Genomic DNA, 72,089 nt, shown 5'->3' on the forward strand with positions numbered 1-72,089 from the left:
TATATCCCTTTGTTGGCCGATAAGCTTCAACATTGACAATCGCGTGTGGATGGGCTGGAGTTCGGCCGATGAAGAGTTAGAGGAATTTATTTCTGGTGATAGAAATTCATTTCTCGATAAAATGGTTCGGATTCCACATCTGGAACCAATTGGTTCAAACCCTTCGGGCCAGCCCTAGGAGAGCTGTTAGTCAGTCAGTGGTCTTTCATTTGAAATATATATATATATATATATATATATATATATATATATATATATATATATATATAAATAATCAACACACAATCGTTCATGGAATCTGAGATAAATTTCTGACTCACATCTGGATCAAACCTATATATTTGAAAGACCTGGGTTCGATCCTGATATATATATATATATATACATATATATATATATATATATATATATATATATATATATATATATATATATATATATATGACTAGTAACGGATCTTACAACTCAAATGTTCTGACTCAGTAGTATGACAGTGATACACATGTACAGTATGTGTGGTGTGTATATATATATATATATATATATATATATATATATATATATATATATATATATATATATATATATATATATATATATATATACATATATATATAATATATAAATATATATACAGTATATATATATACGTATACACACATATAATATATATATGTATGTATATTATATGTGTGCATATACATAGTAACTTTTTCTGAATAAATACTCCATTGGATACCATCCAGTTTGAATGAGGTCCTTTGAGTAATATATATATATATATATATATATATATATATATATATATATATATATATATATATATATATATATATATATTTATGTGTGTGTAACTGAATAACGAAAATATGGAACATGACGAATATATAAATAAAGACAAAATCCACGAAGGAAAGAGAAACGACGGAATGTTGCAAAGCCTTTCGACGTTAGTCCTTTACTTAGCAGACTGAAGAAATATGAAAATAAGTTTCCCAAAGACAGGTGGGGATTACAAAGGAAGAAATATGTATCTAGAATCCAAAACAATTAAATAATTAGCAGACATACCAAAACACGGTTAATATTTAAAAGGTTTTACAAAGGATTAGGCTCAATAGCTCAAAAACAGGGACAAAACAACAATTAAAAGATTATACAAAGAAGGTGACTGACCGCTAACAAATGTTTTAAAATGCACAACTCAATAATTCACCTTTTTGGGAAACAAAAAAATATTTTTACAAGGTAAACATTTTTAACAAAGAAATATATATTAAATATATGAATACACAGAAAATATATATAAGAACTAATTTTTAATTAAGTCAGTGATTTGATCTTTTAGGTCATTCTTGAACATTTTGCTCATACAAGGGTCCAAATAATACATGCCAGGGGTAAGATTAATATTACAACTGGAAGTGGGCTGCATAATAGCAGACTCTAAAAGATTTCGTGAGGAGAAATTGTTTGATTTGGCAATCACTGAACTTTCAATCCAATTTATCCTGTGAGAGTTTTCACTTAAATGAATGAGTATAAGATTGGATGTTTGCCCATTTTTGACAGAATACTTATGCTGCTTAATCTGTACATCTAAATCCTTGCTGGACAGGCCAATATAAAAGAGGGGTAGTCCATACATGAAATTTTATATATTATATATATATATGTTATATATATATATATATATATATATATATATATATATATATATATATATATATATATATATATATATATATATATGTTGTTGTTTTCTTTTAGGGCTATTTTTTATTAACATTCCTTTTAGTGTGTTATTATAGGAAGAAACAAGGTTGACATTAAAAGATTTTAACAATGACTTTATGTTTTCAAAACCACTTAAATAAGGCAAGTTAAGAATGTTCTTAGAGGTTTCTTTCTCCATGTTACTTTATTATAGCAAATATCTAGTATATGTGAAGGATAACATAAGTCTGTCCCTACTTTTCTTATGTATTCGATTTCTTTATCCAAATATTAGGGGACTGTCAATGCGCAATGCTCTTAAAAACCTAGAGAAAAAATGGATACTTTGATGTTAAGGTAATGGCCTGAATAAAAATGGACATAAGTTAACTTGTTGGTTGGTTTCCTATAATACTGAATTTACATTGAAATGGTTCTCTATGTATTAAAACATCTAAGAAAGGGAGGCAATTGTCTTCTTCTAATTCTAAAGTAAACTTAATGGATGGTACCTGTTATTCAAATTAAAGAGTAAATCATTTACATCAATATCGGCAGGTAAAACAGCTAAAATATCGTCTATATATCTATACCACTTTAAAGGAGTATAAAAGATATTAGGTAAAAAAATATCGTTTTTCAAAGAATTCCACATATATAAGTTTGAGAAGAGAGGGGATAAAGAGTTGCCCATTACCAAACCAAATATTTGTCGGTAAAATTCGCCATTGAATGTAAACTTACAATTACAAATGCACAACCTAGTGAGTGAAATAATATGACTTACAGGCAGAGGTAATTCATGATGGATTAGTTCATTACTAAGAAACTCTAAAATAGAATCTATAGGGACTTTAGTAAAAAGAGAACAAACATCAAAACTAACGAATCTATCAGTGGGGCAAAAAGTGATTTTGTTTAATTTATCAGCTAAATCAAGAGAATTATATATGTGAGAATCAGAGAGTTCCAAGCAAGGGGGACAAGAGCTTGGCAATACATTTGGAAAGTTTATATGATACTGAGCCAACAATACTGATAGCAGGCCGCATAGAACCATTTTCTTTGTGCGTTTTTACTAATCCATACAAGTAAGGTAACGAGGGAAATTTTACTGACAACTGACCTATTAATTCTTTTTTATCTTTAAGGATTTTTTCACTGTGCTATTGAAATTTTTTATGATTTGATCAAGGGGATTTTTTGTTAATTTTTTGTAAGTCGTATCATCATCCAGTAGGGCTTGCATATGTAGTCGGCTTTATCTAAAATTACAGTACTATTCGACTTATCAGCTTTTGTGATGTGGATTGTATCATCTTTTTCAAGATTGGTCAAACTTTTCCTATAGTGAGCAGGAAAATTACTTTCATGCCTGGACTCCAGGTACATATTTTTTCCTTTGTAATCCCCATCTGTCATTTATACGATCTTTCTTGGTAAAACTTATTTTTATATTTCTTCAGTCTACTAAGTAAAGGACTGACGTCGAAAGGCCTTGCAGCACTCCGTTGTTTCTCTTTCCTTCGTGGATTTTGTCATACATATATATATGTATGTATATATATATATATATATATATATATATATATATATATATATATATATATATATATATATATATATATATATATTTATATACGCGCACACACACACACACACACACACACACATATATATATATATATATATATATATATATATATATATATATATATATATATATATATAAACTTATGCATAAACATCCATGAATACACTTACGTGTATGTATCACTGACCTACTACTGCACCGAGTCAGTAAATTTGAGTTGTAAGTCCCATTACTAGGCCTACCGTTTTTCATGCCAGTTGCAGAACTGTAATCTATTCTTCAAGAAAAGAATATAGCTGAAACCACAAGAAGCCATCACTCCGCCTATCTGTAGCAGTCATATGTTAGAAAATAGTGTTAACACTATTTCTAATTCTTTGTATATATTTATTTATTTACTAATATTTTTGTTTTCATTTAAACTGGGAAATTACCTATTTTTAAGTAATTAATATCGTTTAGGTTTCTGAATCAAATGCTGATTATTTTATTGCTTTGATATTGATTACTTAATTATTTAAATAATGGTTCTTTAAAGTTAAAGTAATAATAATTATTTAATGTTAAAATAATAATTATATTAGTTTAAATACCTTGCCAAGCCTTTACTGCTCTTTAAAATGCAGTTAAACTACTGAACATTTTGATACTGCCTGTTTACATATTTCCGCTCCAGGAGTGATCTACTGGTCTTTACTTGACTTTTTTTTTTCGGAGAGCCTGGAGAAGTCAGTACTTAAGCAGCCATTAAAGGAGGTAACACATCCTACCTCCGGTCAGATACTCATCATCCATGGAGTGACTTACCTTTTAACCGACACACATAAGCTGGACATCATCGCCATATCTTCTACCGGCTCATGACTCTACCACTTCCCATTAGATTGCAGTGAATATTTACCACATCTGCCAAAGGATTACTTACAAAGGATTACTTACAGCAGCAGAAGGATTACTCACCTTCATCGCCGTGCCTCCACTTCAAAAGCATTAGGTGAGGCAAGGTTACTTTTCTTAAATTACAAGTTAAAATTCATTTATTAATTTTCTTGCATATTCATTGAAACTTAATTGATTCAGTGATCTACTCGTCTTATTAAAGTGCTCTATTCCGTTTCAATACTCTGCTCGTTTTTGACAAATAGTGTTTATTCTCAGATTGTTTGTGTTCGTATGGAGGAGAGGTTAATCGCATCCAGTACCGTACAGTATATATTTTCAATTAAGGCATCGACGGCAAACCTCTTCCGAGTGCATACAGCAATAATTCTTCACGGCAGATATTGAAATCTAAAACGAACCTGTGTACAAAATTTTGCATTTTTTTCGAATTTTTTAATATTGTTAAATATTTAATTTTTCTTTCAATATTAATATTAATTATTTACTGTTTTTATTCGAAACCTTATTTGATTATTCCGTGAAAGGATATTGAATATTCAATTTAACATTCATTCATCAAACATCTTAAATTATTTTTCTATATGGCGCCCAACGATAAATTTAATAAGCGAGTAAATTTAATAAGCAAGTAAATTGTTGCGATGTATGGTATTTACAGTTAACGGTGTCCGCCCATTTTCTTTACTCTATATGTTAATTACTGTACTTTGCGGCCAAGGGGTCAAACGTGATTTTTTTAAGCGTTCTTTCCTTAACTTTTCTCGTAGAGTGGTAATAATATTAATTTGTCTTTTGCTCGTGCCAGTGACTTTTCTGTGTTATTTAACTGTATACTGTTCAAGAATATAAGCATTCGATGTGGTCATATTTTGCACATGCATCATGTTTCTTGTTAGGATCTTTTCGGACAGATATATCTAGTTTCTATTTTTTTACAATGTTTTTTGTAGGACATACTGTATGTGCTGAATTTGTTTCTGTAGCGTTAGTTTATGTATTTTCGTACTGACGTTAATTTCTCGGTATCAAGTAACGCGTTCTTGATCCTTCAAAATGACATTATCGACAGCAGATTGCTGAGCATTGTAATGCCTTTATGATAATTGTAATGATTTTGGCGATATAGTTGCGTATTAGTTAACTTAATATGTGTTGTATTAAGTTATATGCAATTCGAGTTTTGATCTATAAGCATACGATGTTGTCATATTCAGGCACTTGCATCGTGCTTATTGTTGGATTTTTTCCGGACAGGCGTATCTAGTCTTTTTACAGCACAATAGTTTTTGTAGTGTGTACTGTGTGCTATACTTATTAATGTAGCATTATTTTGTGTATATTCTGCTCATTAACTTCTCAAATATGTCAGATGTCAAATTTCTTATCGCCACAAGGGTCATTGTCGGCAGCAGATTACTAAACGTTGTAATGCTGTTCGCGATCATTGTAATGAGTTTGGCGAAATTGTTAGGAATGAGTACATTAACACTTTGAAATCACTAAGGGTGAAAGTAGAAGATTTTAATCAGAAGATAGCCGAGCATATATTTAATGAAAAAGGTGAGGGGGCATTGACGAAGGAATTTGAGGTCAATGAAGAATATGATGTACTTATAAGCACTTCGTTAGCAAGTTTGCATGCTTTGAATACAGACGTGTCCGGTAATTCAGGATCAGAAACTGGTATTAACAAGGTCTCTTCCTTAAAGATGCCAGAGATTCCATTGCCAGTGTATTCTCATTTAAAGGGGAAAGCATTGAACGCTTTTTTAGAGATTAAGACATCACTGCAAAGATGAAACTTGATTCGTATAGTAAGTTAGTCTTGTTGCAGAAACAGTTAAAAATGAAGCACTTACCTTGATTCAGTCGTTAAGTATTGAAGATAGGAAGTATGAAAGTGGTAAAGCTTTGTTGCTTAAAGCATTTGGTTCATCAGATGATATGAAACATGATGCAATGAAGTTGTTGACAGAATTACACATGGGTTATGATTCAGATCCATATAAGTTTATCAGCGACATGCGTATGGCTATGGACTCCTTTAAGAGTTTGAATATGTCAACCAATGATGTGTTGCAGTATTTTTTCTGAAGGCCATGAATGATAAATTTAGGGATAATTTAACTGAAGTTAAGAACCACTAATCCAACAGTTGAGGGTAATACATGACAACATTTTTGAGGTGGTAAAGAGATATGCAACTCCCAACAGAGGTTTTTTAAATCTAAACAGTCTGCCACAAACAAAGAATCTAATGCTTCAAATGTTGAATCTCTAATGTAACCCCTCAAGAAAAGATAAACCTGAAGCAATGTGTATTATGTACTACAAAATAATGTACATGCTACTCATGCAATTTTTAATTGTGAGAAATTCTAATGCAAAGGCAAAGACAAACAAGTTGAAAAGTCTTAAACGTTGTCACAAATGTACTGGCAATCATGATGCTTCAAATGCAATTTCAACTTTAAATCAAAATGTAAATATTGTTCTGATTTGCATTTCTTTTCCTGTGTATGTTCGAGAAAACTGAACAAAAACACAAGCACCAAAAGGAATACACACTACCAATAATGGAATGAGTCATGTAACGAAGAGTCAGTCAAACGTAGTTTTACCTACCTTTTACAGTCACTCTCTACCAAATGGAAAATGCATCAGATGTTTGAAAGATGGTGGATCCCAACTTTCATTTGTAATAGATGAAATTGCTGATATTTGTAATTGTAATGTCTTGCAAAAGCCATTTTTCAACCACAATGGTTTTAATGGTCCAAAATCTATTCTTACTAGACTTGTTCAGTTTGAATTACATTAGGCAAATCCATGAGAGTGGTAAATGCCAGTCTGTATTCCTAGAATAAGGGACCTCCTTTTTCATTACTGGGCTTAGCCCCACCAGCAATGTGTTTTTGGTTAGAGGATATTCATTAAGATGAGTTTTTGTGAAAATGATTTTAATTTCATAAGTTTGATTTCTGTTAGGGCAGACTATGATTATTATTTGCCCACTAATTCACATGTAATTCATCCTACTTGCCTTCGACATACCTAAGCAGTCCCATTGAATCTTGTTTGTAGGTAATCTGGATAGGTTGTATGATAGTTTACCTTTTTGCCAGATTCAGCCAACACGGCCTTATCCAAAGAAGCTGCAACCCAACACTCTCCTCTCGCTCTATTTCTGATAATTTTATAGATATTGGAAGCGATTGCAGAGCCATTTCAAATTCCTTTGCAGTTGATCTCTGTGGAGTCAGGGTTGTAGTGAACACGGACGTATTGCCAAAGATGAAGTCGAGGAAGGTACGATAAATGATGATTATGATACCTTATCATGTAAATATGTTCTTGATGATGAAGTTGGAATGTTGTGATGAGCAGGACTCAAGAAAATAAGGATATTATTGATTTTGTATTGCATTCAACATTAAGAAACGAAGACGGAAGATTTATCAGTGCCTTGCCTATGGAAGAGCAATGTTTCTAATCTTTCTGCAAAACAGAATTTAGCAGGCAATTTTGAAGTTCATTCGCATAAATATCAACATCAACCTGAAATTGCAGATGATTGATCAAACCTTTCCAAAGAACACCAGAGGAGGGCATTATTGAGAAATTATAGATTTGGATTCCTTCAAAGAAAGCCACCCTTTCTGTTGTAGCTTCCTCGCCCCATATGCCTGTAAGTTGTTTGAATAGAGAAACAACAAAGTGTCATAGTTTATTTTATCAAATTTAAAGGAGAAATGCTCTGTTAAGAAATTCAGTTGTCAGTCATAACCAGGCCATGTTATGGGACCTTGTATGAACGAAGATTTCACAAATTCTACAACTTAGATTTGATAACCATCTCTATGTTTTGATATAAAAAAGAATGCATTTTTGTCCATTGGATTGAAGGAAATTGATCGAAGGAGACTTTTACTTGCATTGGTTTCTAATATTACAAAGGAGATTACAAAACTTGTTGCCATAAAACACAACAGGCTACCTTGGCCTTAAATCAAGCTTCCAGCATTACTTATATGTTAGTCTCACAGATTCCCATTGTAGATGCAGACAGACCCTCCTGAATTGCAAAAAGTTAAAGAGGTTGATATATGTTTGTCTTATATGGATAAATAGCTGTGAGCAGCAAATTCAACTGAAGATCTCCAATGGGCTTTTAATAATTTGTCGCTGCTATTTGCCTTTATAAAATCTACTTGCAATAGTTTTTTGCTAGTAAACTCTTCTTTGCAAGAGGACTTGATGTAACAACAGAAACGTCCACTGATGATACAAAGAAACTTTTGGGTCTTTCATGGATGAGGGAGATAGTGACACCCTTGCCACTATAAAACTTAATCTGAAACCCAGTGGCTACAAATTAAAGGCCAGATTTTATCAAGCATTGCTTCACTTTGATGTGTCTAATTTAATGCCCCACTTAAATAGGTTGGCTAGACTATTTTTTCAGAGACTACAACAGGTGATTTGGATTGGGATACTCACCTTTTACTATGGACTTCAAAGAGAATGGACAACATCACTAATCAAGGAATTCTGCCCTGAAATAAAAAGTACCACGAGGTATGGGCAAAGAGATCTGATTCATTTAAACTCCCGGTTTCTACAGATGCTCAAAGCAAATGTATGCCAGTTATCTTATATGAAGAATCTCGACCTGGCCAAAGTGTTTCCGTAATTTAAAGAATGCTTCTGAACAAAACTGTTGCCACTAAATCTATCCCCTTGCTTGGAATTCCTTTGGCTGCTGTACTTGGAGTTGAAGTTCTTTCAAGACTAAGACAGGAATTGGTTAGCCCTAGTGCTTATGTCCTATTAACATTGTTGGTATGGAGTTGTACACAGATAGTTCTATTTGTCTTAACTGGATTAATTTTACATTTTGAATAAACCTGGATAAAATAGTAATGTCTCTGTTATGGTAAAGAACAAATTGTATACTATTTCCCCTAGATTATGCTAAAAAAAATTCTAAATTACCTCTCATTTTGTGATTTTCAGGAAAACTAGCAGACATGGCCACAGTCCTGTTAAGTTACTATCTACTGAGTGTCCAACTTTTTTATACTGGGCTGGCATTTTTTGAAGTCTGATGACCTGCCAGTTGATGTACTGAAAGTGTTGGTACCCAATCCTCCTTGTTATAGCTAATGCAATATGGCTGAAATGCAGCGAAACAACTCTCTTAGAAAACCTATTAATTGAGGCTGATAAATTTTCATCTTTTTCAAAAACTTTGAGCAGAATTTACAGGTATGTTCTTCAGTTTCTTAATAATTAAAAGAAAGATGAAAGAGAAGAACCCCAGAAGACAACATTACCAATGTTTTGACGATGTTTCCTTGCACAAGGTTGCAGTATCGTTCCTTGTTAAATTTGATCAGTATCAGGAATTTAAGGATATTTTTTGAGTACTTTTTCTAATTCAGGTAAAACACTGAAAAGTATTCCAGACCTTGTTGCCAAATTCAACATTTTTGTTGATGAGAAAGGAATTTTAAGAATAAAAGCAAGTGCTTTCGTAAAAACCAAATGAACAGGGAACAACTAAATCCAATTTGCTATCAAAGACCAGCCCTTTGACAAAGGCAATAATATTAGATGTTCATCATCGCACTAAACATGCTGGCTTTTATACACTGCTTTCTGAAATAAGGAAGCAGTATTTTATCATTCATGCATTTTCAACCATACAAGGGGTTCTTAGATCGTGCATAACTTGTAAAACGTCTTAATGGTCGCCCTGTTAAGTTAAATCAGAGTGCATACAGAGAAGACCGGTTGATGCCTTCTAATATACCCTTTCGTTATGTCTATTTAGATTACATTGGACCTCTCACTATTGACACCCTCGAGTAGGACGTCTTGACGAGGTGAGGGTTAAGGGACCCTGGCCTTGGGCCTGGGTCCTGATGAATCATCCACAGTTTTTGGTTTAAATATGTGGATATTTCCACATTTGCAAAAATTTTACTGCTTAGGTGAGTTCGAGAAGGGATCGTTTTTGGAAGGGGTTCGCATTCAAAGCTAATTGTGAGTTGTGGTGGCTGAGTCGTCACCCGAGATAGTTTGGACTCAAGAGATGGTAGATGGGATTTTTCCCATCATATCTTGAGGGCGTGAAACCATCTCTGTGACTGTTCCCATCGAATCTGTAGGGGCTGAGCTTTGGAGGTGGACTCCTGCTTTGTCCGGAAGCTCCACAGAGTACGGTTTGGAGTGGGGAGTCAGGTACCCATTAGTGGGGCAGAACTCCCAGCAGGCGGATTGCTTACTTGGGCCACTGCAAGGTACTATGCTATCCTGAAAAAGTAGGTATGGGTGACTGTTGGGAGTCAACTCCTCACTTCTGTAGCCATTGGTGAGAATGAATACCTGACTGATCTAATGATACTTTCTTTGATATGACCAAGCAAGCTGTGGGTGATGAACCATGTGTGTGGTGGTTCGATGTGCAGATGCTGGCAGCTTGGGGTCTCTTCAGGCTTTGGGAGGTGTTGTGGAAGGAGCAGTGAGCTGCCCAGTTTGTCCCTTGATATGCTGTCGGGGTCCAGCGGGGGCCCTAAGTCGGGTGTGCACTCCTTGACCTGCATGTGACTGGTTTAAACTTGTGATTTGGCTTTTAGTTCTCTCCCCGGGGATCCTGGCGACTTAACGGCACTGGCAACCATCGGCATGAACATGGATACGGGGTCAAGGTTGGACAGAACTAAACACTGAGACACCAGGGTGTTAATAAATCTGGTGATTTGATTCAAATAATAGGTCCTTATTGCACTAATGTAAACTTATCATTGTATCACGAATGTTTATACAGTAAATACACCAAGTAAAGTAAGAATTAAATTAGTTCTAGAAAGATAGCAGTCATTTCGTGCTTTATCAAATTCTTCTCCTTGAAGTTAGTGAGGTCAACAGAGACTCATACACATTCTAAAATGACCTAAGAATAGCACGAAAGTGTTTTCGTGAAAACTCCGAATGATGAGTCATTTGACTTTGTTCCAAAGGAAGAACATGGACCAGTCCCATGTACCAGAGCTTTCTCCTCCCCTTTATGCATGTTGCTATCTACAAGGAGGAGGGAAAATTTGATAAAAGCAAGGACTGCATTGAGAGCAAGGTTGGTTCCATTCCCATTGAAATTCTGAAACGGTATGGAAAGAACCTTCTAATAAAAGCTGGAAATGAGACTCAAGCAGTTTCTAGTTGCTTAACTTAAACTCTCCTGAAAGTGGAATATTGAATCTATTTTTCCTCACAGATTTTTATCACACTGAAAGGAGAAGAAGTTTACTTCAAAGATTTAAGATACAGCTTAAAGAGGTACAGATCATCGATGCCCTCCTGTGTATCCCATGCAAAAACTGGTAGATGTAGTTATCCTTTAACCTTCTCCACTACCTACCTGATGCTCATCATTGCTGGCCATGAGAGGATGCAGGTTGGAAAAAAATATGTGTGTTCCTGACAGTGTCATAAAATGCTTGGAATATGGCCACATTCAAAACTCCTGCGCATAACAAAGATGTCCTGTGTGCCTGCAGAGCACGATAATTTTGATGACTGCAAAGCAGCCCTGATGCTACTGTTTTCTTGCAAGGGTGATCACACCAAACTCTAGGGCTTGTCCCAGATATATAAATTTGAACAAGAAGTGTTGGCAGTGGCAGATAATGAACATATTAGTATTATGAAGTTGTGCACATCTAATAAAACAAAAGTGCCAACACTACGTATGCTTCTGTAATAAAACTTATGAAACCTTTTCCAACAACAAGGTCAATAACTGTGTAAGGTTCGATGGAAGATATCACAAACCTGGTATTTCTCGAACCATAAATAATAATGAAAATTCTAAACTGGTGAGAAATTTTGAAATGCAAGTGCTTTAAGTCCAATAGCAAAAATTGTACCTAAAAGCACAGAAAATTTATCTCTTCCACCACATCCACAGCTGTTGATTCATCTCCAAAAATAAGGGTGCCAAACGCGCTACTCTGTGAAAATATTCTGAAAATACTAAACCAAAATAAGGTAGCTGAACAATCCTACCAGATAGAGCCAGTTCAGAGCCATCAATCGCCACAGCCACAAACAAAAATAATAATAAATCATGATAAACTATCAAGAAACGCACAAGAAATAGTTCCTCAAATAATGATACTTTATAATAAAACTTCAAATGGGTTCAGTGTTTCAAAGACATCTCTCCTCCTAGAAAGGTGGTTCCAAAAGTAGTTTGAGAACAAAACATTCTTGAGTCTTCATCTTGGTCTTAAGCTGCCCTAAGACAAATAGGATAGTGGTGCACAGAAATCACACAGCAATAATTCAGAACATCAGGTTCATAATAAAAATATGAAGATCAAACTTAAAGACCCTGAACACTCAATTCAATAGATGAAAAGGGATTAAGAAAACAATCTTTATAAAGGAGAATTTCCACTCCACTTAGGGAACAGTACTCTCCAAGGAGTTGGAAGTAGCAATATCTACCACCTGGCATTCTTGTCTCTGATATTCTTCAGTGGAACTGTAAAGGTCTCAGAGCCCACAGAAGACCTAAAGTTTTAATGGATGAATTTAATCCAGGATTATATGCTCACAGGAAACTATGTTAGCAACTTGTTTATAATCCTGGACTAAATTATTCAATACTTAAATCATATCCCCAATTGGCAGATTGTAAGTTCATGGAGGTGCTGTAATTTATTGTCACAAATCTCACAGCACTCCACGTCACAATTAAATACATACCACAGTTGTCGCGCGTTATTTCAAATACTCGAAAAGAGGATAACAATCTCGTCTTTATACCTTCCACCAGACCTGATTTTAACATTGGAGATATTCAATGTTAATTGACCAACTTCCAGCCTTACTTCTGCTAGGTGATTTAATGCCCACAACCCCTTTGGGGAAGTCGGTTTTAGATAGTAAAGGAACAATCGAAGACTCATTGACAGGAATGATGTTACCCTTGTATAATAATAATGGGTCAATGACTTCACAACATTCATGGATAATCATTTCTCTGCACTGACCTTAGTATTTCTTCAACTAAAATTCACCTTGGATTTTAATTGTCTGTGCATGAAGATTTAAATGGGGCGATCACCACCTTCGATCCATTTGAAATATGTCTGAATGTCTACCAGAAGTTTTCTTACCTGGGCGGAAGGTAGAGGACGCAGACTGGGGATAAATTTAGTAAGTGGGTGTCAACGTATAGAGTTTGAGTCCTTTCATTCTCATTCAGATGCCTATGATTACTTTATTGAATCTACTGAAGATACAGAAAGTCTGATTCCAAAACAAAAAAGGCAAACCCTCGTGTGACCCTGCAGTTCCTGTGGTGAAATAAGACATGTGGTATTCTGAGAAAAGGATTAGAAAATGCTACAGACGCTATGTAAAACTAGTGGCTCCTCAGTCTAAATTACAATCTACAAATGTGTTTTTAGCCAAGCATATGTTTATAAGAGCCAAAGAGAATGTTGGCTTACCATATTAATGGAATAACTCCAAGACCCCACTGAGAGTGGTGTATGCAAATACAAACTGAGTGGAAAATTTAAGCACACCATTGCCCCTATTAAAATAAATGACACCTAATCACAGAGCCCCACTGAAGCTGCCAATGAGCCAGGAAAACACTTTCTAAAGTTTCCAGTCTTTAACAATTATTCTCCAGAATTTCAAAGAATTAGGAATTCTGAAATGTCTGAGTTTTGATTCGGGAAAATCTGAACCATACAACCAAATCTTCCTAAGAGAACTCGTGAGGCGCTCTCCTCAAGTGAATCCAGCCCAGGTGAGGATACAATCATATATGAAATGCTGAAACACTCCCCAGATGATAAAAATACTTACTGAAGATTATAAACAAAAACATGGGAAACTGGAATTTCACTCAAGGACTGGAAATATCCATAATTGTCCCCAGCAAAGTCAATAAAGAGGTTTCTAAGCTACTCAGCTATAGACTGGCGCTCTTACCAGCTGTGTATGTAAGCTGATGGAGAAAATGATAAATATTTAGACTGGTTTGGCACCTGAAAGACCAAGGATTATCGCCATTTCACTTACATTTCAGAAAACTGCTCAATTTGATCCTTTGCCGAGGCTGACCAACCAAATCCAGCAAGGATTCACCAAAAGTGTCAGACCACAGTATTTTTGACTTGGAGAAAGCATAAGACACTACCTGAGAATTACACCATGAAACAATTGCACAGATGGCATATGGAAGAATGGTCAGGTTTATATATCCTTTTATCAGACAGACTTTTGTTGTAAGAGGGGAAACTCCTTCTTCCCAAAACTTTTTATGGTGAGGGAATAGAGTTCCCTGCTGTGCTGCTTCTAAGTGTAAAATACTTCTTCAGTGGCAATAAATAGTGCATCGAAAAATCTTGCCCCTGTTAAATGCTCTGCTTTTGTCAGGATGACCTTTGCAACATACTGCACAGGATATGATTCCTTGTCCGTATGTGTAAACATTTCAAAGGGTCTATTAATGCTATTACTAAGGGGGCTGATGAGAATGGTTTCAAATTCTCCTCTTTCCAAAACATTGCAAGACTATTCAAATTGAGGTGCCATGCAGGAAGATGAGGTTCCCACACTTACCTAAAAGGTCCATCCTTCCTTACGAGAGTGAAGTTAAATTTTCAGGATGACTATTGACTATAAATTAACATGGCATTACATAAATGCCCAAAGTTTAATGTTAAACAACGGCGAATACAAAGTTGTTCTGATTTAGTTGGGGGCTGATAAGAAATCCTTTCTGAGGTTATATGACTTCTGTGTCGATCTGTTGACTATGGTTGCTCGATTTATTCCTCAGCCTGTAAAACCGTTAGTGTTGAACCGGGATGTTGTAATATTAACATGGGGTTGAGAATATGCTCAGGGCTTTTAGAATCCGTCTGCTGAAAGTACTATAAATGACATGATCATTTACCCTTGATCTAAGAAGGCAAGAGCTAGGGGTTGTGATACATGTAATAGAATGAAAAGTGCCCCAGAAATCCCTCCTTTCGGCTAATTAAAGGAAACAGACTCGAAGTTTTCTGGTACAAGAGCTTCTAAACCATTCCAAATTGGACTGAATGAGGATACAGAATAATCACTTAAACTCAGAAAAGTCCTGGAAGTGGGAAATATCCTGTAAATCTCCATGGCTTATCCTAGAAGCATCAATATGTAGAAACTGTTTAACACAAAAGGACCAAAAATCAGTAGAAGTAGGGATTAGGAAAATTCTTAGAGCAATGATGTTACCCACAATACCTTTACAAAAATTTATACAGATGATCTAAGTCAGATAGTGGTGCCGGCTGTTGTGCCATCCTCCCAGGATACAGCGTACACAGCTAAATTACCTGACTCGTATCAACATGCATTGCCAGAATTCAACAGCCGTAGTGCGTCTGCCCTAGATCGAAGGCTTTTCAAAGTAGTGACTGCACTTTATTATATACTCAGACTCTAGAAGACCTTAGAAGCTATTAAAAAATTTAATAGCTTTCTCATCCATTAATTCAAAAGTTCAGAGTGGCTTGGTATATGGCTGCCTGATTTAAATCAGTCTCTTTCTGTTGGGTCCCTTCACGTGTGTATCTGAAACGAGATGGTGCAGACAGGAAGAAAGCTGCTAGTATTTTATCAGAAACCTCTTTGTAGTGTATTCATGCTAGATCTAAAGGTCCCATTAGATCTTATGTTTAAGTAAATGGCAAGAAAAGATGGACTCTCCCTCTGCCACACAAGAAACATGGAAATATTAGGATAATGTACTAATGTGTGGTCTTCAGTCATCTCCGGTAGCTTCGGACAAGAGCGAACAGAGGTTATTTTGAACGAGATTAAGGATTGGGTACACTCGTCTGACCCATCAGTTTATTTTGAAGGAGAAGCAGCTCCAGAGTGTGCTTACCAGACGAGACACTAACAGGGATAATATCCTGGGTGGTCTGTCTCAGATATTTGAACCAAAGAGAGATATTTCAGGGTAAACCCTGGCCTGATATTTTGGGAGATGAAGCAGATATTTCTACTATCATCTCTTTTTAAAGTGTATGTACTTTAACGATATTTAATTGTTTAATTTATTACATCACGCAGAATTTAATGACATTAATTTTTTTATGTATATAGCAATCATTCACAAACTTCATACCTTATTTCATTGGTCACATCACTTCATTTTTTATTTTATTAATCATTTCCTTCATGAATTCAAGAAGGCAACTTTAATATAATTCGCATTTCCTTTCCATTACTTGTGCTGAATGGCCTTCGTTGGCCCTAGGCCAGCTTTTGCCCCAAATATCATACATCCATCCATCCATCACTATTGGACACAAGTAAAAAGAAAAGTCTGATTCTATTGTAACATGCATGTGGGAGAAGGCTATAAATTTGAAGATTTGTCATGACTTTACTGCTGCTATGTTCCTACGGGCCTTATAGTTGCATCGTCTTTGATTATGGAATACCAGAAAAGGTAAGCTGGATTTGGATCGGTGTGATTGTAAGTGGATTAAACACCGTGAAGGCCTTTCTGTCAGATTCAGCTACATAATTATATGGTAACAAAATGGTATATCATGTTTGCAATTCGAACAATATTTTAAGGGTCACAGTGAGCCAGATCATTAGGTGTGAACTTTTGTGTCAAAATTGTTAAGAAGTTGATATATGGATCAGTTAAGAAAAATGTTTTGTCTATTAGATTTTGAATTTGCATATTAGAGGTTAATCATAAGTCGCAAATCGTAAGGGCCTACTGCTTTTAAAGAAGGCCTGAAAGTTGTTGACTTGTGAATTTCCAGCCCAATAACTCCTGAAATGCTATTAAAAGGTGCCAGTGAGCTAGTTTCGTAAACACATTCAGATCTCCAGTCTCTTCCAGATGACGAGCTTCCATGGGATCACGAGCATATCAAAGATGCTTATTCCAAGCTCCGGAAAGTTAAAGTTAGGGATAGGTTGAGGGATATATACAACGGTGAGTTTATGGCCCAGATGATACAGCAAGCAACCGATAAAGTCCAGATATGTTCCAAAGAAATACCATAAGAGGAAGAGGGGACATTGTACCTATTAGATCACATGCAAAACCAACGGAATTATGACATGGGTACGAACTAGACGTGAAAGAAACGAATCCAGGCAAGCAATAGATGTTATTAAAGGAAATGGGATCAAAGGTACATTATCATTCTGAATTTAATTTCTGACTGTCGAGGGACCATGAATTTCATGATGGTGGGCGCCTAATGCAATTAGAGAGGAAACAAAAGCAAGCAGAAGCCAAGCTTTGCGACAGGCAGCCAAAATTGCCAAAGTAAGGGATTACAGACTTATGGCCAGGCAGATGATTCTAATGCAATTTATTGTCACATGGCAATGTTTTAGTTCGGCAAAAACATTCCATCGTCCATTGAGTGTTAGAAAATATGTCAATTAATTAGTTTCAATTTTGTATATATTTAGTCTATTTTACTAAGTTTTTGTTTTCTACTTAAACTGGGAAATTACCATTTTAAGTAATTAATGTTTAGGTTTTCTTGAATCAAATGCTGATTATCTTATTGCTTTGATATTGATTACTTAATTATTTAAATAATGGTTCTTAAAGTTAAATATAATAATAATTATTTTAATGTTAAATAATAATTATATTAGTTTAAATATCTCGTTAAGCCTTTACTGCTCTTTAAATGCAAAGAACTAATGAATATCTTTGATACTGCTGTTTGCATTTCGCCCAGGAGGATCTACTGGTCTTTACTTGACTGTTCTTTTCGAGAGCCTGGAGAAGAAGTCAGTACTAAGCAGCCATTAAAGGAGGTGTAACACATCCTACCTCCGGTCAGATACACTCACCATCCATGGAGGACTTACCTTAACCGACACACATAAGCTGGACATCATCGCCATATCTTCTACCGGCTCATGACTTACCACTTCCCATTAGATTGCAGAATATTTACCACATCTGCCAAAGGATTACTAAATATAAAGGATTATTTATAAATAGCAGAAGGATTACTCACTTATCGCCGTGCCCCACTTCAACAGCATTAGTGAGTGCAAGGTTACTTTTCTTAAAATTATGTTAAAAATTCATTTATTAATTTTCTGTATATTCATTGAAACTTAATTGATTCAGTGCATCTACTCGTCTTATTAAAGTGCTCTATTCCGTTTTAATACTCTGCTCATTTTTGACAAATAGTGTTTATTCCCAGATTGTTTGTGTTCTGTATGGAGGAGAGGTTAATCGCATCCAAAATCGTACAGTATATATTTTCAATTAAGGTATCGACGCAGAAATCCTCTTCCGAGTGTATATATACAATAATTCACTAAGATATTGAAATCTAAAACGAACCTGTACAATTGCATTTTTCGAATTTTTAATATTGTTAAATATTTAATTTTTCTTCAATATTAATATTAATTATTACTGTTTTTTCCGAACCTTATTTAATTATTCCGTAAAGATATTGAATATTCAATTTAACATTCATTCATCAAACATCTAAATTATTTTTCTATATCATACCTTGAGTAATTTTGTGGAGATGAATAAGATAAACCTCACTTCTGATATCATTAGTAACGCACATAGAACACCCTAACACATGTTTTAAATACACTTGTTCAGTTCCCTCGAAGTTGTCTGTATCTCATAACTTCTTTTACTTTTTGTATTTATCAACTTGTGGGTAATAAATTGTATATATTCTTATTTTTGTAGAAACTTAGTTTTATTTATCTTCATATGTATAGAAGTGTATATGACAATTGTGTTCAAGAAAAGTACAAATAGATTGAAGTCTAAAGATTCATTATTAAGAAAAAAAAATATTATTACTGGAGTAAGTATGTGTGTAATGAGATTGTTCATTTGATGCTGTAAAATCCTCATTCTGTTTGAAAGTTATTGCATCTTGTCTATTTTTAGACTAAGGAAGACACAGTTCAAGCCCATATATTCTTGTCTGAATTGGTTTTTATGGAATTTTACGACGACATTTGGCCATAGGAGTTAAAGTGTTGAGATGACTAGTCCTATATATTGGAATTTTATGTAACATCTGCTTCTAGTATTGGGGTCAGTGCAGAGAGAGTTTAGCCCAAGCATGACAATGCAATTTTGAACACAGTTATTTTTGCTTAAACTATCATCCCGACCCGTAGGACTTTACATAGCATCCAAAAGCTCTGACCAAGATAATGTCAATTCATTCCATAAACTTATACGTCGGAGCCAATGGTGAGAGAGGCTGGCTCCAGACTTGACGATGGCAAGTGTAGTCTTGGAATTGATTACACATGAAGCTCAACGTGAAAAGACTACAGTATATGAATACAAATTTCTGGTTTCATAACAGAGGTTGTACTCTGCGCTAAATGACAGACCAGGATGAAAACTGAATCCACTCTCTCCTCAACTCACATAAATCATACTTTGAAGTACTTTAAGATCATTTTGGTTTAAATTGAAAAGAGATTTTATGTATTTTTTAAACGCTAGAAAGACTTATGAAATAAATTCTATATCTAATTAAAACATGGCAGTGTTCGATTCCGGTACTACTCCATCGTTTTATATGTTTAAGAGACAAACCGAAAAGCCAAGATCTTGCAAAAGAAAAAAAAACTCATCTAAAATAAGGAGAGAGCAGATCAAGTAATTAAGTAGACTGCAAATAACTGATAACAGTAATAAAATAAATGATACATACTTAAATTTCAACTTAGTACGAGTATTACTCTATAATGAAATGCTCACGTTAGTAACAGTGAACATCGAGTATTCCATACCTAGTGTGGGTACTACGCACAATGAGCCTTGTGTGACAAACTATAAGCACTACTTAAGATTTCTGTACTGTCCCTTTGATCTCTGTTGCTCTGCTTTTCTTTTTGCTTTCATGCTTTTGTTTGTTTTTTCCACCTATCTGTCCATATTATTCAGTTATACCTTTCAATGTTCACCTTTCAAAAAATGGCCTCTCTCATGAGTCTTCAAATGCCTCACTGGTCTTGTTAAACTTCATTGGAATAATGTGTTTTCAAATTAGGTTTTTTTGGATATTGTTTTATATCAGATTTTAAAATCTCAAAAAAGTGTGATTCAAACAAGGATATTAGTACTTAATAATGCCTAACCATTTCCAAAAAGCAAGTGTGCTATATTATTCAAAACAAAAGTGCTCCACAGCTACATATGACCAATCAAATACATGACTGCTTGCAAGATTGTGTACGTCTGTCCTTACCTGAAACTTGTTGTTCCTTCCTAAAATACTAGATACAGATGCCTTTCCTTCTTTTTTTATAAAAATTAATCAAGTGTGAATAATTAAAGATTTAACTTTGAAAGACATCACGGGAACGCTAGCTTTATCTTTAACAAGAACATCGATATGAAATGTTCAGTATATGAGGATAAGAAAGGTATGTTTTTCCATAAGAAATACCACTTAATTTTACAAATATATACAGATAAACAAAGGAGTGATGGGAAGTAATTAAAACATGGGTTTAGTTGCATCCCATTGATTTAACTTCTGGTATCAGAATGGATATTTATTCTTAATCACCTCAGCAATAAGTTGATTAGCGGTGTGGCTACTGATGGATGAAGGTGAGACAATTTCTAGAGCTTTAAACAGCATTGTTTTCTTGATCAAGCTGTTGCAACTCTGCAGTGTTGTGGAGAAATTCAGTGGCTTGAATTAAGCATGACCTATCAACCATCCCCTATCTTTCCGGGTGCACGATCCTTGGTTATCACCCCAGTGTTAGGCGTAGTGGTGCAGCTAGCCTGGACAAGATCAGGCTCAAGTTTTGGACTGGCTATGGTAACATTTCATGATTTATCTCACCCAGTTTAAATCCTACCTTTAGAATTGCCACCCTCAAAGAGAATAATAATAGTCCTAAGCATCGTTCTGAGACAGTGAACTAGACCATTTTCGTATGCAGCGACAATGGTGAGGAAAACCTCAGCATATATAGTGTGAAGACCTCAACATAGGGAAATATGATTTGGAAATTAGCTAAAAGCATTTGGGTAACTAGTATTCCAGAGAACAGGTAGCTCCACGACACACGAGTAGGTGCAAGAATTAAAAGACAGTCAAATAGGCTGGTTTTGTATAAGTGATTGCAAATAGAGAATAGCAATCATCATATTAATAAAGGGGGAGATAGGAACATACAAGGGGAAAATGTGAAAAATGGGAAAAGACGTAGGCATTTGTCACACAAAGTATTGTGACATATTTTTTCTGAGAATTTTTGATGTGCTTAGTCAATGAATGGTAAAACATAATGTCTAATTACCATTGAAGATCCTGGTGTATATTTAAAACTCAATCACACCCGAATTTTGTTCATTTCTTATTAAACTATTCTAGAGAGTAAGAAAACGCAAGCAACCTTCTGTGAGCAATGCCACATTTTTGATGCTCCTATTGACTGGTTCAGATATTAGGGTTTCACAAATAACAAAGGCCCTCAGATATTTTGCTGTTTGGAATTGATCCAACTTTAGCCAAGTAGTATCTCGCAATATCTGAAAAGAGGCTCAGTGGTGGTGGTGCCATGTGACTTTAAAGATGCAGTGATTAAAATACTTAGCAGAAGATAAAATATAAAATTTATTCATACCACAAAATACTATGATTTTCACTTTGGCCAATAGTAACCCATAGAAGGGCTTTGGCAGGGATACTAGAATTTAGCTAATGCTCTAATAAATTTAGCTAATGCTCTCATAAATTCCTTTGAACTGAAACACTACACTCTCCTTTCTGCTTGAGTTGACTGGGGAAAAGATGTCAAGATTTCCTTCCACTTCTGTCTGTCTGCTCTCCCTCTCTCTCTCTCTCTCTCTCTCCTTCTCTCTCCTTGCTTAACACATACATTTGCCTCCAATTCTCGATGATTCCGGTATACTCCTGCATTACCGTAAGTAGACATTATGTAATCTTGTCAATTAAGGCAGCCTGGAAATGTCTTGAATAAACAGATTACGTAAACCGCTAAGAAAATCATAAGCAACATTTTTAGGTGCAAATAAAATCTATAATATCTTTTTGTGCAATTTTTTCTCCAAACTAAACTTACGTATGGAAATAATGTAAGTCAATATAAAGTTTCTAGAACATTGGAGGAATGGAAAGATTTCATATATTCTTGAAACTACAACAGAGTACAGTGCTAGGGGGAACCATATAAAAGAGAAATTAGTAATCTCATAAATTATATTTTGACAATGCAAACATACTTAATAAAAATTAAATTTTTTTTCAGTTTGGCCTGCTGAGGTAATTTGCACCAGCACTGAGCTATCCTGGAATGCTCTACACTCAAAACTTGTAGCTCTAGGGTGTTTTAGCCTACCTCATGATTCTTGTACTTTAAATCTTGCAACATTAATTGCATGCATGTGGCTTATGGTCTATACAAGTACACATGGAATCTTTTTACTCCAAATGTTATTGCTGGGCACTCTTTTTTTATGGGAAAGTAGTTGCACTCATTCTTCCTGCATAAGCAATTGGATATATGCCATCAGCAAACTTCTGCAGTGATATAACTCCTAGTCCTTAATTTGATGTGTCCACCCTCACAGTGAATGAAAGTCCTATTGGAGTCTGGTACTTGTATTATCAATGTATTTCCTAAAGCCCGCTTCAGTCCATCAGATTCCTTTCATTTAGGTTCTTTCCAATCCACCTGTACAATCATCCCTTCCTGTAATAACCTGTCAAATCTAGGAATAATCTCACTCGCATCTTGGTCCTTGGCGGTGCTGTTTCCAGGATCTTTACCAGCTTCATGTCATCCATGGTGATTCTGTTACAGCTGACTTTGTGCCAGAGGTATCCTACTTCTTCATATCCCATGTAACATTTGGAAGGTCAGATAGCAAGTTCTAGTTCCCTCACTCTCGGAAATAGTCCCTTTGTCCCTTGATATGCTTTTCCCTTGAGTCTGTATGAGCTAACACATCATCCACAATGTTCTTGGCTCCAATTAGCATCTTTTTCATCACCCTGTTGAGTCACTACTGAGTTCATTAATCCGAATGATATCCTCTTGAATTGGTAATATCCACTTGAAACTGGGAAAGCTTTCTTCTCCTATGATGCTTCTTCCTCTATGATCTGCTAATATACCTTGCTCAAGTTACCTTGGTGAAAAATCTGTCACCGAGAAGTTCTATCATCATGGCCTGAGGATCTCCTGTGGGTGCATTATCAAACTAAGTTTGAAGTTGACAGTAATCCACACAGCTTCTGTTTGATCCACCCTTCTTCCTCACTATTGTTAACCTTTTGATGATTCCCATCTTGAGGGTCTCCTCAGTTTATCCTTAGATCAGTTTCCTCAGTAGCATATAAAAAAAATATATTCTCTTTGATTGGCTACTCTGTCGTCACTTTAGGGTAATTCTCTTCCGACCAAATCCTTCCTGGAGTGTTGGTTAAAATGTCTTGATATTCCTCGAGTAAGTGCAATGCCTGCTTGCTTAAATCACCACTAAGGCCCCAGTCCCACTAGAGCTTACGACCTCTAAAGACCAGTTGGCGACCTTTGGTCCCCAGCAATTGTTAAAAGGTTGCACGACTTGTCACTGTTATTCACCAGTGGTCTTTGGTAGTTGCTGGTAATCTTTCAGGTCGTACGACCAATTCCAGTCGTAGAGAGGTTTTCAACCTTGCACAAAAACCTCTCTGTGATCAAACTAGTTGCTAGTGGTCTTCAAAGGGTTTTAGGTAATCATGCGATTGTTGTACAAAGGACTTATAATCTTTAACTGTTTGCTGGTGATCCTTTCTACATTTGGTCATAAATAGTGTTTTTGAAGTATTGCGATCATCGTACAACTGCTAGTGACCTGCCACATGATCACCAAAGACTGTTGACAACCACCAGTGACCTCCCTACAATTACCCATGACCTGTTGTATGATTGCCAGTGACCAGTTAAAGATCATCTGTGACCAGGAACAGATCATGTAACCACACGGCTATATAATCTTGTTTACCAAAGGCCACTCTTCATAATCAGATTTGCTCGTTTTGGAAGCTGGTCGAGATACCTCCCAAAAAGTCACCTTGTGACTCCCTCTGTAGTTCTGCCATTAAATTTTCATAGTTGCCGAACTGAACTCTTCTGGTAATCCAAGGGTGGACCCAATATTGTCAGTCTTTATCATTGTTTCCTTGCACATCGCTGTGAAAGCAATGCTAGCACAGTAGCATCTTGTTATAGTTGTAACTGAGGTCGCATCTGTATTAATCTCCTTTGGGTGTCTGCCATAGCTATTCTTGGATGCAGACACTTCGGCTGCATTCCTTATTTATATCTCAATATCATCGTTCTTTTTTAAATCATCAGTGATAAAAAAACATTGTATGACAATAATCTTTGTTAGTCATAAGTGATTGTGCGATGGTCGCACAACAGGTTGGTGGTAATCGCGCAACAGATCACAGATATTTATCAATAATTGTAGACCATCTCACACAATCGTGCGACCATCATATGATTATAAATAACTTGCCGCAAGACTATCAACAACCTGTTGTACTATGATTGCAGAGGTATATCTATATGTGACTGCCAAACATTTTCTTGAGTTAAGTCACAGACAATCACAGAGATTGCCATTTTTAACAGTCGCCAGTGGTCTCTAGCGTTCGCAAGCTCTAGCAGGACTGGGGTTTAAGATTGACATCTTGGTACATTTCTTCTTCCTTCTGTGGTCAAAGTTCCATCCAGCCCTTATCCAGGATTAATTGGTTCTTGTCAGCTTCCTCCTCAAAAATGGTTGCATTTGGGCATCTCTTTTCTTCAGTGACAGCTTCTGCTCTGTTTCATTCCCTTCCCTCTCATTGTATCTGGTAAGGATGTTTACATGACAAGTCTTCAGTTCTCTGCAAACATCAGCTTTGTAGTCCATGCAATTAACACCTCCTTGACCTTGTATGATCCTCTCCACTGCGACATCAGCTTGTCTGCCTCTGTTGGTAGCAAAACTGACACTTTCTGTCCCACCTTAAACTGACAGTCTCTTATCCTTTTGTCACAGCGATGCTTCAGGTGTCCCTGTGAAGCATATGGACATTTTCTGGCTGGTCAACAAATTTCATTGAGCCGAGTACTCTGCTCCACCAGAGTGGTAGGTGTTGTGTTCTTCATCCTTGCAGTCTCTGGTCTATAATTGCTTCAGAGCCTGCATGAGGTAGCTCATTTGGTAAAAATTTGGTACTTGATTACAACACCTCTCAGTGAATGAACTGGTTTGCTGATGGATACCTGGCCCAATCCTTTGGTCTCACCTGGCACATCTTCTTCAGTATTGATTTCAGCATAGCATTGATCCTTTCACACAATCCATAGTATTTTGGGTTATGTGGAGTTATAAAACAGCCACTTGGTTCTCACTGGATGACTAAAATCAGCAAAATTTCCTCAATGTCTTTCTGAGCAATCGTTTCCCCAAACTAAACATATGTATGGAATTAATGTAAGTCAATGCAAAATTTCTTGAACATACGAGAAAAGAGTAGGAATTCACCTATTACCGAAACTACAACAGAGAGGATTGTTAAAAGGAACTATACTAAAGAAAATAAAATAATGGTCTCAAGGATATAACTCTGCAGATTGTAAACTAATTTACTATAACAATCCCGTTTTATAAATGGCCTAATCTACTTGATTTATGATGTCCCATTGATACCTTAGCTGTTCTGATACCGCTAACTTTAAAGATATGAAAACTATTAAAAATTTCTAGTAAAATTTATTTCTATAAAAAAAATAGAATATTAAACTATTTTTTTTAATCATGATGGAAGTACGTTGAACAGAATCAAACGTGACCTTCACATTTTCTGCAGCATTTTTTGTAGAAGGAGCCTCAGGGTGGACACGTACGAGAGTTTCCAATCTTGCTTTGAATCCAAGGAATATAGTCTGCGGACAAAAGTATGCAGTTTTACTAAGTTATGAAACCTCAAATAGTGTGTTCAGTATCACAGCAAAAATCATTCATTTCGCCGTAAGTTAGTGGCTATAGATATGGAGGAAGCAAATAGTATTCTTTTTTATCAAAATACCGATTACATTGACTCAATATACGATGCTAATATACAGAAATACCACATATCAATATGCAGCATAAGGATGTCCAAATATATTGATTTTCTGGGATCGACAAACCATATATATATATATATATATATATATATATATATATATATATATATATATATATATATATATATATATATATATATATATATATATATATATATATATATATATATATTACTAAAAGGACCTTATTCAAACTGGATGGTATCTAACGGAGTTTTTATTCAGAAAAAGCTACAAGCTTTCTTGGACAAACAGTCCACATTATCAAGTATCCAAACTCCGTTAGATACCATCCAGTTTGAATGAGGTCCTTTTATTAATTCTACTAATGCACAGAACCATTGTGTATGTGATAAAGTTAATATATATATATATATATATATATATATATATATATATATATATATATATATATATATATATATATATATATATATATATATATATATATATATATATATATACATATACTAAAGTTGTCAAAGATAAAGCGGATTAAAGAGCATTCATTTTCATGTGACTACGAAACAAATAACTGTTGTGGTTTTCAAAACAAGATATTCCTCTAGAATGAGCATAATTAATTATAACAATTCGCAAATATGTTTCACTCTACTGGAAACGTTACTTTGATGAGATTTAAAGGTGGCAGTGTTAAGAAATTTAAACAAAGTTATGAAAAAAAGCTAGATGAAACTACAGTTGACGGAAAAACATCACTGTTTTCAATATAAGCGATGAGAACAGAAAAAGTATGTAAGGAATTTCTTTAGAAAGAACGTCTGGATACCACTCATTGAAGCAATCTGGTCTTCAGTGAGGAAACTAACCTCCCACTCTCGTATAGACACCACTTATGGACGGATCAGCACACCTTTCGGGGCCGAAAGACACCAGCCCAATGACTACCCAGTTGTTACCTTCCTGCGCCATAAGAGGAGACCCGCTGTCATCCTGGAAGGAAAAATGATGCTCATAAATGTTAAGATTGCTCTTTAAAGTGAGACAGGGCCAGTCAACTCATCCTTAAAGTCAGTATTATAAAACTTACAACAGACATCAGAGGAATCATGCACACAGCAATGAGTCACTTAAAGACAGTGCCCTAAACTTAGAAGAGTAAGTATTAGAGCCAACAAAAGTAAGAACAGTCGCTTTCGGGAGTAACATGTTCTGATTTAGCCCACTGGAAAAGTGTTCAGGAAGTAAAAAAGATTGTGGCAAAGATAGATCTTGATCAAATACTTACAAAACACGCATCTTTCCCGGTACCAAATGCGCAGATCATCTGGTTCGTAATGATTCCCGATGCGTAGGATTTCTTGCACTTAGATATTGGTACTGTCTTCAGTTCGACTTTCCGCAGTACGTCTGATTGCTGGCCAGTCGGGAAGCTTGTGTAGCCCCACCTTACACATGGAAAATTTGTTTTACGTTATGACTAAGGATTAGGTATGTATCATCATCATATGCATACATATTCATAAAAGAACAACTCCCCAAACACACACACACACACACACACACACACACACACACACACACACACACACACACATATATATATATATATATATATATATATATATATATATATATATATATATATATATATATATATATATATATATATATATATATTTGTGTGTGTACCTGTATATGAGAGAGATAGAGAGAGAGAGAGAGAGAGAGAGAGAGAGAGAGAGAGAGAGAGAGAGCATAACTGAAGCACTCGTTACGGGAACCAGGAAAGACTAATGAAGGAAGCACATTGAGCCTGGAGAGACAGCTTACCCTGCCACAGTAACAGATATATCATCGTAGGACTTCAAGGGGTCAGGCGCGCAGGCAGGGGCGATGAAAGGAGTACTAGTCAAGCTGACAGGATTCTCCAACTCCACAAGTCCTATGTCGTAATCCTTAACGCTTATTCCTTGGTCTTGGTTGTACCACTCGTGGGGCCAGACAGCTTTGGCCCGCATCGTGATGGTGTATTTTGTCTCACTTGGGGTACTTATTCTATGTTCTCCCAAGACTACCGTGGGTAAGGCGTTGTTTGGCAGAGCAGACCTGTTTTGACATTAAATCTAAAGTTATTTAACTTTTTTTGCAACGGCATAAACACCCTATGAATGACGAGCCACGAAGCTGATTTATTCTATCTCATTATTGTTACCAATCAAAATGTCTTGTTTCAAAATTCGAGATCTGTGTAGTAATTTTTTTTATAGGAAGTGATTGTGAATATACGAAGTAGAACTTCTGACTATGTAGAGATGTCTATTTTTCAAAATTTCGAATTCTAGAACACCTAGGAAAATGCAAATATCAAAAAGTGAGAATCATTACTTGTCGATGCAATGTGCCGCTGTGAGAACAAAGTTTTCATTGATAAGACTTCCGCCACAAAGCCCTTTTGATGGCCTGATTAAAGCCATCCATGGAAATTCGTTGATGCCAGTCTCTTCGCCTCCTATTATCCGGTTTCTGGGTTGCCTGATGCCGCACCCTGCAAAGAGCAAAAGCCTAAGGCTGAGAGAATGATCGCTGCAAATTCTTAATGGCTACTCAAGTGAAATTGGCAGACATCTACGAGAGAAAACTGGTGTTAATTTACTTACGGTTCGATATATATATATATATATATATATATATATATATATATATACATATATACATACATACATACATACATACATACATACATACATACATACATACATACATACACACATAAATACATACAGATACACACACATATATAATATATATATATATATATATATATATATGTATATTGTCACGAAGTGTATCAAGTACCTGGTTATTACACAACTAGCCACAAAATCCAAGAATTTACCTCACTTCAGCCAGATACCTGAACCCTCATAACAATAAAATTACGACTGAACACTCTAACGATAACAGTGATCCCTTTAAAACTTACTTATCACTTGAAAAATCAAACTAAGTTTATCAAGATATGTGTGAGGTATTAAATATACTAGAGGAAAAGGGCATCACTCCATGAACCAACTATAATTGTTTCCCTGGTCTCAATTCACTTCAGTAAAACTAAAGGAGAACAAAACATGTTTATCACTTGGCCTTATTGCACATACAAATAACCCTATTCATTGGTGATCAACAAATGAAACACTGTGTTTAAGAACTTTAAATACAAAAATTTATTTTTAACTTCAAAGTTTATAATTAGAATTCACAATCTGACAAATTTACCAAACAAGATTCATTCACAAAACTTTAACTTATCAAGAAATTACATTAAGTAAGCAAAATTTAAACTGTTAAGAATTACTCAAGATTTGAAAAGGAAATCTTGACAAATGAAAATCTAATCAAGTATGAAATGTTAAAGTATCAAAAATATGTAAAATGTTAGTAAATAAATGTTAACCCTTAAGGGAGGGATTGATCCTCAGTGTGAAGTAAAACAGGTTTGGGGAGGTGGACCGATTGAGCTTGAGTGTGAAGCAGAATTACGCACCACTGTTATGGTAATAATGATTCGAAACAAAGGTGCCAATACTTCTATATGCTATAAATTCACAAATGGCAACTTTTATACAGACGTGAGAGTTAGGCCAGTATCAGTAATGCTTGTGACTTCAAGGGGGGGAAAGTTCTACATCTCTCTCTCTCTCTCTCTCACATGAGTCTTTTTGTAAATTTGCTTGTAAATATACGAAGGGGTTGCTGTTGTTTTTGTTTTTGTCTTTTACGATAGTATGTCGGTTGTAAATGTACTTTTACAAAGAAAATTGCAAAGAAATATTAAAAAAAGCATGTAAAAAAAAAAAAGTTACTGAATCTTCCTTCTCGTAAATTTACATGAATATTTTACAACAAATATGCCAAAAATTTGTTACTTCTTTTATTTATTATCTGTTTTGATATTGTGTGAGTAGTAATAATAATTTTACAAAAATACAATAAATTTATTTATTAGAAAAAACATATAAGTTGGTAAAATTTACGATTGTCTTGTAAATGACGCCCCACAAGGGATTGTAAATAGTTATTTTCAACTTCTTGTGGAAGGTAGGGAAAATTTTTTAGAATTTTTTTATTTATACAGTGTGAATGTACGTGTCATTCTCTTTCCATTGATGTGATTTTTTTTTTTATTTTGCCGACCTCAAAGTTTCCCCGGTCTGGGGTGCTGCACATTGATAAATTATGCCGTCCCTTAAGGGTTAAATCACGAACACAAAAATTTGGATAAAACTATGAAATCGTAAACACAAGAACACACAAAATAATGCCCGAGACAAGAACACACAAAAAAATGCAAAAACAAGAACACACAAAAAAATGTACAAAATATTTATCAACAATAATTCCACTAAGGCAAAATATATCCACTGTTTCATATTTTACCATGGTAAAAATAAGTAAAAAACCACTTTACCTTATACAAGCTTATATCACTTTTGTAAAATCCCTTGCTTTTTATACAGTGCCTATAAGCCTAACAGTTTCACCAAAACTCAGATCTTAAAAATTACATGTTACTAGTATGACCACAAAAATCTGTTTATGAATTTTATTCTCTTCTGAAGGCAGAGAGAGAGAGAGAGAGAGAGAGAGAGAGAGAGAGAGAAAGAGACCAACCAACTCACTCCTACAAAGTCTCTTACAACAATGAAGACCTCCCAGATTCTACAATGAGAAGAAACCTATGTTGCCAGTAAGGCATTTTTGGGGAACACCCTGGGAATCTTCCCTTGAAGAGGGAAAAATTAACAGGGGAATCTTCCCCTGAGGAGGAGAAAATAAAAAAATAACAAGGAAATTTCCCTGGGTCAGAGAGGGCTCTTTAGCTTGTCCTCTCATAGCTGTATAATTGACAGGGGATTTCCTATCTGAACACTTGTTCAAACAAACCTTTGCTTACCATCACCCTGGTCAACCTGTCATCTCATCTCTCTTTCTGATGAGAGCTTAAGTGGTTAAGGAGACGACTCTTGCAAAAGAGAAAATAGCCTGGTCAAACACCTGACACCTGAGTAAACATTCAGCTGTGCAAACACAAGAGCCTACCAGTTGGGTAAACATGAATCTCACAGAGAAATGTATCTTATCACACAGTTAACTAACCCATTCAAGATCTGAGATTTGATATCTCAACACATAACACATGACAAATATAAGAGATTTTATATCAAAATTTACAGAAACACACTTATTACATTTGCAAAAATATACAGATTATAAGGCATATCATCACCATAATATATATATATATATATATATATATATATATATATATATATATATATATATATATATAACCTTTGCTTCATATGACTTTTAAAACAAAGTTACATTTCAGTTTATGTTGGCTGAGTACTGGTCATCACCAAATAATAGGATAATATGTAGAAAAGCCACAGAAACCCTCTTGGCTCCTATATTATGAAAGCTCATGTCACATGAAGGTTTCTGGGTATATAAAGGTTCTATTTATTAGCATGAGAGGACTGACTTTTTCTTTTACCTTTTATTCGGTTGTCTCTCGCCACAATATTTCCAGGAAAATGAGCAAAAACTGTTTCCAACTTCCATTTCCTCTATTCAAGTTGCAACGAAACATTAATAGGCATAATCTAAGTGGAAATTTACGAACTATCACTAATTATAAAAAAATAAATTGGCATGGGTCCAACACCATTTCAGATGGAGTTCTGTCTATCTGGAAGAGATTTTTTTATATATGCAAGAATTATAAGTCTGGAATTTGTTGAGTTCACCGGTTACCAAATTTAAATTCAAATATTAGAAGAAATAACTTTTAATGATTGATGAACTAGGTAGTGAATAATATCGGTGATTTTTATTTTATTCATTTATTGTATCAACAACAAAAGGAATGGACATAAATAATGATAATTGTCGGTTTGCATATTAGGCCGTTGAAAAATTATTTGCCATCTACTTTTTTCGTTCAAATGCGACTCAAGGGTCGTCATTGCAAGGAGTATTTTCACCCGCTACTATCCTCTGCTTTTAGTTTAAACACAATGCTTCGGGTGATTCATAGCATGGTATAATAAAGTAGCAATACATTTCAAGTTGCAAGTGTGTTAACTAGCTCGTAGTTGTTGATCTGTACGTTTTAGTCTGCACATTCAGCATGAATTTAACATTTGGCTAAAGTTTTTATGACCGCATACCCTACCAGCCGTCAACCACAGTTACTGGCGTTCGGTCTAGCCTTTGACTAAAAAGTCCATCTGCAAGACAGCAGGTGTAATGTTGGTTGCCTTTTATGACAGGTATGAGTACTGTGGTAGTATTCTCACATCCCCACCAAAGATTTGTGGGGATGGCTCTTGCCTATTTTCGACAATGCCTGAAATAAGCTGAAAATAAAGATCCGTTGCGCCATAGTCAGACCAGTTATATCGTTCAAAAGCACAGGCATTAGGAATGAAGGAGGTACAGAAGCTGTAACAAACAGATATGAGGATTCTGAAGTGGATTTCGAGGATCTCGCTTCGTGTTCTATAAGATGGAAAATGAGGAGATGAGGAATGCCGGGGTTGTAAAAAGTACTTATATAATAAGAGAGTAAAGGCTGAGATGGTAAGGATGAGGAAGAAGGAGTGAAGAGGGCCTGCGTGGAACCTGCTAGGAATAAAAGGTTAAGAGGAAGCCAAAGGAGGATATACCCATTATGTATCCACCTCCTCCAAGGCACTAGTACTAAATATGGCAGAAGCTCAATGGGAGTCCATGTTTAGTACTAGCCTCTCGGGGATCTAAGTATTATATACACCCATTTCTGCAGTGTGTGGTCGACAAAATATATTATTAAACGATATCTTTGATCCCCAAAGGGCTAGTATTACACGCGGCGTCCCATTGTGTTTACCCTGGACTTGACAATGGTGGATACATACTGGGTTAATATTGCCAAAGGATTAGTTATGGTGATAAAGTGAAGGAGGAAGATACATTCAATAGGAATATTTTGGAGAAGACACATCAAGGCAACTGACCCTTAACATAGGAATAGCAGTGGGGGATGAAGAAGAGCAGAAGTTTAGTTTTCAGTTGGTTGTATCTTGTGGGTAAAAATTTCTAGGGACAGCATATTATCAGCAGTTTGATGCTAGTTGAATCTATTGAATTCAGAGTAGTTGTATTTCATACCCAATATTTGTCATTTTCATTTTCATTAGGGATTTTGTTCCATTCATAAATTATAAACTAGTAATTCTGATTGATTGGTGAAAGCACTAAATTTATGCTGTTGTTTTGATGTTACTGGTGATGGCTCTGGCTTAATTTCGACGACACCCGGAGTACAATACCGCCACTGATTTCTTACCTTTGTTAATTATTTTTCCATTCAGAATTAATGCGTAAGGAACATTCCTCTTTTAGTATATTGAAACCAAGCACATGGCACACTGAGCCTCCTCCTCCTCCTCCTCCTCCTCCTCCAGGGGTGGATAGACAAGGTTTACCGTAGGTCAGAAGAGGACTTGCTTAAACCAAGGCCCTAGCTAATTTTGACTAACCTTTTTGCTCTTGGTAGAAACATTGAGAGTTTTATTTAGAAACTAATGGAAGATGTAAGTTTCGTCTTATCTTTGAGATAATAAGATTTGAAAACTGAACTTGGCATACAAAAGTAATATTGGTTGTCTTGTAATACTTCATTTAGTAGAGAAAAAATTCCATTAAAGTATTTTTATCAAGGATTTATATGGAAACTTTGTTCAAATTTTAATAATTTCTATTCGAAAGGAATTCAAGATCCTTAAGAAAATTCCCAAAAGTCATGTGTGAAAACTGGATAGTACATTAATCATTTTAGGAAACTATGAACTTTAGTCTCACATTAATTTCGTGATTGATTTATTTGTACTTAAGCCAGTCAGTAAATAGTGTATCTGGATAGCACATGAATTTACCAGCTTCTGGTTATACTCTTAAATCAATCTGATGTTGGTTTAAATGCAGACTGGCTTTAATGACTTAATTTACAAATTAATATGACAAAAGCTCCAAATATATAAAAATATATATACATATATATATATATATATACAATATATGTATATATATACATATATATATATATATATATATATATATATATATATATATATATATATATATATATATATATATATATATATAAAATTTTTGTGGCAAACACTGCGAATTTTTTTTTATTAAAAACATTGAGATACAAATGTCGTTTAATATCCAATTCACTCATCCTCGAGAATAAAACAAACGGGGAATTATGATTGATAAGCATTCATCACCAGGGAAAATCGAACTCCCGGCACTGGGAACAGACAACAACAGTGGCGGTACTGTACCTTTCGGCTATCATGTCCTCTCTTGACAAGCGAAAGGTAAAATATCATAATTTGATATTAAGCGACTTTGGTAGCTTAATGTTTTATATATAATATATTATATATATATATATATATATATATATATATATATATATATATATATATATATATATATATATATATATATATATATATATATATATATTTCTTCTTCTTCTTCTTCTTCTTCTTCTTTAACGTGCTTTTTTCCCATTTTTGGATGGGGTAAGCACAATGCCTTCTTTTGAAGGACTTTTGATTTGGCTTTGGGGTAGACCGTAGTCTCGATCGCTTAGACCCCGGTAGCATATGTTACATGTATCATACCAGACCCAACGCCCTTTCTCCCAGCAGCGAGAAGTTGTTGCACAGGTAGGTCGAGAGTTCGAGACGTGTGAGATATTTGTTATGTTTTTTAGAAGATGTTGTAGTGGCTTTGTTTTGTGTGTGTATTTGTCTGTAACACCCATTTGCTTTTTAAAAACCTATCCGTTGATTACATACATCATCCCGGGGTGTCTACACGGATAGCAAAGTGTCCGCCTCTCTGATCAGTCGGCTGCAGATTTGAACCCGCGCCACAGACATCTACGAAGTCCGGCTGCTGCTGTAACTGACTGACTGTGCCATCGATATATATATATATATATATATATATATATATATATATATATATATATATATATATATATATATATATATATATATATATATATATATATATATATATATATATATATATATATATATATATATATATATATATATATATATATATATATATATATATATATATATATATATATATATATATATATATATATATACATATATATATATATATATATATATATATATATATATATATATATATATATATATATATATATATATATATTATATATATATATGTATATATACATATATATATATACTGTATGTATGTATATATATATATGTATATATATATATATATATATATATATATATATATATATATATATATATATATATATATATATATATATATATATATATATATATATATATATATATATATATATATATATATACTCGTATACATCACAGCCTCTCAAAAGTTGAACATAGTTTTTCAAAACTTAAAAAATTCTTAAAGAAATTGAATTTCATGGGGATCAAAGCAAAATCAAGACCAAGAGAAAGAACTTCCTTTTCATTTGTTGTTAAATTTCTGTTAAAAAAATTAAAAATATCTTTACTACTATCTATTTTCTTATTAACGTCAAAGCCGAGATTTCTTAACTTTCTATTGTGTGTAAGCCTAACATCAGACAATTTTTTCTCAACGTTGGAATTAAAATAGATGACAAACACTTAAAATCCCAAAAAGAAAGGTTGTTCTTTAAATCCCTATCTAGTGAAGACAAATCTGTTAAAACTACCTCTTTCTTTCTTTTTTGTGCTCTAACCTCAAAGTCTAATAGTTTAAACTGCCATGAGAGATAAGCTTTCGTGTTGTGGAAATCCCTGGAATAAACCTTGAATTTAATGAAAATGGGATTAACACGGTAATCCTTCCTTGCAGGTATTCAGGAATCGTATGTCCTCCTCAATCTTCTTGGATCTATAACGAACCTTCTCAGTCCGTCTGAACAGCTATAACGTCGAGCGGCCATAACGTCTCAAAATAGTCTCGGTAATTGGGAGGCTACTTGGAAATCTTAGCTTAATGATAAATAATATTGCCAAGACCAGGAAGAACATTCTTTATTATATGAGCTTTCGAGGTATAAAACCTCATCATCAGGCTGAAAAACCGACAAGGATGAGAATTAATGAAATTACAATAAAATGAATTGTCATAATAAATCTTCAGCAAAAATACTAACCAAATATATAAAACGAACAGTAAATACAAACTGAAAGGGAAGATGCAAAATAACGAAAAATCAAAAACGAACACAAACAAAAATATAAAAATAAAAATTAGGTGAAATTTAAACAAACTACCACCCACAAAGTAAAATATTTAGCGATCCAATTGTGTACCTATTATGAAATTACACGATAGCTAGTTTAATACCAGACGAGTTGTTGTTCAATTCCGGTTTCATCTTTTTAATAACCAGCGACTCTGAAATCAAAAGGTCCAGTCTATTTGAACGAAAAGAAAGTACCTCAAAATCCAGGTCAGTGAAAGGATGGTCCTGTGCTAAACTGTGTTCTCTAATGGCAGAAAATGGTGGTTTGGAAAGAGGAAACCTAGTTCTAATAGAAAACCTCTGTGTTCCAAAATTCTGTGTCTGAGCCAGAGGGAATTGGATCCTACGTATCGCATACCACACTGCGAACAAGTGAACAAGTAAAAGACACAGGAATTAAGGTCCACAGACAGAGTAGGCTTCTCCCTCAAAAGTGATATTATAGTAAAAGGATCACTGAAAGGAGACTATCACGTCAGTTGTAATTCCCCCTTCGGCATTATTTCTGAGGTAAAAAAAGAATTGGATATATATATATATATATATATATATATATATATATATATATATATATATATATATATATATATATATATATATATCAAATACTCTCGAATCTTTATTGTTCAATAATAATGAAGCGAGATAGGTATGGAAAATTTTGTAAAGAACCTTGTATTGTCATTTATTTGACTGATTATCCTGTAGGCTATAAAATATTGATTTATGAAGATAATGGTAATTCAAACGAAGATGGTAGCAAGCAGCTGTTAATTTTGTTCTAATAAAGGTTATGTGAGCATGGATTCAAGGCTTATCCGGTTATGGTCAAATGACAAACTACCACAATGACTGTAAGTTTGGATTATCTTTCTCACACTATTATTATCATTTACTGTCATTAATGGAGATGGGTGAAATATTTTCCCACTGAAGTAAAAACTAACCTTTGAAATGACAATCCCATATACTCTTGAATTTGTACCTAGTGATTTATGGCCCTAAAGGTTTAGTAGCAAAGAAAACTATTACCTCAGGGCCGTGTTCTGTATGCATTGGAGCGGTGGCCCCAGAGAAGCTAAGACAGTTTAGCCATATCATTATGGTCATGAAGGACGTGAGTGAAAGATATGTAGTTAAACTTACACGCTTTTCCGGTCAGTGATTTGTTGTGTGATATTCCTTAAAACTGTAATTGCAAAGGAGTATATGCATAGGAACATTTGGAAAAGATTTTTATGGGATGATACAATAGTAATTTAAGTCAATTTTTTTTGCCTTTGTACGAAAACAATTGTAACTTAGAGAAGCCTTTTTACCTTATTCAAAATGCAATATCTTTTTCCTGTGCATAGAGCCTTGGATTTATATGGAAAAAAAAGGGGCCCAAACATTGTGACAATTATCTATTGTACAAGACCCAATCACTCAGCGTTGAGCCATTTTAATTCTGTCATGTGGGTTTTCGCAGTGTATAATGAGTCTTCCTTGTCTTAGGTGCATTTATTATCCAGTGTGTCGTGAGCGTTGCGTGAGTCTAAGTGTGCAGTGGGCCTTTGTCCTTACATGTTAAGCTACGTTCTCGTGGATTTTTCATGCATTAATCGTAGCAAGCAAATCGAACTGTCTTGAGTGGGATTCCATACAAAGGAAATGGGCGTAATTCATTGCCCATTTGTCATCTATATTCACGTTCAAGTTTGTTCCTTCCTCCAGATTTCTGTTACCTCCCTTCTCTATTCTTAACTTTGTCTCCCATATCTTTTCTTTGTTGGGTTACTATAAAATTTAGATACATTACATAAGAATGAGGTAACCTCGGTACTACATAGCCTAATGAACAAGAAAAAGACCTAAATGTATTGAGGTGAAATTTCCATTAGCAGGTCAATTAAAGATTTTGGATATCAAGCAAAAGCGAAGAAAGAATGTGATTAACTCGTAGATAAAGGAAAAGAACGATAAAAAAATTATGAAAACGGTGTTTTGTTCCCTGAACTTATGGATTTCTCTTTAATCAAAATGCTTTCTAGAATTTAACTTTACCATCAAAAGTAGCACTGCAAAATACGTAAAAGAATACCAAAGAAATTTTGAGAAAATTTTACAAAAGCCATTGTACTTACGGCAGCTCCCCCCGACTGGTGATGGCGTAAAGGATGAAACTCTGATGTTGCAGTAAAATCCTTGATAATTGTTCGTGTTTTGCCAAAATCCCCAGAAGAAAATTCTCATTCCATTGGTTTTGGAAGCCACGTTTCTAGGCCCGGTGTTTCCACAGTACCTGTCGTTGTCATCGGTAGTGTTATTAATTATTATCAACAATGTTCATATAATTTCATCAGGTGAAGATAGTGAACCTGATAAAATTAACTGTATCTATCACAGAATTAGAACAGGCCAGAGCCTTTCAAATGCACAATGTTAAAAACAACCAACACAGACTAAGATGACATCAGTTGATTAAAATGAAAAAATGAATGCGTACATAAATATAACAAAATGTTAAAAAAATATAATATAGGAAACGTGTGTTGTTGAGTGCACCCAAGAGCAAGGCGAGTCTTGGGAAGGCTTGGGTGTAGAGGCTAGACACAACCAAAGGTTTAAGAATATTGGATAGATGATCACCACTCTCAGTAAGATAATAAAATTAGATGTTTAATCTCTGACCGAGCCGCAAATACCAGCATAGGTTTTCGAATCTGTTAAGCAGGACATACAGTGACTGAAAGTTGTGTCATTTACTATCATTCTTACTTGCTGAGTTACGAACTAAGTCTGAGAAAGAGTGATAGAATATGGGGCGTTGGAGGCTAATAGAAGCGTTCTCTTTCAGTGCTTTTAATGACTGAAAGCACAGAGAGACTATATTGTTGAGAGTGTTTTATTTAAGATCCAGTGGCAGAACTACTCATAGCTCCGTTTATTTATTTATTTATTTTTACCTCTTGCTGCAGATTTTTGCTCCTCATCACGTAAATTAAAAAATCTTCTGGTCGTCATGGGGATTTGGAGCTTGGTTTATGGTATAACAGCAGCATAACGCTAAAAATTCCTAAGACACAAGCATAGTTATCTAGGCCCATTTGTAAATTGCACATGCGTAAAAATGGGTGTTTTGCCCTTACCAAAGGTATTGTCGGTCTCCTGGGTCAAGAGCCAAGAACGCACCGCTGTAGCATTGGGTTGACTGGGGCAACTGGAAACGCTGGACAGTCTATAGTGAGTGGTTGGTTCATTCTCGTCTGAAAATCGGTTATACGAGATCATAGAAGGAAGAAATCTTAAGAAATAGCTAAATAGGTTCAACGAAAACTATTTGGTACTAGTTATATAACATCTATCCGTTGAGGAAAAAAAAAATTGTTATTTCATAGCGTTAGCTCATATCTTATTCATGTAATTTTTTTTTTTTTTTTTGCATAATAGAATCAACAAGGAAAATCGTCAAGAAAAAGGTAGCGATAACTTACGTAGAAAGACCACTGACAGTTACTAAAAGGTGGGTATGCGCTTGGATACCCTGGGGAAGAGATGACATAGGTCATACCGTACCCTACATCGACAGAAGAACCACAAGGAACTGCATTTGATTATAAAAATGTGAATCGTTAGTGAATTCCTGCAAATAATTCCCATGACTTGAATGTAGGAGCCACTCGTACTATCTAAACGAGGAGAGCCTGAGATAGGGGGGAGGAACAGGTGCAATAAAAACAAATGTTTAATTAATTTCGTCCTTAATTTATGATTTCGCACCATTTAGTGAAATTCCAAACATTAACAAGGAAACCTTTCAATAATCATTCAATTACGGTTACATCTTTTACACTGAACCTCATTTTGACACCACTACACACTCCATTAACCTCGAAATGAGTTTAGTGCAAGAAATTTCACTCAATAATTTGTTTATAAAGCATTTAGCAGAGCAAATTTTGCTTCTTCGTATTCTGAATGCTTTTGTTTTTTCATTGTAATCCATCGCACTAGACCTCTAAGGATGTTGAAAGTTTTAAGTGTCCTGACTAGCTGGAGCTTATAAACTCGGGAAGTGACTTTTCTGAATTCAGTTTTGATTTCATGTTATGTCTACTTCTTTTGCTTCTGTCATGGGGAACAAAGAACGAGAAAATAATTTTCTTTACCTTGGTTTATTGGGTAAGGATAATTTCCACCCACTGGAGGAATTTGTGTCACTGTTGGGTCCATTGGCATTATAGGGTATGGCTGATATAACCCACCATTGGTAATAATAGCTTGACATGCCTGTAAACATGCAAATAATGAACATATCAGTGTTAAACAGTCAGCAATGCGTATAGCAACAGAAAAAAATTCATATTAGCATAATTAAAAGAAATCTCAGGAAACTCTTCTCTATTTGCAATATCCAAACAGTTGACTGTGCGTGAACTTACTTGTCATAAGGAAAAGAAAGTCATGAAGCTAATAAGTTTATGGGTTGCGTGCAGTTATTACTTACTTTCATAACAAAGAAGAACAGCACAGAAATCCCTTCGTAGCAGGCCATTTCCGAAGGTCACGAGAAAGGCAGTCGATTTCCTCTTAATGTCTATTCATTACTAAGGAGTTGAAACAGGACTGAAAGTAAAATAGAAGAAAACTGTAGATCAGCCACAGAGATAGTCACGTGTGCACAAATAATCAAAGTGCTAATGAGACCTAGTATGACTCATTTGGGTGATACACACATGAAGTACCGACGCAACAACTTCCAGCGAATGTCTGTTACAAATTAGGCCTCGACGTTAAAGCAAAACTAAGAAATCTTATCCAATAACTGGAAGAGATCATTATACTATTATAAGACTACCATATTAACAGGAGAGGTCAGACGATCAATCAGCAACATACACACGCACACACACACACACACACACACAGAGGACTGTAAATTTTGAATTTTGAAACGAAAAGCCAGTTGAAATGTGGACAACCCTTCTCACTTTTCATTTTGTGCTTGATGGATTTTTTCTGGCACAGGCTAGATATATGGTGCATTTTTTCTGTTCTAATGAAGTTCCTACCTGGATACAAACTAGTTTTTTTTTGAGACTGGTAATTAAATATATTTTCCTTATATTGCGTTAGATGTTTATCAGTAAATTCGTAACTCACTGCGGCAAGATTGCAAAAGTAGAGACAAATCGTTATTATTTATATTGAAAAGGTACATATGAGAATTTCTCCTTGACAAATTTCTTAATGAAAGATAACGATATTGTCATTATAAAGAAGGCACAAAACCTAATGAATGGTCGACTTTGGAAGAAACAAGTGATGCACACTGTTTGGCTACTATACCTATGATAGACAAAACGAAACCGCGTGGTTTTCTCATTTCATCCCTTCATAAGAGAAATATTGGCATGAAGTAAAATGCTACACCTGGAGAACTGGGTAGTTGAAGGGAAGAAGTAAGTGATACAGGAATAATAATGGGTGACCGCATCGAATACTTGTCCACAACAAAGGTAGCAATAACAAAGATAGGGATCAGGAAGAGGAATTTTCTAGGTAATATTGAGGAAGGGATGTGCGAAGGAGTACATGGTAACAAGTTGAGGTTGCTTGATTTCAAACTAAGGATTTAAGATGTGATGGGAACTAGGGGGGTTTGAATAGTTAAAACCACTTTCATGCTAAAGATTGCGAACGAATTCAAGCAACAAAAAGTGAATTTCAAGGATAAATAAAATAGTACTTTACGATCGTGATAACCTCATCATCAGTAACAACGACTGTAAAAATATCCATGACATCACAAAGACGACAAATAATGATATAATAATACAGTATAATGGCGATAATAAGATCTAGAGTAGGACTAAAATAAAGAGCATGATCCTATCCCTGCACCCTCTCCCCACAAAATACTGATATTCCATCACTAAATAACTGGCGCAGAGGAATTTGCCGAACTAAAACGCAACTGTGAAACAATTGCCGTCACAGCCCGTTACTGAAACAAAAGGTGACCTTACCACGGCCAAAGCAAACAAAGAAAGGTTAGGTAATTCCACGTCGCTGTTTCCTGTTCGTTGGTAATGAGTGTCACGACACGTGACAAACGCTCGCTCAGTAAACTGGGGACATTATGTTGCATTATAACAATATTTTTCTTCTTATTATTTTTCATTTACCATGTATTTTATTCTTCAGTAGACAGCAAAACCTTTGTTTAATCAATAAAATTAACGGTCGTCCTTTGGTAAAAATAGATCGACAACTACTAGAATTCGAGTAATAAATAATTATTGTTACTGTTTTATTGAAATAACAGGTATTATACATCCATTTAGCTTCTCCAAAGATTTTCAGTTTTCTTATCTTTCTTTCCTCTACTGCAGGAAGGCTAAAGATAACCTCAACAAAAGGGTGGTGATGGCAAGAAGTCATCTTCGGAAAAAAATTAAAACAGGAACTTCCTCTTACAAGAGTACTAGCTGACCAACCCGGCACTGCCCAGGAAAACTCTGAATGACAACCGATAATCTCTCTCTCTCTCTCTCTCTCTCAACACCCCCTCTACTCTCTCTCTCACTTTCTCTACTTCTCACTCACTCTCTCTCTCTCATTTTCTCCCTTTCCTGTTAAGATAGTTGCTTCAGTTACATTACCCATCATTTTTAACATTTTATATTTCACCCCTTCTCACCCCCCATTGCTACTAGGGCTGAACTTGGAACTTAAAGGGCATTGGGAGTGTCACTATACATCTCAGCGACCTCAAAAACTGTGGATCAGACACTAATATCTGTAATTTTTGACATTTTATTTTTCACCCCTTCTCACCCCACTTTCTATCAGGGGTGAACTCAGACTTGAAGGGCATCAGGAGTGTCACTGTTCGTCTCAGTGACCTCGAAAACTATGGATTAGACACTAATATCTGTGGTTTTTTGTTATTTTTACATGTAATCACCTTCCCACCCCTTTTCACCACGCATTCCTGTTGGAGCTGAAATTGGATTTAAAGGTTATTGGAGGTGTCATCATTTATCTCAGCAACCTCTAAAACTATGGACTAGACACTAATATCTGTCATTTTCGGTTATTTTTGCATGTCACCCCTTCCCATCCATTTTCACCCCACCTTCCTATAGGGGCTGAACTTGGACTTAAAGGACATCAGGAGTGTCATTATTCATCTCAGAGATCTCTAGAACCATGGATTAGACACTAATATCTGTAGATTTTTGGTTATTTCACCCCTTCCCATCCTCTTCTCAACCACCCTTCAGGTTTGAACTTGGACTTAAAGGACATTGGGAGTGTCACTATTCATCTCAGCAACCTTGAAAACTGTGGACTAGACACTAATATCTGTCGTTTTCAGTTATTTTTACATGTCAACCCCTTCCCATATCCCCTCCCTTTGGTGCCAGTGATGTCTTACCCCCAAGTTTTGTTGAAACTGCTCAATGCATTTCAGAGTTATTCTAGCACATACACACACATACATCCATTTTTATATATATAGATAATCGCTACATCAAGCATTGTCAAGGCAACTAATGAAAGATATGGGGTATAGAGAAGAATGAAGAACTTTAGGAAGGAAAAGGGTGCAGGTTTGGGGATAAAGGACGAGTACGCAAGTATAAAGGGTGAAGTTGAGGGAAGTTGAAGAGTAGAGAGGAACAGGCCCCCCTTACTACAGCATTTAAAGGACAGATGGTGGAAGGGAGCATAAGACTTTATGGGTAGCCAGTTTGTTGGTCTGCTTCAGCCACTGTACTGTTTTTTTTTTTTTTTTTTTTTTTGATGTGTTGATGATGATTATTTGAATGATTATGGTAATATGTTTGATTGGGTGTGTGATTTTAATTTTCTTTGCTGCTGTCTTTTTTGTTTTCTTCCTTCATTGTTTTTTTTTCTTCCTGTATCGTCTGTAACCAGGATATTGAGAACCACTTTCAACTTTGGGCTAACCTAGGACAGGTTCTAAGGTCTCTTTTACCCTCGTTGGAAAATATTCTGCTAATCCCTGTGGTGTCCCTTTCTATTGCTTCCAATCTGTTCTATGTGCTGTTTGCTAGCCTGTGGATCCTGCAGTAAATACTCTCAAATTCTGCTCTTTCGTGTAGCTCCTGGGCAGTGTTGTAATACAGAAGGGTTGCTGTGAAAGCTCTCTTGATGCTTTGTTTTATAGAGACTGCATCTTTAGTTTAGTGGCTTTGCAGGCAGAGGCTACAATTGCCCAGATGAGGCCTTATTCTGGTCTTACAAATACCAAGTATGTTCTGCTTTTTTCAGGCAGCTTAGCTTCAACCTTGCCATTGTGAACATGACTCCTAGGATCTTGATGTTCCTGGAAGGGATCTCTCTGTCTTCCACAACCCAAAGCTATTTTCCAGCTTTTTAAAAATTCATTGACTTTGCTGACCTCCCTGGTAGTTTTTAAAGTTTGGATTTGCTTGCTTGTTTATTGAGATAAGTGGTGATTTCTGTATGATTAACAGCAAAGATTAACTGATGCCATCCCCAAGAGGGAGCTGGATTATCTTTAGTATAGAAGTTAAATAGGATGGGTGCCAGCTTACTTTCCTATAGTACTCTGCTTAGGGTAGTAGCTCTGGGCCAGTTATCTTCCTCTTAACTGTGTACTCTACTGTTGTTCAGGAACTTGTACAGTAGACTTAATGCAAGGATAAGTAAGGAAATCTCCAGCAACATTAATTTGAGTCTTTCATGCCTGACTTTAATGAAGACTTAACAATATATGCTGAGACTAATTTACTTCCATGTGTTTCCATTTGGATCATAACTATGGCCTCATAGGTGACCGTCTTAGCCATCTGGGTCCCTCTGTCTTTAATGAAGCTGTATTACCTGTTAACCAGGTCAGTTTCTTGGAAGAATTTCACCAATCTGTTTCCACAATTTCTGCAGGAAGTTACGGGATTGTTATTGGCCAATAGTTCATTACCAGCCTGGAATCCTTCTGTGGTTTATTTAGGAATCTTATCATTCCAAATCTGTAAATGCCAAGGTGGTAGCCCATACTTATTATTTCATTTGTCTGTTCTTTCGATTTTTCCAGCACAACATCGAGGAAGTGTTGAATAATTTTCTTGTTAGTGCTGGGTCTTCCTGGTGCAGTCCTTTCCTGGTTATATATACACACACACATATATATATATATATATATATATATATATATATATATATATATATATATATATATATATATATATATATATATATATATATATATATATATATATATTTATTTATTTATATATATTATATATATATATATATATATATATATATATATATATATATATATATATATATATATATATATATATATATATATAAAAAGCATTAAGAACAATGGTATATATTTTATATTTTTTTTGTTAGTTAAGCATTTCTGGTTAGCCCGAGATATTTTGGGTAAGTGAAAATGCAAATCAGTGCCTACATGTTTGCAAGTCAGCATTGAGATAGCCTGTGGTCAGCTTCCCTTCCCGTGGAGACAAAGGGCATGGCTCCTTAAACAACACGCTAGCTACATCAGAATGTTCCGACGGCCGGAAGTCGTTAGGTTCCGGTTGAGAGTTCGTTCCTGAGTTTGCTCTGATGGGCAGGACATGGGAAGTGTAGATTCCACATTTAGGTTACAGGTTTTTCATTCGGGTCCGGTGATTTTCTAGGAAATGACCCACTACTGTGGAAGTGCTTACGAACTGCTAGTGAGGTGAGCTGAGACTTTGATTTTCAAAGCCCAAATGGGCTTTATCATTTTTATGCTTAACCTGTACTGTTCCTTCCATATGCAATCCTTGTTTTGAATATCCTTTGTTTTTTTATTCCCATTTTGATTTCTATGCCTTTGGTTTTTATTACATTTTTATTGAATTTTTATTGCCATGTATCGTTATGTGTGGTTTTGGGTCAGTAAAATGGGTGAAATCCCATGTCTGTTTTTCTCTGTGCCTGTTTTAAAAAAAAAAGTTCTTTTTTCCCTTTATTCCCTCAGATGTTCTCATTAGAGATCAAATAAATGGAAGGGAACTTGACATACAATGACTTCAGTCATGTTAGACATTTTTTACTCTTACGATGTAGAGACTTAATTATTAAAGCTGGTAGCACTGTGTTGTATACTGGATGGACTTGTTTTTGGGTTGTCATTTCTGGGATATAGGCTTGTCCTTTCCCCATTACATCTTTAATTCATTCCAAACAATTTACCATGTTAGACTCTTGAATAAACTGTATTTTTATAGACCTGATTTTGCTGTTAATCCTTGACTCTCGCAGTAACTTGGTTGTCGAGAGAGAGAGAGAGAGAGAGAGAGAGAGAGAGAGAGAGAGAGAGAGGAGAGAGATAAAGAGAGAGAGGCTGTGTGAGGGAGATAGAGGCTGACAGAGAGAGAGAGTAAGGGAGGTAAGTGGCAGCTCTGTCTCACACTGACAAACGCTACCGTGATACCTCTCGAGGTAAGAGTTAACGACCTCATCGAAGCCATAATTGTTTTGATGGCAGCAGTAGGATTCGAACACACGCCTCCGAAGAGACTGGTGATATGGATATTAGGATTGTAGTGCATAACGGGGAGTGTTCCATTAATCTTTGGGGAATTAGGTTGGCACTTGTGACTGCTGACTTCATCATTTTGCATTTGGGGAGACCTGGAGGTATGAGAAGCACGGTTAGTACTTGATAATCTTGTGTGATGTGTGGGTGCTTTTTGTGTGTCATAAGATGCATGCGCGGTGTGTGTTTCTTTTCAGATTAGCGAATTATTTTTTGGTACTTTAGCAGCGCTGGTTAGCTAAGACAGCTGGGGGATATTGTTATGTAAGCGTTCTCTTTGTGTTGGTTGTAGTGAGGAATTAGAGGGGAACAAGCCAGTTCAAGGGTGATCAAGTGAACTTTTCGTTATTGGGTTAATAATTGAATGGCTTGTTATGTTATTGGGAGTAAACATTTCTTAGATTTTCTTTTTTTTGCTTTTCTCTTTTTCTTTTTCTGTTTTTTCTCTCTTGGTGGGTTTTTCCATTTGACTTTATGGAAATTTTCTTTTGGAACTTTCAGTAGTGTATGAAACTGAGATCAGGTCGTGTTGTTGGAACTCTGAGTTTCATTAATCTCAACAATATGGTGGAGGGTGGCGGAGATAGGGATAAAGTGACTCTCCTCCACAAGTTCACATCTAATGCTTCTGGGGTTCAACCATTTCCTGGGTTGGTTGATGGAGTTCTTTCACAATCCCTCAAAATTTTTATCGAGGGTGTGTCAAATTACCTAATTGCCAAGAAAATTACGGACGGTAAAGAGGCTTTGAATGAAGCGGAAGGGTTCCTCAGTTTAGATTGGGGTGACATCGGACATCGGTGTCAGAGTCATCAATTTACGAAGTGTAAGTCATGGGATGATCTCAAGGAATTTCTGAGGTCAGCATATGGGACAGCTGCAGCCAGAGATGCAGTTTGGGACCTTAGATCGTTCTTTAAGATTCATAAGGGTGAGGACTCTTTGGTTAGATTTAGTTCCAGATTGTGCGAAACTGTGAGAAATTTTTCAAAGAAACTGAGGGCGTCTGGTTGGGTAATGGGTAACAATATTTCTGTGGATAACCTAGAAAGGTTGCTCCACTTCTCGTGGATGCTCAGTGATCTTCCAAATGCCATAGTAGACAGTTTTGATGAAAGGGTAGAACAGGGGTCTGATGAAGTCTTGCTTTTCTCTCAAATTCGCAAGCACCTGTTGAAATGTCCTACAGTGGATACACTTTCCTAAATGGGATGCCAAAGGCTTCTGGAGCTATTCCAAAGCACCAGCCACAGGGTGATTCTAGTTTCCCTTCTGCAAGGTTGTGTGCCAAGACATGTGATAGTAGAGGTTCTATGGGTTCAATGTCGCAGGTCAGTTGTTTTAACTGTAATAGGCAGGGTTACACCAAAAGCTTTTGTAAGGTGAGATATTGTGGTGTCTGCAAGACTTCAGAGCACTGTTGGCGGTTTTGTCTGGTTCTTAAATGAGGTGAATTTAGGAATGTGCCTCAGGGTTCTGACATTTCTAATAGAAGAGCTCCTCAAGGGGGTTTTTTGAGAGTATCTATGGACTGGCAGAATTTTTGGAGGACTGAACAACAGAAGGAGGAAGAGTGATGGGTGTTTCCTGTCATACAGGATTTCTGGCAGAGGCCTCAGAGCCGAAGCCAATTGTGAAAGGGTCGGTGTATGGTTTCAATGTCTCGGTGTTTATTGATACCGGGGGTCTGTTAATCTGATGAATTATGGTTTATATCAATCGATGTTTTCTGATTGCTGTTTGAGGCCTACTGAAGAGACAGTTTGTGATGTTCAAGCAAATAGGCTGAGTGCTTTAGGTTACATGGACATTTGTTTGTCCCTTGGAAGTAAAGTTTTCATAGAGCCATTTTTGGTTATACAAGAGGCTGCTTTGGGGAGTACATTGTTTTTGGGTCATCCAGCGTGCCAGCAGAACAGAATCTCTGTTCATAGGGGGTAGGAGGTATTACTGTTGAGGTACCTGGGGATTTTGTCCTGTATGAGGAAATGGATAAGATTGAATGGGATAATGATAAGGGATCGGAAGTTGATAATGGTTTACAGATTGATACTGAACATGCTTCTGAGAGGAAGAAGTTTTACAAAGGTATTTTATCGGAAGAGGTGGTTGTGGGCCCAGGTATGGTTGCTCTGATGAAAGTTAGGGGGAAGGACGTGAAAATGCCCAGACAGGTGTGCGTGAGTGAGGGTAGTGAGAAGTTCAAGGATGTAGTGAGTACAGTTTCTATAAGTAATGTGTCTAATACAGGGGTTACTTGGGTAGAATTACTAAACTATAACGATTCAGGTAGGAGATATCTGAAGGATACTTATGTTGTAGATTTTCAAGACTGGGTTGATGAGGATAATTTGGTTGCTACTGTAGGGGACAACAACAAATTTTCGGAGGCAGAATTGCAAGTTAGGAGACAGGTTTTTAGAGATCATTTAGCTAATGCTGATTATAAAGAATAATATATAGAGGGGACAGGTGATGTTCTAGCTGAGTTTGCAGATACTGTCACTCTTGAAGGGGATAAGTTGGGGTTAAATAATGTGTTAGAACACAAGGTACATTTAGAGGATAAGACTAAGCCCATTTTAGTCCCTTCGTATAGGATTCCTTTTAAGATTAGGGAACAGGTAGAGCAAGAGGTCAATAAGTGGGAAGAGGAAGGCATAATTAGGCCTAGTTTATCACCTTTTTAATTTTCCATTGTTAGCAGTACCTAAGAAGGATGGTTCAGTCCGTGTGTGTTTGGATTTTCATAAGTTGAATGAGAAATCTATCCCAGAACGTTACTCTGTGGCGTGTCTGCCAGATTTGTTTGTGGAAATTGGGGGTAAGAATATTAATTCTTTAACTGATCTTATGCAGGGGTTTTTGCAAGTTCCTCTTAGTGAGGAGAGTCACAAGTTTACCGCCTTCTCTTTGCCAAAGGGGCATTATGAGTTACGAGAATGCCTTTTGGTTTATCAGGTAGCCCTATGACTTTTACGAGATTAGTAAACACAGTTTTGCACGGATTGTTAATGAAGTCCATTTTTGTTTATGTGGACGATATCTTGATTGCCACTGATTCTGTAGATGAACATCTAGGGGTACATAGGGAGGTTCATAGGAGGCTTAGATCAGCAGGTTTGAAAATCAAACTAAGGAAGGTGTCAGGGTAAATGGGGATAAGGTTAGGGCAATCATGGACTTTCCTACTCCTAGAAATAAGAAACAGATTTTTTCTTTCTTAGGTATGGCAGGATTTTTCCGTAGGTTTGTGAAAGGTTTTTTCACACTGACTCCTTTGACAGACATGCTGAGGGATGACATGCAGTTTGTGTGGGGTGAGGGGCAACAGTGGGCCTTTCAGAAAATTAAAGAGGCTTTAATGAGTCCCCCCGTGCTGAAGTTTCCAGATTTCAAGTAATCTTTCTCGTTGGTGACAGATGCCAGTCACGATGGCATAGGGGTCTGTCTTATGCAGAGATTTGATGGTTAATTGCATCCTATGATGTTTTACAGTAGGAAGTTTAAGATACATGGTTGTAATGAGAGGTCTATGTCCACTACTGACAAAGAGGCATTTGCGGTAGTGTCTAGTTTGCTTCATTTTAAGATGTTACTGATGGGCAACAAAGTTGAGGTTCTTACAGATCCTAAGCCGTTGTTGGATCTTTTTAATAAGCCAGATCTTTCCCCCAGGAGGGCTAGGTGGTTTTTTACAATTAGTGATTTTGACACCAAGCTTAAGTGTATATAAGGCAGACATAATATTGTAGCTGATGCCCTTAGTAGGGGTTTTTATGATACGGAGGGTTCGCACGTTTGTTATGCATCTGGTGATTGCATAGACTGGGATATTAGTTTAGTGGAGACTAAACAAGATGAGGATGAATTTTTAGCAGGTGCAAAGGCATTTCTTAGGGGGGAATTGGTTAGAAAGGGTTATAGGTTGCCTTTTGCGGGTCTAGAGTTGGAGGGTAATTTGTTAGTTAGGAAAATTAAGTATAAGCTGAGGAGTAGTGAGGATAAAGGAGATACAGCACAGATAATTGTCCCAAAGAGCCTAATACATACGCTTTTGGATATTGTTCATTGTAGGTTTGGTAGTCCACATTTGGGTATTGAGAAGACGTATCAAAATGTATGAGGTAAATTCTTTTGGAAAAACATGCTTGCATCAGTGGGGAATTTTGTGAGGGGATGTTCAGTTTGTAATGCATGCAAGCCAGCAAGGGTTACTTCTTTTAAATTGGGTTCGTTTTCTAACCCCAGTAGACCTTTCCAACGGGTCCTCATGGACGTTTTGTCCAATTTCTGTGAATCTAGTTATAAGAAGGCAAAAGAGGTTGCGATTGCATTTTTCAGTGGGTATATTTGTCGTTATGGGGTTCCTGAGGTACTTATTACAGATAATGGGAGAGAATTTGTGAATAAGACGTTGAGTGTCTTGCGGAGGTTATGGGAATTCGGAATGTAACTATTATTCCAGAAGACCAGAAGCCAATGTGTTATGTGAACGGGCCAATAGGAAAGTAACTGAGGCTCTTAGAGTCACTGCAGGGGGTAATGATGTGAATAGGGATCGGTATATTGCACAGGTCCGGCATAGCATTAATACTATGGTTAGCTATACTATTGCGATGTCTCCCGCTGAGGCGGTGTTGGGTTATCCAGCGCGGGGCACATTCGATTTGTTATCTATTCTGTCTCGTTGTGATGATATGGTTAGATTGTTGGTCTCTATGGCAAAGGAGGAGTACACACGCCTTTCTAGGAATCTTGGGTTGAAGACACAGGAAATGGTTAGAGTGGCTGTTGATGACGGGGTTGAAGACACAGGCAATGGTTAAAGTGGCTGCTGGTGACGGGGTTTTTGTGAAAATAAATGCCAGGAATCAGTTGAATTATAAATTAGGGCCTAAGTTTGAGCGTCCATTTCGGGTTGTAGAAATAAAGAAAGGGAATAGGTTTGTTGTTCAAGATGAAAAAATGGGATTGTCCAGATTGAGACATACTGTATATCTAAGATCAAGAGGACAGACTAAAGGGGAATTTATGGGTTAATTTTCTTCTCTCTCTTCTTTTTCTTATGTACTTTTATTCTCAGTTTAATTTATTGCTGGTTTCCCAGGAACGTAATTTGGGGGTTTTGAACATAGGAGGACGCTTGTCTAATTCTAGTCTGTTTTGTTGGTTCCCCCCCAACCCCGCCCCCCACTTTCTGCACAAGTGCGGCGGTTCAGAGTAATTAGTTATTGGAATTTTGGCAATGCTGAGGTCATCCTACGAGGTGCAGGGAAGCAGTAGAGTTCTGCAGGCATATTAGAGGTGTTAGGTAAACTTTATGATATTGTTGTATCGACCTGTTGGTGGGTTCTGTGATTAGGGTTGTAGTTGTATCTTTTTGTTTCATTTTGAGGTCTGGTTATTAATAGGTTTCTTTTCTGTTTTGTTTAGATGCTGAAGTTCTGTTTGTTCATAGCCCTTGTGGTAGCTGTCTATGCCAAAGCAAAAGTGCTATGGTTAATTTCTTTCATAAGGTGCGTTATGGTCTTACATAAGGTTTTGGTGACTTATGGATTTGTGGCTTTATGAGATTGCATATCGCAGGTGTGTTTTGGTTTTCTGGTCTTTTGAGATGTTAGAGTCGTTTTAATGGTTTAGTGATTATATAACGTATTTTTTTTAGTAAAGGTGATTTTTAGTAATTATAGGGATGTTAGCTAGTATATCAGTTGCTAGTTTAGTGAGGGTTGAACAAGTGGTGGCAGAGTTAACTATACAGGGGAATTCTTTCACAGCATTATGAGAGAGTAATAATAAATTACGAGGGCGTTTTGAGAAATTAAGGACATCTTTGAATGGGTTGCTGGTTACTGTTGATGGTGTTCAGGGAGACTTAGATGTTTCGATTGTTTTTTCCTCTTGTCAAACTACCTTCTTAATGTTGAGAAAGAAGCAGAGTCTTTATTAATGGTAATTCAAACTCAGGTTCAAGCAGTTATAGCTGCTTTGGGGACATTTTACCAATGGGGGTTTTAGAATCTACTTTGAAGGATGCAGCATATCTTTATGGTTCACAAATAATTTTCACTGGTGGGATTTGTATCGTTATTATGGGATTTTGAAAGTACGCTTATCTAATAAAGGGTTGCTTGTGGAGGTTCCTGTTAGTAATGAGAAAGCGTTTTCCTAGTAATTTTAACAGTGCGATGGTGACTTGAGATGGAATAGAGACTGTATGTTTTAGGAGATCAGTAATAGTTCTCTGCTATTAACTATGAGTCAGTGTGTACTTTAGTTCACGACAGATACGTTTGTGACAGTGCGATTTTTGTTCTTAAGAATGTCGACTTATTAGGATGTGAACTGTCGCTTGTTCATAATCAGACACCCTCAGACTGTGACTTTGCAACATTCCCATTGGAGTACCACGTGACCTCTACCAAGACTCTTACGACAATCTATTGTGCAAGCTGCCATATCTCTAGCCTGTGCAACAACCCCTCGGATACGTTCTGGCTGAGGATCCCGCCCTTTCGATGCGTCCTGTCGCTTGGTTACGCCGAAATTTAGGATACTGAGTAGGATAGTGTACAACTCGAGCACCCGTATCTTCATGCACCACCTTCATGGGGAGCACGGCGTTATCCCTGTGCCTTCTCCTAGAGGGGACATAACCACGATTCCTCCACGTCCTCCACCGCCTGAAGACGACTTCTTTGTTCCTGAACACTACATACTCTCATCTATTTTGTCATTGATGGTGGTCTTAGTCGCCATGCTGTGCGTGGTGTTGTGCATAAAATGCACAAACAAACAATGTGGCAAAAAGAGACCAGCCCCAAGTGTTACTGCTCAGATAATGCATGAGTCGGCTGAGTAGAACTTATTATTCCTCTCGTGCCGGGGTCGGCACGGCTGGTGGCCGAGCTACTGAAAAGCAGTAAGAATAATGATATATATTTTGTTTTTTTGTTAGTCAAGCATTTTGGTTAGCCCGAGATATTTTCGGTGAGTGAAAACGCAAATCAGTGCCTACGTGTTTGCAAGTCAGTGTTGAGATAGCGTGTGGTCAGCTTCCCTTCCCGCGGAGACAAAGGGCATGGCTCCTTGAATGACGTGCTAGCTACATCGAAATGTCCCGGCCGCTGGAAGTCGTTAGGTTCCGGTTGAGAGTTCGTTCATGAGTTCGCTCTGATGGGCAGGACATGGGAAGTGTAGATTTCACGTTTTGGTTACAGATTTTTCATTCGGGTCTGGTGATTTTCTAGAAAAAGACCCACTCCTGTGGAAGTGCTTACGAACTGCTAGTGAGGTGAGCTGAGACTTTGGCTTTCAAAGCCCGAATGGGCTTTATCATTTTTTATATTTAACCTGTCCTTTCTATATGTAATCCTTGTTTTGAATATCTTTTGTTTTTTTATTCCCATTTTGACTTTTATGCCATTTGGTTTTTATAAATGTATTTTTATGTGTAGTTTTGGGTCAGTAACGTGGATGAAATCCCATATCTGTTTTTCTCTGTGCCTGTTTTTAAAAACTTCTTTTTTACCTATATTTCCTCAGATGTTTTGATTAGAGATCAAACAAATGGAAAGGAACTTGACATACTGTGACTTCGGTCATGTTAGACATTTTTGACTCTTACGATGTAGAGACATAATTATTAAAGCTGGTAGCACTGTGTTGTATATTGGATGGACTTGCTTTTGGGTTGTCATTTCTGGGATATAGGCTTGTCCTTTCCCCATTACATCTTTAATTCATTCCAAACAATTTACCATGTTTGACTCTTGAATAAACTGTACTTTTATAGACATGATTTTGCTGTTAATCCTTGACTCGCGTAGTAACTTGGTTGTCGAGAGAGAGAGAGAGAGAGAGAGAGAGAGAGAGAGAGAGAGAGAGAGAGAGAGAGAGGCAGCTCGGTCTCACACTGACAAACGCTACCGGGATACCTCTCGAGGCAAGAGCTAACGACCTCATCGAGGCCGTATATATATATATATATATATATATATATATATATATATATATATATATATATATATATATATATATATATATATACATATATATATATATATATCTTCCATTTCTTCTAGCTCATCGGGTTTCTGTAGAGGACTAGTTTGGGCCAGTTTACCGGTGTCTTCTCTGTGGTGAGGCACAATACTACTAAAAGCATACTAGTTATATTACAAGTAATATAACTTAACTATGGTTGGTCAGGAGGGAGTGAGTGACTATAATGAGGTTATTTTGTTTCCCTCTGTTCCCTAACGGCAAGAAAAAAAAGTAGTTAATGGAAAACGAAATTATTATAATACAAACTGAGATGAAAAAATGTAAGATAAAATGAAAAGAATTAAATGAGGATAGCACACCAAAAATAGACCATCTTCATTCGCTTTGTTAGCTGTTGGCGTAAAGTGAGTTATTTGGCCTTAAATGCCTGATTTCACCATGAAGATAACTGACATAATACCTGCTTTACAAGCCAAAACACTCGTGAACAAAAATGAAAATACCGGATGATTAGAGGGCTACCATATATTCCCTTTACCTTCTTCAAGACTTGGTTGTCTCTAAAGTAAAATTAATGTCTCCAGTGTTTGCCATCTGTTTTGATCTGGCGTTATTATTTTGAGATTAAGATATTCATGTTGGAAAAGGATAGTGTGCGGAATATATATAAGTCTTTTATTAAAATATCCAATCATAAATCGTTCATTTCCGGATTCAGGTTCTATATTAGGTACCGTCGACATGTTTCGACCAGCTCGTTGGTCATCCTTTTATTTTGTTTCAACAAGAAAAAAAGTATCGGCCAGTTGCTGACTAACATCGCTGATCCTGATAAAATGCGAATCAAAAGGAAGATAGAAAAAATACATCTATATAAGATAAATTCGCATAATACAGCCATCCTTTTTAATAATAACAAAATAATAATAATAATAATAATAATAATAATAATAATAATAATAAAATGTTTAATTAGACGCAATACCTGGACCTTGCTTACTACAGTAACATGTAGCAAAGTATGGTAAAAGTGGAAGTGATGTTAACCTCAAGCACTTACACTTATTTTTTTTTTATTCATATGACCTTGACTGATATAACTGGTATTGTTTGAACTGATGCCGCAAGCATCGCTTTCTGACAGCAATTATTCTTTTTATCTTCCTATTTTTTCCCTCTGTCGTGTGTTTCAGCCACTTTTTACTTCATAAGCTCGGCCTGATGAGGAGTCAGAATAAGAGACTGTGTTGACCAGGTGGTTGACTTATCTTGGAGTGATTTACTCTCATTCTGTCGGTATGAGAGTCACCTTGACACAAGTTTTTTTTTTTTTTTTTTCTCCATTGTGCATTTTTTTTGTTTGGAATGTTGATTTCTTTTAACACCATCTTTTAATATATGACAAACTGTGTACAAGATTATTAATTTTGACATCTTTTTTCTTTCATGATTTCACCTTTACATACAAATTTTCACAAGCGTAGACATCTTGATGGTTGCTGGCAACGTTGAACCTTCTGCTGCCCTTTGCTAATATTTCAACTGATAGAAGAAGATCAGTGATTCTGCTGAGAAGTTTAACATTATTCTAATTTTGTTTAATAGCTACACTTATGTGCATAGACCAAATTCACACAAGTATCAAGGAATGATGAAGCAAATATCAAATATTCTTGATTAAAGGACCTCCTCACATTAAGGATGTTGAATTGTAGATGACAGGAGCAAAGTTAAGGTGTTTAAGCATGCCCCGGCGAAATTCTGTTGACTGAAATCTAGACGATGATGTTGAAATATAAATATTCCTGAAATCATTTGTCTTTTTTGAGATTCTAATTGCACAACATCCTCAGTCAGTGCATTAAAAAAACAGGTAAATACACTTTCCAATCTTAGTTTTAGTTTGTTTGTTAGTCGGTTTATAGAAACATTGATAGCAATAATGATTTTTGTGTTTCATATTATATTATATATATATATATATAATATATATATATATATATATAATATATATATATATATATATAATAAAATATTTATAGACGCAATATATATATATATATATGGTAAAAGTATGTTAACATATTTATAAATTGTTTTTATTCATACTTACTTTTAATGCTAAAACATCACATTTGTCTTATTACTGTCACGTTTTATTTTACAGGAAGCAGAAACGTGAATGAATTTGATGCATACAACTTCTTAAACATTAGCAGCTTTTAATATTTACAAAATATTAAGCCACAAACTTCATACAAGTTTAATTTTGAAATCTTTTTCCTTCATGATTTCACCTTAGGGTAGCAACCTTACATACAAATTTTCAGGGAAGATGGTTGCTGGCAACGTTGAACCTTCAAGGAAACTGTAAGTGATATGAAGATCAGTGTTCTGTAGAGAAGTTTAAATACCCCTTTTGTTTAAAACAATGAAAATACAGTTATTTTGACCTCAGTGGTCAAAGTCACTGAATTTTCATAGTTTCCCAACCAGGCGTTAGTTCATTTCCTACTGGTGACAAAACACTTATCACTTATAATTTCCCTTGGGTATAAGTTATTCCCCAGGTATAGTGAACTGTCAGATATGAAACGAAATTTGTTTTTGTGTTTAATATTTTTGAAAATAAATTTCGTTACGGTGTATGGGACAAAATTATATATATATATATATATATATATATATATATATATATATATATATATATATATATATATATATATATATATAAATATACTTTTAATGCTAAAACATCACATTTGTCTTATTATCACTTTTGTATTTGATGATTCATTTATCACACACAAAATATTAAGCCACAAACTTCGTTTAATATATATATATATTATATATTGGGATGATATGATTTTGGCCTCATATATATATATTTATATATATATACAAAACACTATATATATATATATTATATATATATATATATATAAATACATGTATACAAAATTCATATATATATATATATATATATATATATATATATATATATATATATATATACATACATATATATATATATATATATATATATATATATATATATATATATATATATATATATATATATATATATATTCCTTTAATTTAGCGCAATCGCAGAGAAATGATTCATGCTCTCTCTAATTTTTTATTTATTTTCTTTTTATTCAGTTACGATATAATTTTTCTTTTATTCAGTTAAACAATTCGTTAATAATGATGATTTTATTTTATCACCATTATTATTTTCTAAAGTTACAACATCAGGTTCTCAAAGTCTTTAAATTTGCCAAGACGAGTTTTGATTCTGCTGGGTTACACCTGGTATCTATGGTTTAAAAAACATACTCAGAAACTTACCTCGATAATATTTAGTAGGTGACAGTAAAGATGAGAAAGGTAATGCTAAGTCTTTCAGTTAACGTCACTTATTCACACTGTATAACCACTGACTTAAAACTGAATATCCCTTTGTACCTGCACAGTCAGTCTATCAAATCAGAAGATAATGCATGTACGCACAACGCCGCAATACAAATAAGCGACGGTGTATCTTATTTCGTTAATATCAACGCTCTCGAGAGGCTCAAAGGACAAGAGAACGTGCAGAAATAAGAGCAGCTTAAATGCGGTGACACTGTATAATTCCGATTAAAATTCGACACACCTAAGTGGGTGGCAGGATGAAACTAACCTCAGGGTAGTATTTACTTTTAAATTCACCAGCCAGCCAGTTTCGTAATACAGTACAGTAATTCGCATATGCATTGTCAAACAATAGGATCCACCAGTGCCTTTCATTTCCGTATGATGATCGTCAACTTTCATTCACAGCGCACAATAGAGTTGTACACAACAGCAAAGCGTAAGTCGCAATTTTAGTTCATTATCTCTCCCGCATGATTTCAGTTTTTTTTCTTTTGTTTAATTGCCACATAATTATACTCTTTCTATAATATTAAAGGAAGTAAATAGACAGTGTCAAATCACTTTACCTCAAACTGACCTTTATTCCTTCTTGTACGCTCTCTCTAGAGAGAGAGAGAGAGAGAGAGAGAGAGAGAACGTACAAGGAATAAAAGTTAGTTTGAGGTATAGTGATTTGACACTGTCTATTTACTTCCTTTAATATTATAGAGAGAGTATAATTATGTGGCAATTAAACAGAGAGAGAGAGAGAGAGAGAGAGAGAGAGAGAGAGAGAGAGAGAGAGAGAGAGAGAGAGAGAGAGATGAGTAATCTGTGCTCCATCAAAACGAGTCGGGCTCGACGAGTCCTTGCCCAACCTGGTGAAAACATTGAAGCGAATCCCTTCAATAGGTAATGCAATCAGGCCAATGCAAATCTGCTGTCACATTTCCGTAACATGAGTATCCCACTAGGGTCTTTTAGACATATATTATTATCGTCTTTTATCAAGGGCTACGACAAGCGCGGGCGGTGGGGGGAATATTGTCGAAGAGGCTATATGACTGGGGATTTTCACTAACTCTCTGTTTTTCTCAAACTGTATCGTAATTTATTGCTATTCTCATCAGCTGTCTAGTAATATTAGATATCTATAAGAACTCCGGTATCCTTCAGTATTTAAAGTCCTATAAACCCCTTTTGCATAGATTCTCGTAGCTGTCAGTTGTGACACTGACCCCTAATCAAATACACTTAGGGTTTTAATTTGTACACATGAATCTCCCTGTCACCTTAAAATTGACTTCGTATTGAATCTTGAATGTTGATCAGTTTGAGTATTTCTAGTATACCATAATATTCACATTGATACCCATCCCTGAGCGTACACTTTTCAAACTCCAGTTTCATAGTGGCCTTTCTCAGAGAGTGCGTGCTCGAAGGGAACTCCTGTAATTAAGGATTATTTCCGTTAATAAACTGAAGCCTTAATTTCATTGCTGAGTTTGTAGTTTTGAGGCTTGTAAGACCAATTGCTGTGTCAGTTTTGCCACCCCCCCACCCCCTCACACAGTAAAACCTTTCTCAACTTACAAACCGACTGAGTCTGGACTCTACTATTCACTCCAATTAACAAAGAGTGTTTCAATGTCAAACATGTAATGCATTGCGCTCTGTCAACTATTTCACCGGGGACTAATTTGGTATTAAACCAGAATCATCGCCAGTTGCCCCACTCAGCTACTGTACGGAGCAACACCCTCACCCACCTATGCAAAATGCCCATGAGAGCTAAGAGATGATACATGAGGACAGCTGTGCCATCAATTCATGGGCCCTGTCAAAGAGGGACTGCATTGCTCTTAGAGGGAAGCACATAAGCGTAAAAGTGTTCAAGTTGGAAATCTCCCGGGTTGCCATGTGTCAGGAGCGTCTCCAGACGAACCAGATCCCTTGACAGGCAAAAGGAACTGCCTTATTGCACATAATCATATTTCTGTTCAATATATATTTGTAAGCCATATTTCTGCAAAAAGCCATGGATGGTCTGATCATCTGTTGATACGCTTGCAGAATGCCCAGACACAAAATATCCAACCTCCTTGACACTAGAACACCCGTTGTAGGCCTCACTGGTTAACAACGCCCACAGACTCCATATGAATTGCAGAGTCAAAATCCTCATTACCATCATCTCGGTTATCAGAACGAGGTAACTATAATTACTTGTGTTTTGAAATATATATATATATATATATATATATATATATATATATATATATATATATATATATATATATATATATATATATATATATGTGTGTGTGTGTGTGTGTGTGTGTGTGTGTGTGTGTGCAGATCACAAAACTTATAGCTTTTGTCCATCTTCTGTGGACTTGGGAACTAAAATAAACAGTGACAAAGAACAATGTCACAAGGAGAGGATCAGAAAGATAAAAAAAATCAAGGCAATGAACACTAAAAAATTAACGATCAGTATTTCTGTTGATCAAGGGAGCTACCACTTTCCCCAGTGTAACATTTATTGCAGTTGTTGCAACTTACAGCATAAACACCTGCAATAATATTAGTTGAAGTCGAATATTTTTTTATATAACCTATTTTCCAAGATTGTTAGGATAATGGAAGACCACATCAAATGCATGTTTGTCCCTTTTAAAACTTATGAAATTTTCTTTAATTCTTCATTTTATGAAAGAGGAAGGATCTAAAACTACCAGTTAGATAAGGTTCCCTTGAGTTATGAAACACCTTCCATGCTCCAAACAAACTTTTGTAGGATAACATAAATTTGTAAATCCATGAGCAAGAAATTCAATGTCTTGATCAATGAAATAAGGATCACATATTGTAATATCTCTATAAAATAAATTACTCAAAACATTTCTTTATATGCTATCGTCATGAAAAACATGAAAAAGAATATAATAATTGGTATGAGTATTTTTCCTATAAACAAAACAAATTTATGACTTACATGGTCACGAAACACTTAAAAATGGCAAATGAGAATTAATTTCTCTTTCGACCGAAAAATTTAATAGAGGGAATATAGCTGTTCAGCTGACTTCAAACTTAACAAAACACAAGTGTATCGCTGTGGGTTCTTCGACATATGTGATGCATGCACACGGCACTGTGTTTGCCATTTCAACGTTTATATATATATATATATATATATATATATATATATATATATATATATATATATATATATATATATATATGTGTGTGTGTGTGTGTGTGTGTGTGTGTGTGTGTGTGTGTGATATTTCAACTGCTTTCCTTCCCAGGTGATACACTCAGGGTAATCATTCCCCAATCAAGTTACACTCAGCCAATTCATCATGAATCAACAAATGCTTACCAATAACACCAAACTTCCTTTGAGGAGAAATTAAGTAGAATTGTTTTGAAAAGCTGGAGAGGAGGATAAAATTTATTTACAATTTCTGTTGGTTTCAGAAGTAGGTCATACGGGGACCACATCTGAAAATAAAATCTTATCCAGACATGTTTAGTTTCAAAGTTAAAACCGATGAAAGGTAGTTTTACCGTGTAACAATCATCAGACACATATCTTAAAAACTCTGTGATTGTTATATGAATACTGAATGTTTAAGTTACGGGAGTTTATTTATCATGAGAAGAAAAATATAAAATTCTGCGGTAGTAGCCAACTACAGCACACTGTACTAACATTTACTCCATGATACTCTTTTTGATTTGTTAAATATATGATGTCAACTCTTGTAGATTCATTCTATCCATGAGGACTGTTCTTAGCGCCAGTTAGACGTTAAATACTTACGTTACGCATTTATAATACTGAATGTATAAAGCATTTCATGTAACATATTTCTTTTTTCACGTTGCGAATCAGAATTAAAGTTTAGTTAAGTTTACGCCTTCAAACAGAGCCTAGCCTGAGTTGATGAAGAAAACGTTTTTTTTTTAATAATTCTTGGGTAACTATAACGAAAAGGAAGATTCTTTCTAATTTAGTATCCTACGGGATAAGTATGTTAGTGAAAATTCTTAAATGCACTGACGATTACTAGTAATTCATTCTCAGGCCATAACTCTAAGGTTTAGATATTATTTGGTGATATATTTTATGAAAGATTAGACAATTTGATGGCTACTTTTTCAGTTTACATATGTGTTACAATTTATTTGTTTAACAGTTTCAGCATTTTAAAGTAGCTCTTTTGTGGAAGATTATACAATTTTGACTTGGTATGCTTTTTCAGTTTAATTATTGTGCATAATAATTTATCCATTTTCTTCCACTTGTTTTGAGTAGCCTTTGAAGTTATATTCAGTGTATTCATTGAGCCATTACTATCACAATTTCAGTCTTGATAAAAAGATAGTATCTGCGAACAATGCCACTGATTTCTATAGGAATATATAAAAAAAAGGTAGAACACCCACACATATATGCCATGCCAGACTTGTAACAGCAGATTTCATATCATAAATATGTAAAATTCTAGCTTTCTGCGAAGATAACTGCATTTTGAAATCTGATTCTTTCGTCGAATTAAAAAAGTGGCTTAAGCTTTTCATTTATATGCTATACACATAGATATATGTTCATTCTATTTCTTGTACTTTGCATGTAAACGGCAAGGGCTGCTGTAATTTCTGTGCACACACGTACACGCATTATATATACATATATATATATATATATATATATATATATATATATATATATATATATATATATATATGTGTGTGTGTGTGTGTATGTGTGTATATATATATATATATATATATATATGTATATATATATATATATATATATAAATATATATATATATATATATATATATATATATATATATATATATATATATATATATATATATATATATATATATATATATATATATATATATATATATATATATATATATATATATATATAAATTTATATATACACACATATATAATATATAAATACATAAATATATATATATATATATATATATATATATATATATATATGTGTGTGTGTGTGTGTGTGTGTGTGTATTCATGAAACTAAAAATGTCGCTTAATATCAAATTCACGCTACCTCAGGAATACCTCCGATGGAGAATTATCACCGAAGGGAATTTATAAGTGATGATTGGTATATAAAATCACGGTGTGATAAAAAATATATATATATATATATATATATATATATATATATATATATATATATATATATATATATATATATATACATATATACTGTATACATATGCCCTAAGGCATTCTCGAGCAAACTACGTACAACGGAAAGAGATGACAAAGCAGACTAGGTCCCACAAAAAATACGACTAGTATTAAAGGAATGTAAAACCATCTTATGCACGCAAAGGACATTGCACTTGAAGAGGAACAGCTGCCCTGGATTAACCCAGGTACTGGATTAAACAAGGAGATGCTAAGGGCATCAACAAGAATTACTGATAATCTTTAATTTCTCTTTCAAATCTTATTTGATAATCTTGCGCTGAGATGATCAAGAATATATTGTCCTGACATTACGCTAATGTTTTTATTCGGTTGTTTTATCAATGTTGATTTTTAAGAGCTTTGAGGAGGAAATAATTTAGCATTTTGTTACATTACTACGGAATCAATTATTTTAATGTTTTTTTTTAAATTAGCTGTTCATACAGAACAGTTTCCTTTTAGCAAGTTCTAACTCACATGTTGATTTATTCGTCTTAATCAAATAATAGTATCACAGTCCAAACAGGACATTTTATAACCCTTGTTATTACGCTGTCATGGCAATTTCAAACATGTATGATTTTCACAATGCTTTTAGATGAATAAAGCACCTTTACTCTGTATATTTTCAACATTGTTGATTGACTAATACTTTTGGGTGTGCCATTTTTCCCCTAAATTTTGGTGACCGGGAGCCAACGGCATTCGGGTAGTTAAATCTCTCCCTGGCGTCCTCAGTTAATCTCGTTGTCCATCCTTCTTAAACCATCTGTTTGAACAGATACCAACCGTTCAGGAGTAGTAAACACGTTGAAAATGAGAGAGAGAGAGAGAGAGAGAGAGAGAGAGAGAGAGAGAGAGAGAGAGAGAGAGAGAGAGAGAGAGAGAGAATTTACTTTTTTTTTTAGTATTATAAATTCTGTAGTTATTCTTTAGTAATGTTTTAGTTATTGTGAAAATAGTGAAGGAATCCATTCTTTTTTTCATTCATAACTTTCTAAATGCATTTCTAATACTGTGTGGCTATAGTCGGTTTCATCTCATCTGTCCACTCACGGGTGAAGATGTGGCAAATACGCATGTGCAACTCGTGATTGGCTGAAAATCAACGTTTTCGATATAGTTGGCTTATTGTGATAAATAACAAAGCTATCTTCAGTATCATATTTAAATGTTTATATAGATCATAAACATGAGTATCTTTATCGATAATAAACCTATACAAGCATAAGAAAGACGACTTGCATCAAACAACAATCTGCTATTATCAAACACAAACGAACCATGGACTTTCAGTAACTGTTTACCTCACTGGTATAGCCCAGGCTACCTTGGGCTATGCCCGCAAAGTATTCAGGTCACATGATTTCATTATCATTCGAACTTATTCTAGTATGTACGATTTCATTGCATGAATATGGAAATAACTTCATTATGATACCAAAGCTACATATCCACATCCGTAAGCTGGAAAAATAGTCTTCGATGATGCTGACTGCAAGAAAAACAAATCACTGGCTAGCGAAAAATTGGTTATTACTATTGATTTGCCAGAAACTTGATTTTACTGGCCTTCTTTAAAGCACACTTTCATTTCATATCAATCAAAATTACCCTCATTTATTCATTCTATCTAGGTATCGTTCCAATGCCTTTAAAACAAAAATAAGTCTAGGGCAGCTTTTATGCCGAATATGTGTCATCAACACACAAAGGATGACAGGAACTCAACGAAATTTCAGACTTTAGCTCGATAAGTTATTTGGTGAAATACTCCTGAAATTGCCCAATCATTGTATTATTATAACTATTTGAATGCTCAAGAAAAACTTATGTAAATATGAGAAGTATTCTGAAAGGAAAACCGCAATACCATTGTAATGCATTAACTGAAACTTTCCACCTTTCAGCCAATGCTGCAGCAGTCGTTCTTTCCACTTACCCCAGGCAGGCAGCCTCATAGACAATATTTCGGGCGCTTTTGAATGTTACCCTTCTCGCGTAGTTTACACGGAAGGAATGATTAAAATCCCTCTTGTTCGCAATCGCATATCCAGAGGCGTTTTTGTTTACCTACAAGGAGATAAAACAATTATTGAAAGCCCGTCGTTCGTTTGTTACCTCTTTATTGTTTGTTTTCATCTGAATTGATCATAGTTTCGATATCTTTTATTTCCATTGTGCACTAGACTGATATTACTTTTCTTCACTCCAATTCTGTAGTACGTCAGATAGTGTCAGTTGCGAAATTTTTAATATTTTGTAAATCCCATTGGACCTGACATTTTTTTAATGTTCTTACTATAAATAAAGTACATCTTTAGAAGCTGAATAAAAGTATATTCTTAGATGAAATCGGGTTTTTATCTTTCACTTAAAAATATAGTGAGTAATCAGTTACAGTACACTCGATTATATAATTTCTATATACATTTTTCAGCTACATATTATTATATATATATATATATATATATATATATATATATATATATATATATATATATATATATATATATATATATATATATATATATATATATATATATATATATATATATATATATATATATATATATATATATATATATATATATATATCAAGCCCAAATTCACTGTAAATATCCTGTGAATAACTTAACGTTTACGGAAAATTATAAGTTATTCTCGAGGTATAATGAATTTAATATCAAACAGAATTTGTGGCATTGCCTTTTTGTATATGAAAAGTCATGTGCGTATAAGTGTACTCACAAAAGTTCGCTATTGTGTACAAATTTAGCACATCTTTGGTGTTTTTCAGTCAGGTACCGATAAGACAGAAAGGCAAACTTCACCACAAGAGTAATTGAAAATTTTTAGTTTATACCATCTACTTGGTTCTTCTTCTAAGTTTCCTCAAGAGTTATTTTGTTTTCATGACAACAGTAAATAATCGTTATTTTTTGCAATTTCTTTTTCATCTTGCTAAAACATTTCCTCCTTTTCTTTGCCAAATAAACAGAAGAGAGATGAAAGAAATTAAAGGTCAAAACATGACCACATAAAAGACAAAGGTGACCTGTGAGTAAGTAATAGGTCAGGAAAGGATTTGTAAGGATAAGATGACTGAGCACTTTATAAAGTGTCAAGGAGATTATATCCTTAACACCATGACCTTTGTAACTGGCTTTGATATTAGGAATCTGGAATTAAGTTTCTCATCACTAATTCCTAATAAGGTCACGCGACCCCGTCCGGCCAATGAAAATCTTTCCCAGAGTTCTGGCTCAGGGAGTCTTTTTGCCGTTGAATTAAAGGCTTGTACGGACCAAGCCATGACCAACCCTTGGTACGGACAAGGCATATAGATCCGCATTCATCGTTTGGCTGTGAAGATCTACAGAGACATCTGGTGAAATTTCGAAAGTTTACACAGGGGATTTGCGCGAGGAGATTAACGATTTATCTGTAGGATTACTCCTGGATTAGTACAGGATCATCCTAAGATCCATGTGTTCAGGTGATGGGATCATCCTTAAAATCTCAGAGGAAGGACACGTGTACGGGAAGAGCCGGCTTATTGGAGGTTTTTTCTTTATGTTAGTTGTGTTGTTAAGTTACAAATTTAGGATCTTTCCTAGATAGTGACCCCCAAGGTTTTCGGGGGCAATTATCTAGGACTAATATTTCTTGGGGGTCATTTTCTTTATGATATTTACAGTCTTTTGTTTATGTTTTTACGGTTATCCCCAACAGGTTTATACTAAACACGCCGCAGAGGTGGATACATATCGGATTAAAACCCGTGGGAATCACTATCTAGGAAAGATCCAAATTTAATTATTTTCATAACTGCATATTTAGTTTTATGGAGTAAGACTTCCTCTCCAGCATTTCCATGTTAATGATAAACATACTTCGTCCAAATATAACTGGCTGCATGTCTTCTCTTCGACTGTTGTCAGCCTTTGGAAAAAAAAAAAAAAAGATGCATACGGCGAAACCATCACAGAAACTGGAACCCAGAAAAAAAAAAAATAGTAGTGAAATATTCTTGTACAATTCCGTCTTTTAGTTTGCTATCGTACTCTGAAAATTTCGTTGAACAAACAACTATAAGATCTTGGGTCATTATTGCATGTTGAGCCTTAGTTTATATATATACTGATATGGTTTTTAGCTGGGGTCTTGTTAGGTCAATGAGGTATACTAAGGATATTAAGCAACTTACCTTAGGTAACGCAAAAAATCTGGACTCTGGCCTTGAGGTCAGGTAAAAAACATGTACATCAAAATACGGCTGAAGGCCTACTTCATGAGGGGGAGTGATTAGGTAAACTCTGGGGTTTAACATAATTAATTATATTTACTAAAGAAAACATATCAGAAGAATAGTAGAGTAATTCTGGGGAGAGGAAAACACGGTCCCGTGATACAAGATGAAAGAGCAAATGACTGGGGATTTGCTTGAGGAAACACAATGCCAATGGGATGCCCCTTCAAAGGGCGTTGCAAATGATGTAGTGGGGCCGCTACGCACACAAGATGATGCACAAACCCACAGCTGACTAACTCCTAATCTGTAATCGAAACACTTATGGTTACTCAACCGAAAATAGCACTGTAATGAAGGAATCGAGGAATTGCATAGAGGATGCCTAGACTGAACTCGATTCCAATAACTCGACTATTTTACGATTACGTTACACTTCACGTCAATGTTTTGCAAATTAAAGAACACAAATATAAAAAGCAATGCAGGTCTCACTGTACGTTTATAGCACTATGAAAAGAAAAGCAGAAAATAGTTGGAGACGAGTATGGACGTGACTGATGAAAATAACCTTAAATCCGGTACTTTACCTTAATAAGGAGATGAAGTTCCTCGGCCTATGGGGGCCAGCGAGGGGGAGGGTAAGTGAATGATTTCACAGCAAAAAGATACTCTGGTTAGTGCCAGGCAGGTTAATGAAGAAGGGACAGGACATCTGTCCTGGATCAGCCTCCGAGCAAATGCTGCAAATCTGAGAGTGTGTCCTTCATAGACCTTTTATAACTTCCTGGAATTACGCTTTTTCTCCTCCTAGGTGGCGTTGGGATCGTCCCGACCGCATGGCAGATGCGGGGAGCATGGCTCGAGTTCCAAGATTGCGGAACGCACTTGTTCAATCCGCCAGCTGACCTGCCTCAGGCTCCGATTAGCTCCGATCGGGTCTGCACCTGGAATTAAAGGGATTTTGGCATTCCCACAAAAAAAAAAAAAGATTAAAGTGGTTTGCCCCCAAAGGCAGAGGTGAGAGAGAGGTTTTTAGAGGTGAATTTGCCTACAATGAATCATACCAAAATAAATAAATTAGGTGCATATTCCTAATTACATTTCACTTACTGACTGGTGAGATGGCGTCTAAGAGGATACTCTCGGAAATATATACATACATACATATATACATACATACATACACACACACACACACACACACACACACATATATATATGTATATGTATATATATATATATATATATATATATATATATATATATATATATATATATATATATATATATATACATATATATAAATGATATATACATAATATGTAAATAAAGATAAAATCTGTGCTGCGATATTCACTTATATACGCGAGACTTTTTTTCACAAATATTAAACCACAAACATCATTTAATACCCAGTTCACTATATCTTGGAAATAACTTACACCCAGTGTAAGTTATAATTAATAAGTGCTGCTCGGTGTCTTCATGATTTTAGATATGTTTGTCAATACAAATCCTTGTTATTTGAGTTCAAATAGCGTCACAGCAACCTAGTTCAAACGTTGACGATAGTGTTAAGAAGAGTGTCAACGTATTTTGAAAGGGAACTAGACTCGCAGTTAGAATGTAGCACCTACGACTTTCATTCTTTGGAGTCATGTATTTATGAAGTACCGTCATATGCATGTACCATTGTCGTCCGCATACGTCCGGTTTCAGTACATCCAAACATGCAAAAAGAGGGAACTTTCATGACACTTTTTGTGTGGAGTTCGATCATTCAAAAGCAGCATTTCTTTGCCTTGCGCTTTAATGAACATAGAATCACTTTTGTCCTTTGGTCGGTATCACGAACCTCAACATAATCCACCACGGTCTACCTTCTATCACTGTATCTAAACCAAAGGCTTAGGTTCAAATCCCTTTGTTATAAGGTATTCTTAAGGTGTAAAGTATTCGTCATTAAGACTCGGTGATATTAGTGGTCTAATACTCAAGAGTTTAAAAAAGTTATGTGCGCTTGTGAACTAGAAGTAGAATATAAACTCATTGATCATAATTATCTTCATGGCGTCGGCGCGTTAAACAAAGTAATGGATTTCCTCAAAGTCACCCTTACACCAAAATATTTCTGTTTTCTGCTTCTCATACCAGACTTCTAAGTTATGTTACAAGTTTCTCAGTATCTATGGTGTTTTGGTAAATAGTTGCTTGATCCCTTCTAAAACCTCCGCATATGGGATAGTAAAATTTTGGGATTAAAATGTGAAAAAGTCACACTGACAATGTTTGATATTACCTAACTTTACTAGAGAAGAGACGAACATAACTCATTACTTCTCAACACAAGCTGTAAAAAAAATACTACAATGGGTCAAAGTTCTGCGACCTCCTGGGAGGCAACAATTTCTGAGAAACGAATTAACTTCAGGGCTGCGTTCACTCCCATCGTCTCAGGACGCTACAAATTTGAACGTTACTATCAAAAAGTCATCGAACAGAATTTTGAATTCTCTCTCTCTCTCTCTCATTTGTAAATGCAAACACTCTCTTTTGTTTTTTAAATATTTCTGTACTGCTGTTTGTGTTTTCAGTGTGTGTGTCTGTGTGTGTGTGTGTGTGTGTGTGTGTGTGTGTGTGTATAGCTAAAATGAACAAGTTTTGTCTACACCTAAAATCTTCCAGTCTTCTTTTGTACTTCCTGGTTTATATTCATTGTCTTCGGAACGAAACTCGGGTGATAGTGACAGCTGTCGCTTGCTGAAGTCTGTCGTTTCTTTCGTCTTTTGTCTCCCTCCGAATGAGAACTCCTTGTTTTACTCTTTTCACATATGTGAGTACTATGAACAGCAACTTTATTTCGAGTTACGGAGTTTCTTTGTGATATTCATTTCTCTTATGATATAAAAATCTCTCGAATAATAAACAATAATAATGATACTAACTGTAAACACCATTGTCTTTCAGAATTGGTTTTTATGAATTCATCTTACAGATTTCTGGCAACAATCTCTCTCTCTCTCTCTCTCTCTCTCTCTCTCTCTCTCTCTCTCTCTCTCTCTCTCTCTCTCTCTCTCTCGCAGCAGTTGTAATACTAATAATAATAATGATAAAAAGAGCACTCAATCAAGCAGAGACGAACTCGTTACCATTTTCTGTCTCATGTGACCACAAGGTATATAAAATCATATCAGTTTTGTGACCTTGATCTTCAAAGCATATTCCCGCCGAATAGCTGCGACATTAACCTCTGACATTTTAGGGATCAAAATTGATCAGCATCTATTAGGGAATGGCAATTAGAAATTATCAATATAGTTACAGTATCACAATTGTGTAGCCGGATATGAAGTATTAAAATCGCTGAAAATATCCAACCTTGACCTCTGACCCTCAATCTTTGACCGATTTAACCTAAAAATTGTGGTTCTCGTGGAGGACACTTAATGTAAATTTTGCAAAGCCCCATTAGTCAGGATTTGCATTTTCATATAATCGCGAAAACTGACTCTTGACCTTGAACTTGACTTATTTCTCCCAAAAGCAAATTACCATGAGAAAGAGCTTTTCCCCTCCAGGGTTGTTCAAATTTGATCATATATTTCACGTAACACTGCTTGCAAGCTGATGAACAGAGGAACGGGAGCACACACACACACACACACACACACACACACACACACAGAAATAAAAAAAAACTTTGTTAGAGTTAACGATAATCACTAACACCTTTGTCTTTATTGTGTTCAGGATTTTATACGAGTTTAGTGAACTCTCTCTCTCTCTCTCTCTCTCTCTC

General features: G+C 35.4%; 1 protein-coding gene across 1 annotated transcript; it reads right to left on the bottom strand.

The window, feature by feature from the left end:
• Window positions 1–26,066: 26,066 nt before the first annotated feature.
• On the bottom strand, window positions 26,067–59,308 carry LOC136845564 (CLIP domain-containing serine protease B4-like). Its single transcript, XM_067115739.1, has 11 exons — window positions 58,732–59,308; window positions 41,275–41,393; window positions 40,937–41,057; window positions 40,262–40,371; window positions 39,917–40,033; window positions 38,912–39,069; window positions 28,787–28,946; window positions 28,232–28,507; window positions 27,687–27,846; window positions 27,268–27,391; window positions 26,067–26,254 (listed from the first exon to the last, which is right to left on the bottom strand). The coding sequence occupies exons 6-11, from the start codon at window positions 39,018–39,020 to the stop codon at window positions 26,199–26,201; spliced, it is 885 nt and encodes a 294-aa protein (XP_066971840.1). The 5' UTR covers window positions 39,021–39,069; window positions 39,917–40,033; window positions 40,262–40,371; window positions 40,937–41,057; window positions 41,275–41,393; window positions 58,732–59,308; the 3' UTR covers window positions 26,067–26,198.
• Between the last annotated feature and the right edge of the window lie 12,781 nt (window positions 59,309–72,089).

This window comes from Macrobrachium rosenbergii, chromosome 14, assembly GCF_040412425.1.
Source record: "Macrobrachium rosenbergii isolate ZJJX-2024 chromosome 14, ASM4041242v1, whole genome shotgun sequence".
In the NCBI taxonomy this organism is placed as follows: Eukaryota; Metazoa; Arthropoda; class Malacostraca; order Decapoda; family Palaemonidae; genus Macrobrachium; species Macrobrachium rosenbergii.

Coding starts and splice junctions, on each gene's coding strand:
- LOC136845564 (XM_067115739.1), bottom strand. CDS start 39,020: ATGAGAATTTTCTTCTGGGGATTTTGGCAAAACACGAACAATTATCAA. Junction 28,947..38,911: donor ACCAGTCGGGGGGAGCTGCC/GTAAGTACAATG, acceptor TGCTCTTTGCAG/GGTGCGGCATCAGGCAACCC. Junction 27,392..27,686: donor CCGGGAAAGATGCGTGTTTT/GTAAGTATTTGA, acceptor TTTTCCTTCCAG/GATGACAGCGGGTCTCCTCT.